Here is a 63031-nt window from a genome sequence, read left to right as displayed (position 1 = left end):
GTGGAGTCATTTGTGATCAGCTTGTTTGTGGTGATTTGAGCAATAATATTGGGGAATCTTCTAGTAGCTCAGGTGGAGCTTGTTGTGATCTTATTGATCATGTTGCTCATGGTGATTTGAATAGATTTGACAACTCAGATGGAGTTGGAAGTACTCTTAGTGATTGTCAATTGTTCACAAATTATACTAGAGAGAGATGAATAAAATTGAATTATCGATTGTCAATTGTTCACAAATTATACTAGAGAACATAGGTTGAGAATTGGAATAAAGGAATAATAGGTGGAGATGGAATCTCAAACACTCTTCTCATACATCACGTGCAATTAGATAAGTATTAGGATACATATTAGTTGTTGACATAAACAACAATCAAAACTTCCTTTTGTTTTGGTTACATTCAAATTTGACATCGCATTAATTAGTACAATTCAATTTCAAACTTATTCCTCAGGGAGTGATATTTTTACTCGGAAGCTATTACTTGTCAACGATATCGTACGCTTGCAGGATTTTACATAAATTCTACCTCGACAAAAAAAAAAAAAAAAAAAAAAATTATTTGTCGCTGAACTTTTAGCCAATTTTCAGTTTAGTATAAGTTCCAGTTTCGTTTCCATAACGTGATTCTGTCCAACTTGTTCGCACAGGTTAGGGACCTTTGGCACACTTTTCACCTTTTAATATCTCCCTTTCTTTTACGAAGAGCTTCCTATGTTTTGTTGGGTCGCCAAGTTTGATTTCAATTATAAGATTGCAAATATTCGACAACTTCTAGTGTAGACAGGACACATGATAATCATTTCCAAATTTTATAAATATATACATGTCGCAGTCTCAGTCTTCTTATTTCATTATTCACAAGTTGCTAATAAACAACAATAAATATATACATGTTGAAAATCTCGGTTTTCAAATCACCATCAGCCAGCCTGTTTTCTTTATTGATTATTCACAAGTTGCTAAAACATTTCAATAAATTTATACATGCAAACAAGCTAAATCCTCTGTGGGCCCTTCACCCTCTTTAATTTATCTTCTAACTTGGAACTTTCTTGTATGTTTTTTTGTCGTAGTGCTTGGTATATACCCCCTCACAATGAGGAGATCCACAATTATAAAATTCATGTGAGCCCTCTCACGTTGTGAGAGGATCGTATACTATGGTTGATACGACCCGTCCCGAATCACCCTAGTGGACTCGAAACGTGACGTGCGCCGATGATAGATACTGACTAGATGTCAAATCTATCACCAATATTGACTATGAGTTATTTCAAAATGCAACAAAATAAAATGATTATATAAAACATAATACGACGGGTCCAAATTATTTACTTTGTGCTTCATCAATATGAATTATAATACTTAACATGCCGTGTGGCTCTCATTTCAAAATCATTATGCTTTTCTAGTTAAAATGAATCAATTGCTACTTGTAGGAAAAATTACGGGAAAATATATGAGTTGATAGCTCAGTGAGTAGAGAAGTTCGAAAATAAATATATTTTTTCAATTTTACATTTTTATCGAAAATCAAATTCATATCATTTGATAATTCACAAGATAAAATTATGTAATTATAACCAAAGGTGAAATATTCACACAAGGTCGTTAAATATCATCTCAAAATCATGATATAAACATCAGCTAATAACCATGCTATAATCTCATCACATCAAACGCGCTGAAAAATTCACCAAAAATGTACCCTCTGACTGAAATATGTAATTCACCTCTCGAGCTAAGAACTTTCGCCACGGGTCTTTTGCTCCTCCGTGAACGAAAGTCAGTCTCAAAGACTTTTGGTAATCAATTCTAGAATATGGTCAAGACCCCTCAGTGAACTATATGTACGCGGTCGAGACCCCTTCATCCCCAGTTCAAGACCCCTCAATGTAGTATAGAACACGACCAAAGCCTTTCAGTGAACTAGAAGAAATATATAATCACAGGTACTTTTCTGGTCGATCTCAAAATCATATCTCATTTTCCAATTCACATGTACCGTATACAATCTTTAAAATCACACATGTATCATAATAAAAGATATTTCCATAATAACCATATAATTCGAGCACATAATTGTATATAATTGCACATACTTTAATAATATACTTAATTTATAAATACTTTAAAAATAATTACATTTTTTCACTCATAGAACTATATTCGCAAAATTAACTCTGTTGATAAACTGTACGGATATCAATATCGTTGCCTGAAATATGATATAATTTTTAAATCAACAATTAATTATTTTAAGAAATTTCAATAATTAAATAGGCCATGTCAAAATTTAATCATTTCACGTTTAAGCGATTTACACGGTCTCTTTAATCGCTAAAACTAGTTTTTTTTTCACCTTACTCAATTTCATAGTTTATTATAGTTAACCCATTTAATAAAATTTAATTTAATCTAACAATCTAACAAGTATAGAATTAGACATAACTTGACAATAAGTAACATTTTACTTACCTTTCAAAATTGAGGAATTCAAACTTAATACTAGAAATCACTTATTTTTAAACAACCTTGTCGAAATTTCCTTTTCTTCTTCTTTTTCTTTTTTTCCCCTCTTTCTTTCCTCTTTTCTCTTTCATTTCTTTCTCCTTTTTCTTCCTCTTTCTCCTTTTTTTTTTTTTTTTTGCTTCTCCCCTTTCCAGCTCTCTCTCTCTCTCTCTCTCTCTTATATCATATGATGCGAAATGGATATTAATTCACCTGCTACCCATCCAACTCTCCCTCACTTGTGTGTGTGTGTCATAAGTAAAAAAAAAGGTGATATTAGTTAATCACTTACCACTTGTACTCCCCAAACCCATTTTTATAATGGAAGTCCCTCTTCTTCAATTAAATATAATATTTAGTTAGTCAACTTCCATTAATAGAAAAGTAAATCCTCAAAATTAAATTTCATCCATCTTAAACCTTTAAATATTGTCAATTTGTAAAATAAACTCTCAAAATAATTTGGTCAATTCAAGTCCCACTAAAATGATTTACTTCATTTAAGTCCACATTTGACTTTGATTTTGACTAGTCAAATATTTGAGTTTGAATAAATAGTATTGACCTTTGACTAATACGAAATGAGATGTAATAATAGTGTACAAGAAGCTTTATTGATTTTTTTACCACCACGTCAAGAAAAAAGATTGGATTTTTGGGGTTATTTTCACCCACACTTTAATGAGAAGTTAATTGAGCAGCAAAAAATACAACTTAGACTATTTTCTTGCAATTTTAAAAAATGGCTTACACTGCTCTTCTTTCTCTTACGCACAGTCTAGAGCACTATCTGAATTGTGATTCTCAATATCTGATTCTTGATGAGATACAACAAATTGCATCCCTCCTCGAAAAGGCTAGTTTCTTACTAGATTTTCTAGACCATTATTCACAAGGTTACAACGAAACAATAGAGTGTTTAGAGGATCGAATCAGAGATGCGGCATACGAAGAAGCAAATATAATCAATTCCCACATTACTCATCGAGTTCTTGAAGCATATGCAGGTTACAGAGTTAAGAGTTTCCTTAGCTTCCTCCCTACATTAGAAAAAGTGATAGAAGAAATTGATTCTATGAAGAAAAGAGTGGAGAAGATAGGGGACGAGAGTGACGTAAAAGATCTGCAGTCAGGGATTTCATCGCTTGCTGTTTCATCAAATCCTGCTTTCAGTGGCATTGGCAAGAGCAATATGGTGGGTCTTGATGATGACATGATGAAGATCAAGGAACGACTAACTAGAGGATCATTAAACCTTGAAATTGTTGCCCTTGTGGGGATGGGCGGAATAGGTAAATCTACTCTTGCTACAAAAATTTATGATGATGAATTTATTGTATACCATTTTTATATTCGTGCTTGGGTGACAATATCTCAAGGCTATAATGTGCGAGAAATCCTTATAAACATTCTAGGTTCTGTAGGGAGTTTATACCCAAAATCGAGAGCAACATTACCAACAAAAACGTAAAGTGCAAGAAAAATAAAAGAACACACAAAAATGTTCACCTAGTTCGGCTCGAATGGCTTAATCTGGAGGGTTCAAAGTCAACCCAATCCGCTAGTACAATTCTACCTCCCAGAGAGAGTATAGTATACAGAACCAAATAGAATAACCAGATCAATCATCGATCCAAAATGGATCTCAAATTTGGACACAACATTGGTTCCTCACAAACCGGCCACAACTACACAAGTACAACAGATTGCTCGTACAAAACTGCCTCCTAGTTACTGTAGCACACAAGATTTACAAGAATCTAACAAGAGAATAACAATCTCCAGATTCTAAGGGTCAAGAAGAAGGAAAGAAAAAATTCTCCCAAAACAGAGAGAGAGAGAGAGAGAGACGAGAAATATTCAAAGGCAAGTATGAAAACTCTCACTCCCAGCCGTGTACTCTAGAAGACCAAGGGCCAGCTAAATTATTATCTCCACCATTCATCTAATAGAATGGTCCACACACGGCCAAAAGACACACAGATCCAAGTTATATGGTATGAACGAATTAGGAGCTGCCACGTAACATCCACCAACTTAAGGTGCGATAAATGTCCAGATTACCCTCTCTTAAGTAGCAATTTTTGGAGAAACACGTTTTCTCCTTCAATCTTCACCTTGGTTCTCAAAAATTGCACTTACTCTCTCAGTTGCTGAATTGCACATTTGTGGAAAGGCTGACCAACATCATTGCCCAAGGTACCTACAAAGAAAATTACCCAGTATCAATATTAAGAAGTGACAGACAAGTTCTGAATTTACTTACAGACAGAATTTTAGTGCCCATATCAGATGGATTAATGTCAGTATGAATTTTCCCAATAACCATTTCACTTGAAGAGAGTTTTTCTCTTATAAAATGACACTTCACCTCAACGTGTTTAGACCTTTCATGGTAGACAGGATTCTTGCTTAATAATAAGGCACTTTGACTATCAGTAAATATAACTGGTGAAGTTAAAAAAAAATTCAGTTCACTTCAAATTCCTTTTAGCCATATACATTCTTTAACACATTTAGTAATAGCCATATATTCAGCTTCAATACTGGATAAAGTGACGATAGGCTGAAGTTGAGGCTTCTAGGTGATACAATTATCACCAAGTGTAAAGATATAAGCAGTGGTAGATTTTCTTTGATCTTTATCTCCTGCAAAATCAAAATCCACGTACCCCTTAAGGGTTAATGGTTCTGATCCCTTTTTGTATACTAAACCTACCTTTAGTGTCCCAGCTATATACTGTAATAGCCATTTTAAACCAGCCCAATGTGGTTTCCCTGGGTTAGCCATAAACCTGCTTAAAAATCTAATTGAATATGCTAGATCAGGTCTAGTTGTGATCATAGAAAACATTACTGATCCTATTGCATTAGAGTAAGGAATACTTTTCATGTCCTTAACTTCGGATTCAATTTTAGGACATTGGGCTGGGGAGATATTCATGTGAGCAGCAAGTGGAACATTAACAGACTTTGCCTCTTTCATGCCAAATTTTGATATGACTTTATGTAGGTAAGATTCTTAAGTGATTGTTAACCTGTCTTCATTTCTATCTCTAGTTATCACCATTCCTAGTATTTTCTTAGCATTCCCTAAGTCTTTCATTTCAAATTTTGATTTTCGAAGGTTCTTCATTCTTGTTATTTCTGCCTTTTTTAAACTGGCCAGCAGCATATCATCTACATACAAGAGTAGATATATCTCGCTGCTAGGTTTAGAGTTGTAATAATACAAGTAATGATCATACTCACTTCTCCTAAAACCAATTTTCACAACATATGTGTCAAATCGGACATACCACTGTCTTGGACTTTGTTTTAGTCCATACAGGGATTTCTCTAATTTACAAACATAGTCAGATTTCCCTTTCTCCTCGAAACCTTGAGGTTGACACATATAGATGTCCTCATCCAATTTCCCATGCAAAAAGACTGTTTTGACATCTAATTGTTCAAGTTCCTAATTAAACTGAACAACTAGAGCAAGCATTAGCCTTATAGTTTTATACTTGATCACAGGTGAAAAAATTTCATTATGATCAATTCCCTCCCTTTGGGTGAACCCCTTGACCATTAGCCTTACCTTATACCTCAAAGAGTCAGTTGGGGAAATGCCTTCTTTGAGTTTATAAATCCACTTGCATTGAACCACTCTCTGATTTTTTGGTTTCTTAACAAGTTTCCATGTTTTATTGTCAATCCGAGATTTCATTTCTTCTCTCATGGCCTCTCTCCAATTCTGAGACTTAGGACTAAAAATACCTTCTTTATAAGATAAGGGTTCAGCATGTTCTAAGTTTTCACCAGTGATTAGGGCAAAATCAGTCAGATTGTTAGCTTCATATCTGGAATTAGGCTTAATCTGTCTCCTTTCCCTATCTCTCACTAATTGGTAATCTTGGGTACTAGTTTCACTTACAGGATTATCTTGTGTCACAATTTCAGTTTCAGTTTCAGTTTGGGAGGTAGTAGCTTCACCTTCATCTATGTTATATGCCCCTTCATTTGGCTGTACATGTTCAGGTTCAGTTATATCAGTAGAATTGTGACCCATTCTTGCCAACTTCACCTCATTCTGTGAAGTACTATTTTCAATTGCATCCTGTTTATCCCTTTTATTCTTCAAGCATGGCATTTATTGTTACTGATCTTAATGCCTTTCTCACCTAGTATCCATAACCTGGACCCTTTAACTCCTTCAAGGTATCCCAACATGACACATTTAGTAGCTCTAGAGTCTAATTTTCCTTCAACCTGATGAGCATATGCAGCACATCCGAAGACCCTAATATTAGACAGATTAAGTGGCTTTCTAGTCCACACTTCCTGAGGGGTTTTAAACTTTACTGAATTGCAGGGTGACCTATTAACAAGATAGGCTGCAGTGCATAAAGCTTCTAGCCAAAAATCTTTTGCTAAACCAGAACTTATCAGCACACATCTAACTTTATTCATAAGAGTTCTGTTCATTCTTTCAGCCACCCCATTCTGTTGGGGTGTATGCTTAATAGTTCTATGTCTAATTATTCCCTTGTGTTTGCAAAAGTTATCAAATTCTGCATTACAGAATTTCAACCCATTATCTGTCCTTAAGGTTTTCAATTTTCTGTCCAATTGATTTTCAACCATCGTTAACCACATTATGAATTTTTGAAATGTCTCAGATTTCGCTTTTAATGGGTATGTCCAGACCTTTCTAGTATAATCATTAATTATAGAAAGAAAATATTTGTTCCCACCAAAGGTTGAGTGGCTTTCTGTACCCCACAAATCTGAGTGGACATAATCTAATGGTCTATTTGTAGTGTGTGATCCCGTCTCAAAGCTGACTCTATGAGACTTTCCAAGTACACACGTCTCACAGAATTTAAGTGGCTCTATCTCATCTTTTCCAAACAATTTTTGATTATTTAGTTATTTTAAGCCCTTATTACCAATATGTCCCATCCTATAATGCCACAATTCAGATTTACTTTCAGCAATGGTTAAGGATTTCGAATCCTGAGAATTAATAGTCTCTCCCATCAAGTAATACAAACCATTTCTTTTTGGTCCCTTCATAACTACAAGAGATCCTTTGAGAATTTTCAAAGTATTATTTTCAGATTTAAAAGTATGTCCTTCATCTTCGAGAATCCTAGTGAGATGAGATTTCTTTTTAGATTTTGGGACATGCCTTACATTTTTAATCTGCCTGACACTACCATCATACATTTTGATTGTAATATCACCGATTCCAAGAACATTTTGTGAATTATTATCACCCATATACACTTTCCTGGGTTCTATCTCCTTGTAGTCATGAAACCAAGTTTTATTTGGGCACATATGAAAAGTACATCCAGAGTCAAGTATCTAGTAAGTATCTGTTCCATCGTTAGACACAGTCATAACTAGAAGGCTGTCAAGTTTTGAACTTACAGCAGCATTATTTAACTCACTGTTATTAGGTTCGTTTAACTTCTTCTTTAATTCAAAATAGTCCCTTTTGAAGTGTCCAAGTTTTCCACAGTGATAACATTTTTTGTTACTTTTGTCTTTTGACTTGGACCTACCTCTAGATTTAGATTTGAACCTCTTATTCAATGAATAGTTTTCCCTTTTTTCAGTTCTCCCTCTCACAAACAGGTTCTCCTCTAAGCAATTAGTTCTTGATTCCTTCTTAATCTCCAATTCCCTAAATCTTAGGGCATTTGTCACAATCGTTTGTGTTAAGGCATCTCTCGAATATTTTATAGCATTTCAAATTTCTTTATAAGATTCAGGTAGTGAATTTAAAAGAATCACAGCCAGATCTTCATCCTCGAATTTCTTATCGTTATGTGAAAGACTCTTAACCAGAATGCTAAAATCACTAAGATTGGATTCTAAGTCTTTTCCAGGATCCATTTTGAAGCTAAACAGTTTCTCCAACAGGTAGATCTTATTAGGTAGTGTTTTAGATAAGAACAAAGCATCTAGTGCTTCCCACAGGGCTCGAGCAGTTTCATGTTCTTCAACTTGTCTCATTATATTATCAGACAGATGCAGTATGATTGAACTATATGCTATTTCATTCATATCTTCAATTTCAGCAGGCTTAGGTTTCAATTCATCAAAAAAAATTTCAGGATCATTAAGGGCTTTTGCAACCCTCTGCTGGACCAAAATTGCCCTCATTTTCTGTTTTCATATAGAGTAGTCACCATTTCCATCGAATTGACTCAATTTGACCTTCGAACCCATTGCGGGTTCTGTAAAAGGGTTATTACTCGAGGACATAAGTGATTCAATTCAAGAAATCAATTAAGTTACGGAAAAAGTTTAAAAAAAAATTATGCAGATAATTGACAAGTAAGCAGACCCGAAATGGCAAACAGACAGTTATCTAACATGCACTGACAAAAACACAATAGCATGATAGGACCAATTTCAGATTTCCAAAACAGTTGGCACCAATCAATCAGATTACAAAAAAATGAAATATCCTAAAAACGTGCTTCTATCACAATTAAACACTTTATTCAATTTCTTTGAATAATCAAATCACAATAGCATACTTTAAGATCAGATATATCATGCAAACAACTACTATGGTTTAATTGTATAAGATCTTACCAAATACTGTGTGTTACAGTATTTTACAAAAAACAGGTACGACTTTTTGCAGGTGCGAAACCGAAACCATAGTTTCCAAGGATCGATTTATTTCACTTTCTTGTTACTGCACAAGTGAAGAAAACGCGTTAATATGACAAGAAATCAAACTGTATTTAAATATGCCTTACCTCACTGCTTTAATGGCTCTAATACTAGATTTGTAGGGAATTTACACCCAAAATCGAGAGCAACATTACCAACACAAACGTAAAGTGTAAGAAAAATAAAAGAAAAGTGTAAGAAAAATAAAAGAACACACAAAAATGTTCACCCAGTTCGACCCGAATGGCTTAATCTGGGGGGCTCAGAGTCAGCCCAATCTACTAGTGCAATTCTACCTCCCAGAGAGAGTATAGTACACAGAACAAAATTGAATAACCAGATCAATCATCGATCCAAAATGGATCTCAAATCTGGACAGAACACTGCTTCCTCACAAATCGGCCACAACTACACAAGTACAATAGATTGCTCGCACAAAACTACCTCCTAGTTACTGTAGCACACAAGATTTACAAGAATCTAACAAGAGAATAACAATCTCCAGATTCTAAGGACCAAGAAGAAGGAAAGAAAAAATTCTCCCAAAACAGAGTAAGAGAGACGAGAAATATTCAAAGGCAAGTATGAAAACTCTCACTCCCAGCGGTGTACTCTAGAAGACCAAGGGCCAGCTATATTATTATCTCCACCATTCATCCAATCGAACGGTCCACACACGACCAAAAGAAACACAGATCCAAGTTATATGGTATGAACGAATTAGAAGCTGCCACGTAACGTCCACCAACTTAAGGTGCGGTAGTCCAGATTACCCTCTTTTAAGTAGCAATTTTTGGAGAAACATGTTTTCTCCTTCAGGTTTCACGAAAATACTCACTAAAGAGATGCTTGAAGCAAGCAACGAACAATTATCAGAATCTATGTATAAGAATTTAAAGGGCAGGAGGTATGTCATTGTGTTGGATGATGTGCGGGATACAAAGGTTTTGGATGACTTGAAACGGTTGTTTCCAAACGACAAGGACGAAAGTCGAATCATGCTGACTACTAGGTTAGAAAAGGTAGCTAATCATGGAAACTCTTCTCGTCCTTATCATATGCGCTTTCTAAACTGGGATGAAAGTTGGAATTTATTTTGTAGGAAGGTATTCGGTAAAGATATTTGCCCTCTTGAATTAGAAAAAAAGATGGGATAAAAATTGTCCAAAGCTGTCAAGGACTTCCACTAGCAATTGTTGTGATTGGTGGTCTGCTGGCAAAGGCTATGCAAACACCAGATTACTAGGGAAATGTTGAAAAAGATCTCAGTTCAATAATGATTTCAAATGATGAACATTTCTCAAAGATACTATCTTTTGAGTTATAAGCATTTGCCTCATCATCTGAAAGGGTGTTTCCTCTATATGGCAATTTTCCCGGAAGATCATAATATTAGTATCTCCAAACTTTTCAAGTTATGATTTGCTGAGGGATTACTAAAACCAGTGAAATCTAGAAGTTTGGAAGATGTAGCCGAGGGGTACTTGTTGGATCTTGTTGACAGAAATCTTGTTTTGGTTCATCAGCAAAGTTCCAAGGGCAAAATTAAAACATGCAAGATCCATGATCTGTTGCGTGACCTTTGTATGAGGGAAGCTGAAAGGGAAAAGTTTTTTCATGTCATGAAAAAGGATCTCCTTGGTATTTCTGAAGGCATTGCTCTGCAAAGGTTAAGAATTCATTACCAAGGAGAGCATCATTATACTGCCAACTGCCTGCCGAATTTGCTCGTAAGGTCCCTCTTCAATTTTGGAAAATGGGAAAATTTCCGTGAGTTGGATCTTAACGTTAGGCTACTTAAAGTGTGGGAAATGGAAAGTAGTACTATGACGAAATCATCAATTGTAATAGTTGAAATGGTTAACTTGCGGTACCTTGCTAGCACCTGCAAAGACGTAACTTTTCTTAGTTCACTACACAAACTTCGAAATCTACATACCATAATTGTTAAAAATATAAGTTCTACATATGTGGGACTTAATGTAAGTATTATGCCCTAGGTCTAATCAACTTTGGACATAAATAAATACTTTTATATATAATTAATGTAATTAAATGGCAGATCTATTATTTAATTAATAGACAATTAAATAAATAATAGAGTCCGTAAATTCAAATATTTGTAATTTGGTAATCACAAGGAGTTGTGATTGTGAGATACATCTGATTGAATCTTAAATCATCCGTGGTCGTAAGTAATAACGAGATACGGATATCGTTATTACGGATAGACCATCACGTGTGGCATTTCTTACTTGTGAAGAAAGTAGCTGATCTCACAAATTAAAGTGTGGTGACATTTAAATGAATACGTAGATGTTTTGTTATAGAACAAAACATTGGAGACCTGTCGAGAGATTCCACATGGATAACTATCTGAGTGTCAGTGGTTAATCTCTAACGTTCGGTAGTGGAATTGGTCATTTGACTTGAGGTCGTCATGGTACCTTATATGAGGACAGTCATACTTTGACGGTGTTGGATGTTGCTCTGAAAAAGGCCGCTAATACAACATCGTTCGGGTACGTCAAGAATCGTATGAAGGTTGTGATTGATCAATAAAGGATTCGTCACTCTTAGATAGTAGGAGATTATGATCTGCGTTTCATTCAATTAAGTCGATGATGAAATTCTTGGTCAATGTGTACTCATAAGTCGAAAAGGAGTTTTCAACTTATATTGACTTAATAGTGGAGTGAAAGATATGATCGATGACCGAGATTGACACAATTCCATATCTCGTAATTGATTGGATCATATTGACGAAGGGATTATAGTTTCACGGTAAACAAACGAATTTGGTTTTGTCATACCACGTGATATTTCCCATCACATGTATTGCCCTGACACATTATTAGATGTCAATCAGGGACGGCGAGTGTGAATTGACGATAAATTAAAAGGGTATTTTAATTTATTAATTTTGATTAGATCAAAATAATATTTTACGTCATTAGGTATCGTGGTCGGGAACCTAATGGGTTGCACACAAAAGAGAATTGGAAGATTGCAAATTGTCAATTGGTTAATTTAACAATCGTTCGATAAATTAATTAATTGGATTTTTTATTTATATTTTCGAATTAATTAATTAGATTGATTAATTCACGGATCGGGTTTAATTAATTGGATTAATTAAATATTGGACCAGACCGGACCGAACCCGTTTGGGTTTATATAAATACATATATAGAGTTTGAGGTCCATATGATTTTTATTATTCTTGTTGGCACAAGAGAAAACCCTAGAAGCTGCAATCTTATTCTCTGTGTGGATCACCGTTAGAGGCTGAACAATTGGACAGTTGTGGTGGCGAATCAAGGTTGATGGAACTAAAAGAAAAGCAAAAGGATTGCAGAATTCTTCAAAGGTACAATCCTTGTCACAATTTCTATCTAAACATAAAGGCAATTCTTGGTGAGAATCGAAAATTATTTTAAATTCCGCTGTGCATGTATAAGTAGATTCCCAACACTTAATATATGGAAGATGCCACAGTTGAGGCATGTCCAGTTGAATCATGTGGTTCTGCCTGATCCTCCTACTATAGAAGCTAAGGAGGAAAATTGTTTTATTGTTTTGGAGCACCTGCAAACACTCTCCATGGTATACGATTTCAAATTGACACTGGAGATCCTTAAAAGAATTCCCAATCTTAAGAAATTGAGAATCCATTATGAACAAAGGCGATGGAATTGGGGAGATTATTGTCAAAGTAATCTCGTCAGTCTACATAATCTTGAATCATTAAAATGCACCTTTTCTGGGATGTCACGGTCTTCCCTGAAGAATGTTACTTTCCCTACATCGCTTCAAAAGTTGACTGTAACTGGAGGCAAGTTTCCTTGGAAAGATATGAAGATTATTGGTTCGCTGCCAAATCTTCTAGTGCTCAAACTGAAAAGTAATGCCTTTCATGGCCGAGACTGGGAACCAAATGAAGGGGAATTTCTTCAGCTAAAATTTCTGCTACTAGGAAGACATTTATCTGGTGCATTGGAGAGCTGAAAATATCCATTTCCCAAGGCTTCAACACCTAGTAATTTTGTCATGCAAATTTTTGAATGAGATCCCCAGTAGTTTTGGAGAAATTCCAACTCTTCTATCAATCAAGGTTAATTTTTGTTCCGACTCAGTTATAACTTCAGCAAATCAAATACAGGAGGAACAACAAAGCTTGGGAAATGATGGCTTTCAAGTTCAATTTCAATTTTCAATTCAATCTTCAATTTCAATTCAACTCAAATGATATATATCCGATGCGATATTCACATGAAGGTCAACTAATCCCATACTCAATATTATTTTGGTTAGACTTTGGCTATGTCAATCAGTACTCAATATCTGAACCAACCATCTATATTTACATCTTCCATCCTTTCTTCTAGCTATGCTTCTCTCTCATTTTCTTCTTGATATATTAGGTGGACTCCCTCAACTTTCTTACCATGACAAAGATAGTCTTCACCATAGAATGCTGCACGGTTCAGTTGGTAGTCTGCAAAAGGAAATCTGATAGCATATGTTGGTAGCGAACAAATTCTATGTGATTTTTCAGGTTAGCATTATCTGCTTTTACTTCTCTATACCAAAATGAATTATCTTATTTGTAAGTCGAAAATGTATAGCTTTTTTGAAATTCATTAATGTTTAAACATCTATCCTGTTGATTGCGTTAAGTGTTGTTAAAATCAATGGCAAAAATGTTGGCCACCTCACACACAATCAACTAAGGCCCTATTTGTGGCCCTTTAATTTCAAAAATTGGAGTATGGAATAGTGATTGATGTTGAAATGTGTAGTTAAAAAAGAAAGAAAAGTTTTTTATTTATGTTTAATATTATTTTAATGAAAAATATGTGATTGAAAATGAGTACTGTAGAAAAATAATGTGGTAAAATGTAGAAAAATGGTTGACAAACAAGGCTAAACTATACCTGTTATTGGGAATTTCGTTGATCGTGCACAACGTAATTTAAACAATATTGCAATTTCCACCGAGGATTTTATTTGTGTTTAGAAAGAAGCTGTTATCGAAATTATACATTTTTTAATTCTACAAACTCCTTTGCTCATCTTGAACACTAACAATCATCATCTCCAATGCACAGCTGCCAAATTATCCAGTCTCGAATGGAGATACACAATGGAAATAAGAATGAGAGAATTATGATTTCTCTTTTCTTGTCTCTGTGAGATAATGAATTGTATTGTTCTATTTTCTCAAACCCTAACAGCTTATTAATAGAAGTCCAAGTGAGCTTGGCCCGTAAGTTAAACTCACCCCGGTCCAATGTTTAATTAATCTAATTATTTGAACCTGATCCATAAATTAGTTATTCCAATTAATTAACTAAGGCCATTAATAAGCAAACCAATTAATTACTTGTCCAACACTTATTGATTAATTAATTAGTATATTTCATTCTTCTACTTCTTCTTCTGTATGTGATCCATTAGGTTTTCGATTATGATACCAACGTTGTGAATCATCATATAATCGAAATAAGATAAATTAAAACACTCTTTCAATTTATCATTAATTTATCTAAATTAATTAAATCACATTTGACGTCTCAGATTGACAGCTAGCAATGTGTTAGGACAACACATGTGACAATAAATGTCACGTGACATGGCAAAATCAAACTTGTTCTTTTATCGTGAAACTATAATCTCTTCGATACGATCCGATTAGTTACGAAATATGAAGTGTGTCAATTTCGATTATTGATCATATCTTTCATCTCATTGTTAAGTCAATCTAAGTCAAAAATTCCTTTTTGGTGTACTTCCAACTGTTATCTTCTTCGAAGGTTGAATGATCATTTGATCTCCGGGTCAAATTGAGCGAGATAATCAATTCTCGAACTTTTGCATAGAAGTTACTGAAAAGAAAAGCAAGAAACACTATAAAGTTTTTCTAATATAATAAGCTAAATTGAAGAAGGAATATGCTACTTGTACATAATACAATGTCCAAAACGGTGTCCACCTCTCTTACATAGAGAGGGATTCACTTTGGATAAATTATATTTTATTCGAAGTGAGTTCTCTTTCATGTGAGAGATTGGATACCGCTATGGATAATCCGATGTACGTGTATCATAGCCCATTAAAGAAAATGATAAGATTCAAATTAAAGCTCAAATTAACTAAAAATTGTCAAAAACAACAGTCCTAGCAACGGCATCAAAAACTTGATCGCTTGATTTCTTGTAAGTGAACGGGATCGTGAACAATTAATAAAGTAGTAATAGAATGTCGAACCCATGAGGACTATATCTTTGATCGAGTTAAAATTAATTGCAACTTTAATCTAATAGCAAACAATTTTAATGATTTTCCTATACTAATCCTTAAATTATCAATTATACTAGTAAGATATATAAGATGCACTGCTACGATGTAGAATTCTCCTGTTATTCCATTTTTAGTGTTACAATTAAAGCGACAATTTAAAATCATTCATGTAGTCAATGTTCCTAATTACTTGATAGCCTCTCTTGATAACGATAACATATATTCTTCTCCTGTGACCCTTTTATCTCTTGATGAAAGTGCAAACATGATAAATGCATTAAAAAGTACTAGAACACCTATTGAAAATCATATGGTGCATGTTGTCGTAGACACTCCAAATTAAAATCTATGCTCTTTAAAATTAATGCAGTAGTGGAAGTAAGGGTCGATCCCATGAGGAGTGTTTAGTCTACTTTCTATGTTATTTCATCTCTTTGACTTCTTTTCTCATCCGATTGAACCCTAACACTTCTGAATCTTCATTCCATCACCCATCTCATCAATGAATTATTTGCAACTTGATCCCTGAACTTTCACTTGCTTCCATTTTGGTTCTTTTTCGCTCTTTTCTCTTAACTTTCACGGTTTCTATCCAATTGCGACCTAAATCAAAATATAAGGGTATTACATACATTTAGGTATCAATTAATTACAAAAATGCAAGTATTAATGAATGAAAAACATGACATTTCATGTCTTATCATCATATAAAGCATTGATGTATATATCTATCATTTATCGGATCTTACAATGTTTATTATATTGTGCTTAAATTCTATTGTCTCTTTAGATAATAATAAAATTCACTAACAATTCAATTGGTGATCAAGTAATTGAAAAGAATGATAAAAACTATAATAAACATCCACAAATAAAATCAAACTAAAGTCAAAATAATTAATTAAAATCTAAAAATATCATTAAAAAGTGTTCATCTCATCATAGCAATGTATAAAACTAGCCTGACATATAAGAAATCATATTTAAGTGAAAAGACATAACCCAAGTTTTTGACAAATGGAGAAGATGAAGATGAATCTTGAGATTTTGAATCTCTTTAATGGTTTCTTGATGAATTTCCACTTGCCAAAAATCTAAGTTTGATTATTCACTTGATTGTATTTTTGCAAGTCCCCTTCAATCCTCTCACAAAAATTATGAATTTTCCTCATTTGATGATAATAATTAATGAGTATTGGAGTATAATATGTATAAGAGAGGTTTTAGAGAGGTCCTTTATATATATTCTGCTGTTAAGTATTTGTTGGAGTTCGAAATTGGTTGAAAATCACATCCAAATTGGTACCCCAAGAGTTCCAATGAATAAGGAAAGTTGCTTTCGTGCATGAATTTTTTGTCCCTATATATCAGTCAGTATTGTGCTCACAACTTTCTCTGTCGATATCAAATTGAGTGATTTAAAGTGCATTGGAAAGTTAACTCAAAGGGTTTCCAATTTTACTAGAAATAAATTTCTCCAATTTGGACGCCTGCTATACCAAAAATGGGTATCAATCTTCGATTTAACATGTGCTAGATATCTTGTGTGATTGAAAATCGATTTATGGTAATATTCTTATCATACTTCATTCCTTTTTTACTTCTAATTTCATCGAATTGACACCTAGAAATTATCAAAGTACATCTTGTGGTTCGAATCAACCATTGGTTTTTGGCAATTTGATCCTCAAATTTTGTACTTTGCTATTTTTTGTAATTTTTCGCTTCTTTCTTTCAATTCCGTTTTCAGTAATCGAGTTTCACCTGATAAATGAAATATGCAGTAAATTAGGCTATAGTTGCTTAAAAGAACTACTAAATGTCTATACTTTTGAGTCCAAATAAGTGTATAAATTACACACTTATTATATATGCTTGGTACCATTAAAATTGAAGCTCAAAATTAACCCAATTCACTAATTAAAACCATTTCCAATAGAATTTTGATTTTCAATATATTTTGAGCTCTAAAATTCTTTATTCCTTCCTCTTCACCCAATAACTAGTTAAGATTGTAAGAAACTGGGCAGAAACACTTAGAGTGTGTTTGATTGACATGGAACATATCATCTAAAAAAGAAAATATTTTCCATCTTTTGTGGAAAATAAAAACCACCTCTACCTAAGGAAAATATTTTCCTTAAAAACAAGGAAAATTAAGCATATTTTCAAAAGTTGGAAAATATTTTCCATCTTTTGTGGAAAATAAAAACCACCTCTACCTAAGGAAAATATTTTCCTTAAAAACAAGGAAAATTAAGCATATTTTCAAAAGTTGGAAAATATTTTCCATAGAAAAAAATAGCAATCAAACACTCTAAGTAAGAATTTGGGTGAAAAATTGATATTTTCCGTTGAAAATGAATGTAACCAAACACACCCTTAGTATGGAAATAGTTATCACAAATTATTAATGTATTAAATTGAACATTAATTTATTTGACTCCTAAAGCCGAGCCTCTCAAACTTATACAAAAAGTTTATAAGTTCCTTGGATAGTTTTTTCTCCTTATCAAACTGATAGAGCATTTCTAACATTAATTTTCCATTTGTAGTTAGAGAAAACAAATTCAACTATTTCAGAGAAGTGATAGAACGTAGAATATTGTTTGACAAAGGTACTCAAATGATTGCATCACTTTGCTTGGGACATCTCAGCCTTTCTTTTTTCCAGGAAGAAGAACCCGAACAAAGACATGACAGAAAACACAGAGAAGCAAATCGAGGAAATGTCATGCGACACCTAGCATACACTGATTGCCTGGACGTCCAATGAGTTGATGGTTTTAGGAATATATTTTTGGCAGCGATTTGAATTAAATTCCTCCACCAACTACACATTATTCTCAATATAAAGGTTCGTCTTTGTATTTCGTATTTGATTACAAGGAAAAGATTGTGAATTCTATTATCTTTTTCTGTGCACACGTATGTTGATTTTTGACATCGTCACACCGAGTCAGAGTCTGGAATTAAATTGAATTAGTTGAATGTGCACTGCCGCACTGGAGTTATAATTTAGAATTCAATTACTTTGATTGGATAATTTCAAAGTTGGGAATTACACTGGAGTCAGAATTTGGAATTCAGTTAAATTGGTTCGAGAATTTTAAGGTTGAAAATTGATGTATATGCACAAGTATTTTGAATTTTGGACACTGATTGAGATTTGGCTTCCATTAATTCTCGTTCTGTCAAACCAAAAAATGATAAAGTCATCAATTATGTGGAGTAGGTAGATAATTGGAAATATGATAATTCGAAGATTGTTAATTGGATTAATAATTCTACCGTGGAGTCAATAAGCACGCTATTGGCAAAGTATGATACTACCAAGAAAGTTTGGGAGCACCTGTCTAGACTAGGGCTGTCAATGGATTGAATATGGATCAGATTTGCCCATATCTGATCCGATCCAATAAGAATAATTATTCAATTCGATCCGTTAATCCAATGGATATTAGATTGTTAAATCCATATCCGATTTGTTGGATTATAGGATATCTGATCCGAAATATTTTTCACATTTTTTTATTGCAATATAAGAAAATAACAATATTAACCTATTGGCAATTTCAATAACAATCCACAAGATAATACCAAATTAAAAGGAACCAAAATATGAAATATTGCAATGACTAGATATCCAACAAATGTTATAGATAGAGTGAGCAACAAAAATGAAGAAAAAAAATTCTTAAACGCAGCTTTTGAAGTTTGAGCTCTCTCTCCATATCATATCACCCGTCAGTCCACCACGCTTACAAAAACAGACGTTTAAGAATAAAGGCCGTACAAAACAAATATCATTTCAAGAAAATGAAAACATAAATTTATAAGTAAAACTTACATAAACTTTAGTCATTAAGAAATATTATTTTAATTTTGTAGGCCTTGTTTGTAACATTCATGTCAAGTTGTGCAAAAAGAACATGACAAATTAAGTACTCGTGTCTATATATATATATATGTGTATGTATGTATACATATATATATATATATGTATATTATTACAAGATTACTAATTTAAGAATTTATTATTTACTATTTAATTGATTATTTATATATTTATTCATCTTTGTGCGGTCACCAAAGCTTCTACAGTTTTCGGAAGCAATGAAGCACAAAAATCATCAACTACTCTTCCTCCCACACCAAATGCAACCTCAGATGCAACAGTAGTTGCTGGAACAGCTAATATGTTACGAGCAATGTTTCCAAGAGTAGGGAATTTAGCATTATTAACCTTCCACCAATTTAGAACTTTAAAATTTTTAGTTCTTGGAAATAATTGCTTCTCCAAGTACTTCTCTAATTCTGACTTTTTAGAAGAACATGACAATTAGAAGATCGAAATTGCATTGACAAAGAATCAAACCCACTCAACTGGTCCTCTAGAAAAGCCCCCATTCCATGATCACTACTAGAACCAACTTCTTGACTTACTTCCACTTCAGATTCAGATGAACTATCATCATACTCATCGAAAAGGTTAAATGTTGCCTTACGAACTCTTTCAACATGTGTATGAGCATCAACTCCATAGAGTTTATCATAATATATATCATAATAATATTCAACCAAATCCATTTTAAATCTTGGATAAAAAACAATAGCAATTGCTAATACTAAACAACACTCCTCCCAATATTTAACAAACTTCAATTTCATTGGGCCAGCCATCATACTCAAAAAGCTGTACGCACTTCTTTACCATTTAGATAAATGTAGTTGAATATTACTCAAATGAGGAAAAAATAAAAAATAAAAACACATTTGATGTGGGAAAATGAGAACCAGAAAAATGATTTGTTGCATCATAAAATATTTTCAAGCAATCACATAAAACTTTAGCAATTCTCCATTCGTCTTCACTTTGATAGAGTTTATAATTACGATCTGTTTGTGCTAAGCGCCAAAGCACCTTTTTCATCTCTATTGCACATTCAATCATCTCAAAAGTAGAATTCCACCTAGTAGAACAATCCATCTTCACTTTTTTCTTATCTTTCAATCTAAGTTGATTTTTTACATGAGTAAATTTTTGTGTTGCATATGGAGACCTTTACAAATACTTCACAGTTTCTCTAACCTTATGAATAAACACTCCAATTACTTTTAACCCATCTTGCACAATCGAATTAAGAATATGAGCACTACAATGCACGTGAAATAACCCACATTCCAAAGGTATTGCAAACTTGTCACAAAGCCAGCTTTTCAAACTTCTTATCGTCGCATCATTGATGGTAGCATTATCAACCACCATGGTGAACAATTTTTTCTCCATATTCCAATCCAAAATCATATCAGTGATGTATGTAAAAAGTGTTTTTGCGTCATGAGGATATTTGATCCATCTGTAACCAATTACTTTTTTGTTCAATTCCCAATCATGATCAATGAAATGAAATGTCAAGCACATATAATCAATGTCTTGATAATCAGATGTCCAAATATCAGTAGTTAGAGTGATTCTACCTGGAAGTTTCTCCAAGTGGTTGTGTAACTTCTCTTTCTCACGTTTGTTAACTTCAAAGACATCATCCCTCACTGTATTTCTTGGCACGAGCTTAAACATTGGTTGCAAACCATTACATAATAACTAAAAATATTCATGTTCAGCCATATTAAAATGATAATTATACATGATAACCATCTTAGCAAAATCCATCCTACTTTTCAATTGGTCAAACTTATGATTTTGAACTATGGAAGCAGCCTCTGGGAAACTTTTGGATATGGATAAAAATTTTCGACCAATGTCTCTACTACCTTTCTCATTACACCCATCCAAATGATACTTTAAGTGGCTAGTTCCTCTACTACTTTCTCCTACAAATTCTTTACGACAATGCTTGCACTTTGCAATTTCATTTCCTTTTGGCCCCTTAGATTTTACAAAATCATTACATACCTTTGATGTCAATTTTCGTCTCTTAGGAGAAGGTGGAGGCGAATCTTCAACTTGTATAATATTCCTCGCATCATCTTTTTTCTCCGCTTCAGTGTTGGGCTTGTCGGCCATTATATGTATCCAAAAAGTCCTAAAATCAAGGTCAATATTTGAAAACAATTTGAGGAAAACAACGAAATAACAAAATGAAAACAAGAAAACGAAGGTCAAAGAAGAATCTTAATATTGGAGATGACATACAAAAAAATAATCGAAGAAGAAGAAACCTCAATTTGGAATGGGCCAGATCTGTCCCTGCTGCGTAGAGATGAAGAGTCGGACAGATGTAAATATGAATTACAAATGGAGAATACCATAGGATTTCCATTTTTTTAATATGATTCAGCTACGGGAATAGAAAAGGTTTCTTTGTTCTTTGAATTAATTTCTAGAAAGAAGAATGTTTAGGAAACAAAAGGTAAAACGTGGCAGGAGCCTGGAAGAGAAGAAAGTGTCAAGTCCATTATGAACTTATCATTTGTCAGATTGGCATTATGACACATGGGGTTGGGATGAAAGAAAGTTTGTGAAGCCCATTATCATGTTTCAACATTTTTTCTTCCATACAAAATTTATTATAATATATATTAATGTTATTGAAATTTAATAATTTTGACATCCTTCATTAAAAGTCATAAAGTATAAGATCAATTTCAGAAAAATAAAAAATAAAAAATAAAAAAAATGTAATACATTATATGATAATATACAAAATATTTTATATAATTATAATAAATCAGATAGGATTTACCTCATCCATATTTGTTCCATTTAGTTAACGGATTATCGAATTCGAATTTTAATCGGGTTATCGGATTGAGACTCTAAATCCATCTCCCATTAATTTCATCGGATTCGAATAAAAATTCAATCTATTGACAGTCCTAAGCACAACCCTTGTGGAGCCGTGTCATTTCCAAACAGGCCCTAACAGACATCAAGCCGTCTGACCCACCTTTAAGCCTCTACTTATATCCCAAGTCTTGTAAAACAACTATAATTACGTGTGTATATATATATGTGTGTGTGTGTGTGGTGAATTTTTATTTATTTATTTATTTTTAAATATACTAGATAAAAATTTTATCCTACAATCCTAGAGTTATTGATTGTAAGCATAAAATTTGCATGGAAAAAAAATAAATTGTAGGTAATTCGATTGCCTAGAATTTATTTGTATGGAAATTGTCGATTAAATGTGTTTGATTGATTTAATTTTCAATCTAAAAAATATTATACCTGTCCATTTTTTATTGGTGGGTTAATGAGAGAGAGTGGATAAATAAGAGAGAGAAAGAGAGAGTGAATTCCGTGGAAAATAAAATCCTACTCTTCCTAAATAAAATATTTTCCTTAATTTTGAGGAAAATATAGTCACGTGGCCAAAAGTAGGAAAATATTTTCCATAAAAAAATGACAATCAAACAATACAAAAGTAAGAATTTGGATGAAAAACAAATTTTTCATGAAAAATATAGGCAATCAAACGCACTCTTACATTTTAAGATATGTAGCCCACCAAACGTAATAGGAAAAAAAATTTTAAATTTGAAAGTGCTATGTGAAATACAAATGTGCTATAGGGAACAAAAGATACTTAAAAGATTTAAATATATTTATTTCTTTTTTAATAGCCATGCTGAAGAGTTTCAGTTTTATCACAACTCTTTTCAGCTTGATAATGAATAATTTCTTTATCACCCAATTACTGAAAACTGTAAATTATTTTGATTCCAACTTTAGTAGAAGTAGAACTCCCTTCCTGTTGAAACTTTTCACCTGACCAAATTCCTTTTCCTAATCGAGTTCTTCTTATGCAATATATATTTAACTATCTTTCCTTCAGTGTTTTGCACTATTACAATGGAGAAATTATTGATATTCGTCTTTGTGTTTACTCTCTCTTTGTTCAGCGTAATAAGTCATTCTCACACCGCATTTAATGTGCTTGACTATGGCGCAGTTGGTAATGGTCGAACTGATGATACCCATGTAAGATATCGTGTTATTATATTTAGTTTCAATTGCATGTTCGATCTACTGTAAGGTTTATATTAATAACATGAGAATTGATTTTTTTTTTTATTTTTTTTTCCTTTTTTTTTCTTGGTTTTTTCCGCTTTGTTGTAGGCTTTTTCGAGAGCGTGGGAAGCAACATGCATGTCATCATCGTCTTCTTCGACCATGGATGTTCCTTCGGGGAAGACATTCTTGATCAATTATTTACACTTCCATGGCCCTTGCAATAAAAAATCGATTAATATTAAGGTGTTGATTCAATGATTTATTAGATATTCAAACTACATGTGTCGAACTGGACGAACTATACCTAATCTGTTAGCCTGCTAAAAATTGACCGGAATGAACCGGTCTGGTTCGTGAGGCTCAAGCTTGTGGCTAACCGCCAACGTTGTCAAAAATAATTTTATTTCAGAATTAATGTATGTCTTGATTTAATCAAGAATTTTTTTAGTTATATCACCGTAAAATTAATCTGTCTTGAGTTAATTATGGCAGTATTAATTCTACATTGATTTAATGAAGGCCAAGAATTTGGAAAACTTTTATTTAAAAGAAAATTTTAAAATGAAATAAACCGGTATGATCTGTACGGTCACACTTTTGGACAGGCCTAAGGTCCGGTTCGGGCTTTCGTAAATATGACCTCTGCGGTTCAGTTTACAGTCCAAATAAAATTAATTAAACTATTTATAGTTTAAACCTAAGTCTGGCAGAGATTAAGCCTCTGTTTGATATTGATTTAGATCAGATTTTAATAGGAGTCAAAGGTAAACCGTCAATATTAACCACATATTTCATGGGTCCCACAACTTTTCAACTACACATTTCAAAAACTTTTTATCAAAATCTACTAAAATATAATTTTAATCCCCACCAAACAGACCCTAAAATCAGCACGTTATTAGACATTGATAAATATTGATGAAATATGTGAAAAAAATTGTTTATCCTATAAAATATATAGTTAAAATTAATTTTTAAATTTAATTTGAATTAAAGTTTAGATTTTAATCCTTGTCAAACAGCCGTTAAATGTGACGACTGGCTGCCGAATACCTTGTGTACCTGGAGAAAACATGACTAATTAAACTATTTACAGTTCAATGTGTATTTTCCTTCTTTTTTTTTCATTTTTTATTAATTTTTATTGTTTATTAATTATGCAGATAAATGGAAATATAATTGCACCAAGTGAACCATCGGTGTGGAGATGCGAAAATAATAACTGCCATAACTGGATGGATTTTAGACACGTTGATAATCTGTCCATACGTGGAAATGGTGTAATAACTGGCGATGGAGATAAATGGTGGCACACTAGTGAGGTAAACTATTTAATAATTTATTATTTTAAATGCACTCTTGGTATTGATAGTCGGTCCGATCCCAATTCCCAAACTTATCAATTGTACGTCCACGTAGATCTCTCGGTGCCTTTGGAGCTTGAACAATTTAAATCTAAGTTCATAAAAAGTAGTATACTTAAAGAATTGTCCCGAAATCATAAAACCTTATCATCGTAATTTGTAATTAATATAATTAAAAGATGTTTGACGCTCTTACATTAAAAAAATATAACTAAACTTTTTGTTTATCGTACTGTCATGTATGATCTAGTATATTAACTAGCAAACATGCACGATGTTTTTTACTGCATAAAGCGGCCAATTAATTCAATAAACAAGTATTCATCCACGTTTAAATGTTCATCTTTCGAAAATGTTATAGAAACTTCAATTTTGAAATTCTAACATGGATTATATTTCCATCTTCTACAGCTTCACTCGAGGCCAAATGTAAGTTTTTCTAATCTCATAATAACTCTTTTGATGTTCACAATTTCTCTTGAATAAACTTTACCTTCAATGAAATTCTTCAATGTCAGGCTTTAAAGATATCATCCGCTAACAATGTTACTCTAAGTGGTCTTACCTTTAAGGATATTCCTCATATGCATGTCATCCTGGATTCCTTAACATCAGTTCATGTCTCGAATATAACAATCGATAGTCCAGGAGATAGTCCAAACACCGATGGCATCCACATTACAGGGTCGACTAATGTTGTCGTCGATCATTGCCGTATTGGAACAGGTATTTTATTGTTGTATACTTGGAAAATGTTCGTCTAAAGTCACTCGTGTTTGAATTGAAATTGAGATATTGATGCATGTTCTTCCCTTCATGGATTCATATCAGAAAGAGGTTGACAGTATGTCACTTTGTACAAAAATGTAGGCGATGATTGCATTTCCATAGTATCTGGAACATCAAATGTGAAGATTAGCAACATCGTATGTGGACCTGGGCATGGCATAAGGTCAAACTCGTGATCTCCATTGTATTTTAATAGTTTAATCTTTACCCTAGCCTGATCTTATCATGCTTGCACATTAGAACCTTAGTAGAATTTGAGATGTTAATGTCTCCTTTGCCTTGACACAGCGTTGGAAGTTTAGGCAAGAATGGAAACCATGACATAGTCGAAAATGTGGAAGTTAGCAATGTTGTATTCATACGAACCATGAATGGTGCCAGAATAAAGACATGGCAGGTATTTAATGTCTTGCATTCTTTGATTATGATGTGACCGTCTTGCTCTAATGTCTAACCTTATGTTCTGCTAATCTTTATAAACTGTTTATAAACCCTCGATCCAATTTTTATCCACACATTTAGAAGAACTCATAAGTAATATCAACTTACTCGAACCTTATCTCTATCTATTTATAATATTAATCTTTTAAAAACACTTGCCAAACATGTTGTAATATTATTCATTATTGTGCATTAAACATGTCAGGGAGGCAGTGGATTTGCTAGAAACATGGTCTTCGAGAAAATCTTGAGTCACGAATCAAGCAGAATCATCGACATTGATCAATTCTACTGTGATCACATGCATTGCGTAACACAAGTTAGTTATTTCTATTCCTAGAACATTGATCTTCCCGAAAGTAATCGAGTCATCACATACTAATTCAATGTAAATGTTTTCTTACAGGAATCAGCACTAAAAGTTAGCAACATCACCTTTAGACAAATACTAGGAACCTCGTCAAAGCACACTGCAGTCAATTTAGAATGCAGTTCGTCCGTTCCATGTACAGATATAGTTCTCGACGACATTTACATTGTACAGAACGACAAACAAAGAGCTTCAGTTGCGTGTAACAATGCTTATGGAAGAGTACAAGGAATGAACGTTCCTGATATACGTTGCTTAAATCAAATGTAGATTTTTAGTATATAGTGTGACGGCTGAAATATTGATTAGTGTCTATTAGCTAAATTAATAGGCCTCAAAATACTTGATTTAAAAGCTTAAATTTTTAGAGAAGAGTTAAGCGTATTCATTATAATTTTATCTTCAACAAATTATATTTGCTGATTCGATTTCAATTGAATTAACTTTTGATGCGTATTAATATACTTGTTCTGTATTTTCCTTCAAGTTTTCTTGTGAAATTATTATTTTTATGAATAAACTTTTATGCTTTATGCAATCGTAATATGGCATTTTTATATCGTCATGTACTTTTACTTATTCGAATTCTAAATAGAAATATTTGATGATCGTATAAGGTCTAAGTTTACTCGAGAGGGATCGTTAGGATCATCAATTGTCATGAAGATCATGGATTGAAATTTATAATGAGAATCGAAAATTTAAAATAGATTGATGGGTGGACTAGTTTTTCTAGTATTCTATTCATAATTGAATTATCCTCTAAAGTCGCCATTCTATAATCATAGTCTATTTTCGTAAAATAGTTGATTTATAGTAGATAATGATCCAATCAATCCTAGAATTTTTTGCATTTGATGTACAGTTAGATTTAATTGAATTATAAAAACTTCTCAGTACTCGAGAGAACGATATTTGATTTATCACTTATTGTGCATTTGCACGATTTTATAGCAACATCGATCACATAGTTCGCAAACATATTATTATGACTTTCACGAAGGAGGAAGATTATATTCGTTTCTAGCTTTGTTGATAATTATCCTGTGAGTGTTTTTAAATCTTCCCTATACTTTCGGGCGGAGATTGATAAGTTGGTCACAGTTAACTTCTTTATACTACCTAGTGAGTTGCTTTGGAAGCCTTTGTGGATTGATGAGTCAACTGCAGACCGTAATCTGCCCAATTTGGCTCTGAGTTTGCATCGAAACTAATGTGGCTGAAGAGGCTCGAAAATTCATTTGTGCGGCATTTGAAGAAGGTGACGAAGAATTTGGATTTCAGAGTTTCGAAAAAATTCCACGAGATTGCCAAAATTGTAATCATATGGGACATGAATTGCTTTTGAGGATTACAAGCTACAAAATGTCTCTAATTCAATGCCTATTGGATTTGCAAATCAGATTAGCTTCCCAAAGGCCCCGGAGCTGAATTAAATAATCCATCAATTATAGGGAACAAGTTGTAGATTCGAAAAAATTTAAGGGACAAAATCACAACAATTTGAAAATTCAGGGAATGTTTTCCACACTTCGGATAATTCATGAACGTTTTGTGACAGGCAGACTGACTTGCACCGAACAAATTACATACATAGGGACCAATTTGAAATGTTCAGAAAGTTTAGGAACCGATATGTATGATTCTGAAATCTCAAGGACTAAACTGTGCAATTAGGAAACTTCAGGGCAAATATTCAATTCTCAGAAAACGTAGGGGAGTATCTGCAGCTTACTGAAAATTTAGGGGTTGTTCCTCCATTTGTGGATAAGGGTCCGTTTGGGAGATCAACCACTTCAAGAGCTACTGGGTCAAAGCGTGACCAAATTTTCGATTTTATTTGAGGGCTTGGTGACTAGTAATTTAGGTAGATACAAACAATCTATTGTCAAGGGAAAGATCAATGGTGAGTCGTTCAAGCACTAAGGTAGAAAGAGCATAGTTGTCAGCATATGAGTTTAACATCGACTATTAGTCTTTTTATTTGCGACCTAGTGACTATGAAGGTGATGCTTTTGGCTATGTATATGTAGAGATTGAAGAGACGAGAGATTTTTTTTTTTTTTTTTTTTTTTTTGAGTTGAATTTAATCAGTTTGAATACTATCCATTAATAAGTGAATTTAATTAAAATGAGATTTTTATAAATATATTCAGAGACACTATCCCAATTTTTTATAAATAAAAAATTTCAGTGTTGGTCAAATTTTTATACAGTAGATTAACAATAAATCGAGTTATTAATTTGTTGGCTTGGTCCTTCTCAAATTTTCAATTCCAGCACGCCATATTAGATTATAATAGGATTAGGTGGAATAAAATTAAATAATACCAATTATAGGGATATATTAATGTGGATTAGCTTCTAAAACGACATTTGGCCCTACACTATCTTTAAAAACATAAAAGTCTTGAAAAACAAAAAAATATTATAACAATCGTTTTGCCTAAAAAAAGAAGAAGTAAAGTTACTGTCAAGTAATTTTTTATTTATTTATTTTTTAATCTAAAAATATGCTTTGTATCACTTCATTTTCTTTTACTTTTATGTAAGAAAATGATTTTTTAAAGAAGTAATTCTCAGAAGTTACTGTCATGTAACATTTTTTTAATCTAAAAATATGTTTTGGATTACTTCATCTTCTCTTACTTAAATGATTATTTATTATAATATGTCTTACGTTTGGGTCAAGTAAGTAACTAGACTTAATTTTAACTGATTAAAAAGATATATTAATATTAAAATTGTGTAGTTATGAGTAGATTTACTTATTTATTTACAGGTAGATTTACATTTTGTCCACAACTTATTTTGATGACTTTTTTTTTTTTTTTCAAGTAAAAAGGTTATTTTTTTTAAAGTAAATATTATAAAAAAAAATAAGTATCTTGCTTAATTTTAAATTTAATTAATAAAAAATATTTATGTTAAAACTTATTTATTTACAAATATGTGAATCTTTCACTTAGACATAGTTATTTAAGCAAATTTTGGCATTTCAATATAACCAATATTATTTTCAATAATTATTGATATGGTGAACTAATATTCGAGTTCGTACCCATCTCCGTGAGTGATATTAACGTGTTCAAGTTATATAAAAGAGGATAAGTTCTATGGGATTAAATTAATCATATCCGGTTTGATGCGGCAGCGCAAACGTGTCCTTAGTTTCTTAAGATTAAATTAATCTTTATGAGGTCTAGATTGGTGTGCCAAATTTCTCTCTCTCTCACACACACACACATGTTGATTATTGTTGAATATATGTTTAATACGGTCCCTAACATTTTTGTTTTTTTACAGACTTTACACTAACCTTCACTTTGTACTAGCGAAGATTTCTAACATTTCACAAATATACACCTGAGGTGCCATCAACAACCAATAAAACCGTCCAAAATACCGTTCAAAAAAGTATCAACATCCAATAAAATCGTCGCGGTAATAGATAATTTAAGGAATTTTCCCGATCAACTAACGGTGTTTTGGATGATTTCCGTCCAAATGGATCTCATGTACATATTTATGAAAGGTTAGGAAGCTCCGTTGGCACAAAATGAAATTGAAGGTAAAGTCTGCAAAAAAATGAAAAGATTAGAGACCGCTATTATAATTTTCCCTTAATTCAATGATTGTGGGCAGGATCGTACCTGTGTTTCACGCATAGTACATGAGGTGAAATTTAGAATCTGGACTCTTAAATCATAGCAATCAATTTTTTTTTTATTTAATAGAGTTTTACGTAATTAAATTTGTTAACTTAAAATCAACAATAAAACAACAAATAACATGAATCATTCAAAATATTTATATTACAATCAAATATACCGACTTTTATTCATTCTTTTTTTCTTATCATTAAAGTACTTATTCATATCTCCATTCTAACTTTGAATTAATGCCTCTACTCTCTCTCTCTCTCTCTCTCTCTCACATTTTTTCCTTTAGCTCTAGACGTGTATTTCGGAGCCATCATATTTGACTCAACAACAAATACTAATTGAAATTTGAGTGTAAAAGGGGCTCAAATAATTTTAGAAAGAAAAATTACAAGATATGATCATTTGTCAAAGTATTGTACCAACACATAGCATAGACCATAGTTATATATTACAGATGAGATAGAGTGGTAGGTTCAAAAATCATAGGTCAATAAGACAATGAAATAATAAACTAACAATCAATTGCATATACAAGTTACAATAAATTTATACATACACATAAACAATTAGTCAAAGATAGAAAGATAGTGTACAAATTCATAAAATATTAGAATCATAAGCAGTCAAATAAAGGGGATTATTACCTGTTAACGTCACTTGTATAGCCAAAAACTGGGAGAAAAAAGAAAAAAAGAAAGAAAAAAGAAAAGGAACCACTTTGGTGAAGATAGATGAAAAATTGAGAATAAGGAGAACCAATGGTAGTCCAAGTTCGAAAACTCTCAATTTTGATTCAAAATACATAATTGGGAATTGAGAGAAGTTCAATTGGTTTAAAAAATTGTGGATACCCTGTGAGATTTTAATGTAAAGCTTTAATTTCATGCTTACGAGTAATTTAATTTGGGTTGTTGACTGGCTTTAAAGAAATTTTTTTTTTTTTTTTTTTTTTTGGCTCCCTAAAGAGCTGGGCCTAAGGCGGTAGCCTCTCGGGCCTCCCTCAAGTTCAGCTCTGATCGTAGAGACACATTCATGTACAACACGTTTTGGATGGATAATACATGAGGAAGAATAATAAAATGCAACAACTGTTATTCGTGCGAGCCGATGACCCATTTTTTATTACAAGAAACCAAGATGATCCTCATGGCTTATTTTGAAGATTAAAGAATTGTACGGCGTTCAGGGAAAAGAGACACAAATAAATAGTAGAAGATAAGAAAATTATCATGCAAGTTTCCATTGTTTAAGAATTCAGAAAAGAAAATGAGATCCTTTTCAAATTCGCTGTACCTCTTGTTTCCTTCATTCTCTTCATCGCTTTCCTTTACAAATGGTACTGTAATCTTGTTTCAAAATCCCAGATTAGGTTACAGCCATCTCCACCAAAGCTTCCCGTGATTGGTAATATTCACCAACTCAGCCTATTCCCTCACCGCTCACTATAGACACTATCCAAACAATATGGTCCACTTGGTGCTGCTTCATCTCGGCCGAGTGCCAGCAGTTATTGTCTCGTCTGTCGATTTTATATCCCATAAATGTACGAATCGTAACAAGTAATAAATTGGACCTACGAGTCCAAATATGATTCTCACGAGGACTACTATTTAACAATTTGTTCAATTATTCTTAACTTTAATTTGATCAAAAACAAATTAATTTTTTTTTAATATATATGATTGTTTAGGTATTAGGATTCATGAGTTCACCATAGCTATCCTCTAGATCTCAATCACTAAGGATGTGTTTGATTACATTTATTTTCCATGGAAAATATCAATTTTCCTTCCAAATTCCTACTTAGAGTGTTTAATTGCTATTTTTTTCCATAGAAAATATTTTCTAACTTTTGAAAATATGCTTAATTTTTCTTGCTTTTAAGGAAAATATTTTCCTTGGGTAGAGGTGATTTTTATTTTCCACAAAAGATGGAAAATATTTTCTTTTCTAGGTGATATTTTTTATGTCAATCAAACACACTCTAAGTTTTACATAATTAATTATGTTTATCCGATCAAATTCTTCTAATATATTCAATTTACCCTCTCGAGTTCTTATTGAACTAATTCAATTCCATATCTCCATTTGAATCAATCTTAGTTAAAAGCACTTATGTTCTAAGAATTCATGTAACAATCGCAATGACTAGCATAAATATTTTTGCATTTTATACTAATTATCGACTTTTACTATGTGGTTTAAACAAATAATCCGCATCTCTACGTAATTATTGTTCACATAATAATGAATTAGTGGCCAATTAATCCAAGCATTATAAATTGAAGCAAAAACAATTCACAAAATAATAAAACTTTTTAATTAAAATTAAGGTTCAAAACTAGGTTACAATCATTCATCCTAACTAAATATTTAATTACACATTATGGGAGAATAAAAATACAAGAAGGAATTAAATTACATCATCGAGTATTAAGGAAAAACGAGAAAAAGATAAAAATCTTGCACAAAGAATTTGTCTCTTCTGGTGAAATTCGTGAAACCCTAACTTCTTGAATGATTTCTTGATATTTTTTTTCCTCATTTTGACTTGAATAATATGTACACAATGAATCCCGAAACCTTGGCTTGAATGCATGTGTATAATGAAACTCCAAAAGCCCCCTTTAATTGTTGGACTAAGATATGTATTTATAGAAAGGATTTATGCAAAATCCTTGTCCAACTGAATTTCCTCCAAAGAGTTGAAATTGATTTCTACTAAAAAATTCCAATTAGTTTCCACCAAAGAGTTTAAGAAATAAAATGAAACTAATTCCCTTTCCAGTTGAACTCTTTTTCTCATGTAACTTTATTCCACCATCTTCTTTTATTTTGCAGTTAAGTCCTCTTCATTTCAAAATCACAATAGTTGATCTGAGACAAGTTTCAAAGTTTGCAAATCAATCATCAAACTTTTCAAATGTCAAACTTAACTCTTGAGACTTATGAATTTTTACCGTATGCTCCATTATTATATTTAATTGATCTCTTGCAATTGCTTCAAATCAACTCCAATTAAGCTTCAAATAGCCATTATTTCATACAAATTGTATCCAATTTATATATATATATATATATATATATATATTAATTGTATCAAGTTGGGATTGTCCTACAATTCATATAATTTACACAAATTAAATAGATAATTGTTCAATTTATATATAATTAAATAAAAATAGAAGTCCGAATAAGCACACAAAATGCATTTTTCAAATACTACCAAACTTAAACTCTTGTTCATCCCAAGCACAAGACTATCTAATAACACACAAGCAAATCAAAAAATATAAATCTATTAGATAACTTTACCGAACTCACATCAAGTATTGAAATCGTTTGATACTTCACAAAAAGTTTATAAGTAATACAACTTGAAGTATTTCTTTACTTGCTCTATGCTTGATCGGTGTGTGTGTGTGGGTGTGGGTGTGCATGGTCAATCAAATTATCATAAATTTTCAAATTGTTATATCCCCACCCCTTGATAGTCAAATACTCTCTCTCTCTCTCTCTCTCTCTCTCTCTCGTTGGATGCATACATGGGCGGATCTAGGAATCAACATTACGGGAGGCCAAAAAATTTTAAAATTTTAATTTATGAATAAAATTCAGATATTTAAAAAAAATCGTAATATAACATTATCTATTACAGTTGTATCTTTAGATTTATCACTCTTTGAAAAGAAAGATAACACGGCTCTTCTTTCTTGGTAGAAGGCCAATCTTCTTCCATGTTAAAATCCAAAACTAAAAGCATAAAAATCAAAACTCAATATGTGAATATCCCCTAAACATAAATTGATAAAATCATAATCATAAATTCGTTCATATTGTAAGTCCTAAATTATAAATTCACACCCCTCTATTGTAAGAAATTATAAATTCATCATATACCGAATCATAAATTCAAATAATAAATTCTTATCTCTCTATTTTCCTTCCCAACTTAAATTAATTCATATTGTAAGAATCTAAATTTGACATCAATAGCCTACTCATCACGCATATGTTGCAAATGAAATAAGTTCCTGAATTTCTTGCTTACATTTTTTTATTTCCAAAAAGAAGTGGTAACATAGAATTATTTCAACTATATTAGGCAACAACGAGTTTTCGTGACAATGTAAAAATTGAAAAATTTCACTTATCATTTTTACCAACCCAAATGCAGTATTATTTGAAATAAAAATATTGAATTAGTGATAACTGAATATTTTATTAAAAGGGATTATGTGGGGGTAATTTTCACTTAAAACAAATAATTGGTTTTAAGAATTAGATTGGATTTGCCAAGTGGTATTAATTGTTGGTGGGCTATACAATAAAATTAAAACCATTTTTCATAAATTTGTTTTATTTTCTTGGACCTAGACTTTGGGGACAGTGGGCTACAGCCTAGTAGAGCCCACTGCCAAATCCACCCTTGGATGCATACTCCCAAACTTGTTTTTCAATCACATTCACGAGGTGTTTATTACAAGGTTGATTATACAACACCCTTTTCCTTTCCCACTCTAATTTGGTTGGATTTCACCAATGAAATTCACCATCTCATTACGTGATGATTTTCCTTAAATGTGATTGTTTCAACCTCCACGCTTCAACTAGGATTATAACCCTCGCCTAAAGTCTAAATTTCAAAGTAAGTATTCAAAGCTTAGCTAGACAAAAGCAGTGCTTATAGTTGTTTTCCACTGCCTCAACACACTTTGATGTTTTTCTTTTATTGTGTGCCTTCTCTTTCTATTTTTTTTTTCTTTTGAGATGTTTTCTTTGATTTTAGAAGATAGTTTTCACTCTACATTGCAGGCAGACTTCTTCCTTGGTAGATCGTCTCCAAAATATTGGTGACGCAATTATTTTCACTAATTCAATATTTATTCATGTTAGATCGTAGTATATTGAGTACTATGGTCATGATAATTATATGGGACATGCCTCACTTGAGAGGATTGCAAGCTACAAAATGTCTCTAATTCAATGCCTATTGGATTTGCAAATCAGATTAGGAGCTTCCTAAAAGCCCAGGAGCTGAATTAAATAATCCATCAATTTTAGGGAACAAATTGTAGATTCTAAAAAATGTAAGGGACAAAATCACAATAATTTGAAAATTCAGGGAATGTTTTGCACACTCCAAATAATTCATGACCGTTTTGTCACAGAGTAACTGACTTGCACAAAACAAATTACATGTCTTGCGTTTTGTGTCAAGTAACTATACTTAATTTTAACTTTGACTAATAAAATATATTTCTATTAAAATTATTTTGTTATAAGTAGATTTACTGATTTATTTACAAGTAAATTTAATTTTTGTCCACAACCTTATTTTGATGACTTATTTTTCTTTTATTTTCAAGTGAAAAAAGTTTAAACTGAGTATGAAACTCAGCAATAGACTGTCCAGGTTCCTGACGTATTTGGGAAAGTTTAGTCTCCAACTGAAACTCTAGAGCATCATCACTATCACAGTTGTAGCATTTTGCTAGAAAATCCCAGGCGAGTTAGGCATCCCGGAACTTAGGGAGTAGACTTTAAATTGAAGGGGCTGATGTATTAATAAACCATGAAAGGATCATACAGTGAGTATTTTCCCATTCATCAAGGGCCTCATCAAACTTCTCTATGGATTGCTTGTCAGTTTTCGTGGGTTTTTTGTTTTGTTCTAGTGACAAAACGCCATAATCTCCGACCAATTAGAAAAACTGACATTTGTTGGGCCCAAGTATTATAGTTGGAGCCATTCAAAACAATCTCTATAGGACCAGCAACATCATTTAAAGAAGCCATAATAGAAAAATGATAATGCTAATCGAGTTAGAGCAAAAGGACAGCGCTGATGGAATGAGCACGAAAAACTAGTCGGAAAAGTGGCTGGAACGTTGTCGGAGATGACAACGAGTGGCGGCAGATGTGGCGATGTTGGATCTGAATAATTTTTGCACCAAACGAAAACTCTGAAGCAACATGATCAATTTATGGTATTGAAATACCAAAAGAATCGATGAACGAAAGCTAGAAGTGGTGACAGAGCAACGGAATGCGTAAAACCAAAAAATAAAATAAAATGAGAGGCCAAGAACAAAAGATGGCTCTGATACCATGTTGAAAATTGAAACTAAAAAAATAGAGGAAGAATAGTGAATAACTTCTGTATTTTCTATAAATAAAATTATACAAGAGCCCTCCTTTTATAGGTGAAGGAAATAAGCATATAAGGTAAGTAATTAATGCTAATTACACAAATCATACTCTAATTATACAATTACATAAATCATGGAGATTGATCAATCGATATAATTAAGGAGATATGCTAACATGTGTAATGTTATTGAGAAGCAAGAAGGCCGCTCTTAAGTCCATTGATTGGGTCACTTTAATTTATTTTTTTATTTTTTACTAAAGGGCTACTACAATTTGCCTTTGAATCACAACGCCAACTGGGAAACATATTGACATTTATTTTATTTATGTCATTCATAAGCATTTGTACATGCATGCACGACATATGTCTATAATTGAGAAATGAATCACACCAAGTCCATTACAAAATATAAGTTTTTAATCACACAAAAAGCAAAATATCATCATCATTTTTAAAGGAAGCATGAATTGTTCTACAAATTGGAAAAAAAAAATAATGATTTTCACCAACAATAGATACAAAAAATATAAGTAATGATTAAGCCCCTGTTTGGAGGACATTTTTTTGGAAGAAGAGAAGTAATTTTTTGACCCTTTTTTGGTCACCTAGGACTCACATAAGAGTGTGTTGGTCAAAAAAAGGACAGCTTTTGGGTGCTAACTGTCGGAAAATTATTTTTTTTTGCACAAAAAATGTCCTCCAAATAGGTTATAAATAAATTAAACGGGATAGTAACGAGACATAGGACTCGCCTCATCCAGACCTTGCCTCGTCCCTCCTTAATCGAGTATGGGAGAGGGACAAGAAAAGGAAAATATGTGATGTAGGTGAGCATTGGAATTGTTGTGCTGACTTGATTTGTCCTGTTTCCATCAACAAAAATATCACATTAATGGTCCATTTCTTGTCGAGGAGTTAGTTAGAATTCTATCCATCCACCTTGTTGATCACTTCAATTTTTCCATTGATAAAATATCACATTATAGGTCTATTTTTCATGGAGTAGCTAGTTTAAATTCTTTCTATATATGTACCTTGATTTTTTTAGAATTTCCATCAGTAAAAAAGTCACATTATTAGTTTATTTTTTATCGAGTTGTTTGTTACATCCACTGTAACTACCTTCTAGATCATTTCAAAATTTCCATGGATTAAAAAAGCCTCATTATTCATCAATTTTTATTGAGTAGTCTAGTAGAATAGTCTCCATCAACACCTTCTCAATCATTTCATTAAAAAAAAAAAAAAAATCACATTTTTGGTCTAAATTTTATCGAGTAGTTAATTAGAATCCTTGATAAGTGTAGTTTATACACTTATTTGAGATCATAAATGATTATATTTTATTATTCTTTGGATGGAGTAGTGCCTAATTTTTTATTTATTGCTTTTATTTGGAAAAATTCATGTTTCATTGAATAATTGAAAGAAAGAATGGAAAAAGACTAAAATGAAGTAAATTTAAATGATGTGAACCCGTGTAGGCAAACGCTACCAAACCCACGATCAAGATTAAAAATCGACCCAAGAAAGCCAAAGCAAGATTTTGGATTAAACTCAATAAATTTGGAACCAAGCTACCCGAATCATTGACGATGTGCGAACTTCTTGAGTACGCAAAAATATGTGAATCTCACCCGGCTGATTTGAATGCCAAATATTTAAATCCTGATAAGCTCATAGATTGTCCAATTGAAGAGCACGGGAAGAAAGCAATTAAGGTCTCTCAATAATAATAATGTCAAAAGTTCCAATACAATGAATAATAATGAGTATTTATACTAAAATCCTCAGATATGGTAAAAACGTGCATAATCTCCAAAATATGCTAAAATTATGGAAAGAAATAAATTCTATAAAAAAAAAGGAAAATTCGCGAAATTTGAAAAAATACCCCTCGAAATAGACCCATGCGGCCGCATGGACTGACCAAGTTCAACCGATTGATGCCCTGCCCCTATCTGTTCAACCGCAAGACGTGGAGAATTATGCGGTCGCATGGTTCTTCACTCCGGCTCCATTTTCGTCCACTTTTAACACATTGATCCAAGCTTCTTCGACCTTCGATCCCAACATGAAACTTGCTCCATTTTGAATGCCGAACATGGTTTCATCAACGGTTGCCTCGATGAGCAATCCCAATGCCTCTTTCACTCGCTTCGTCCTCGATCGCGTCATCGGTCCACTGTCGACTATCAATGGATCTTTCCCTGAGGTTGGGGTTGGACTTGACCTCAACGCTTGCGTGTCCTGTATCACATCATCCCCTCCCTCTTTAAAAAGATTCGTCTTCAAATCTAAACCTGCATCAAAGAGAGAAAGATCAGACACATAAAAAGTTGCTGAAACGTGATACTCCTCTGGAAGATCTAATTTGTATGCGTTGTCATTGATATTCTCAAGCACTTGAAATGTCCATCTCCATGTGGCTGTAACTTTGATTTTCTCTGTTGTGGGAATCGTTCTTTCCTAAAGTGCACTCAAACCCAATCTCCTGGTTCGAAGATAACAATGTTCCTGCCATTATTTGCTTGTTCGGCATAATGCTTGCTCTTTTTCTTAATTTGCTCCCATGCCTTTTCATGCAGTGACTTCACCAACTCTGCCTTCCTCTTCCCATCCAAGCTACCTTGTTCGTTCACAGGCAAATGTATTAAATCCATCAGTGTTATTAGATCAAAACCATAAACAATCTCAAATGGAGAAAAGGAGTGAGTGACCCTGTTATATGCAAACTCTATGAAAGGTAAACATTTTTCCCAATTTTTCAAGCTTTTATTAACCACAGTGCGCAATAGATGTGTCATGGTCCTATTCACTACTTCGGTTTAACCATCGGTTTGTGGGTGACAAGTTGTACAAAATAGTAATTTCGAGCTTAACTTATTCTACAAGACCCTCCAAAAGTGAGTAAGGAATTTGACATCCCTATTTGACACAATACTCTTAGGTGCTCCGTGGAAGCATACAATTTCTCTAAAGAACAAGCCTGTAATGTTAGTGGCATCATCGGTTTTGTGACATGGAATGAAATGTGCCATTTTACTAAACCTATCCACCACTACAAAAATCGAATCCCGTCCCTTTTTAATCCTAGGTAAACCTAACACAAAATCCGTGGAAATGTCTACCCAAGGTTCAATAGGCACTGACAAAGGTGTGTAAAGTCCATGAGGTAAGATCCTGGATTTAGCCTTTTTACAAGTTATGCATCGACTGCAAATCCGTTCCGCATCAACTTTCATTTTAGGCTAATAAAAGTGTTCAGTTAATATTTCTAAAGTCTTTGCTACCCCAAAGTTATCCATTAGTCCCCCACTATGTGTTTCTCTAATCAACAACTCACGCGTAGAGCAATTAGGAACACATAATTTGTTTTCCCAAAACAAGTGCCCCTTATGTAGGGATGTCAATTGGGCCGAGCCGGCTCGGCTCATGGAAAAGAGGCTCGTGGGCGGCTTGGGATCGTGAAATCATGAGCCCAAGCACGAGCCGAGTGGGCCTCATCGGGTCGGCTCGCCATTTAGACGAGTCGGGCTTGTGGCTCGTCGAGCCAGTGACCAAACGGTCACTGAACTTTTATTCAGTGAGTTCAGTGACCGTTTGGTCACTGAATTTTATTATTATTTTTTATTTCCCCCCCCCCCCTCTTTCTACTATAAATACCCCCTTCCCCTAAAGATTTTTTTTCATACCAATTGTTCTTCTAAAATTACAACCCTCTTAACTCTCTTTTATTATATCAATTATCGAGTTTTTACTCTCTTGCGTTGTAAAATATACAATATCAATTCAATTTTTACAGTTTATTAGTTAAAATTTCAATTCATCCAATTCTCACAATCTCACTACATTTATATTCATCTAGTCAAGATTTCATCATAAACAATCACAGAAATGGGTCAACGTTCATTTTTTGAGAGGTTGTTCGATACAGGATGTGAGCCACATCATGGAGAATCGCCTAGGACGCCGCAAAGTCAATTTCCAAATAAATTTGCCGGTCTAAATGACATACCGATACCTGAAGATATTCACATTCACGGTCGGGGAAGCCACAATCCAATTGATTTCGATGATATTAACATTCCCGAAGCGGAACATGAAGATGAAGATCAGCAATTAAATATCCCAGATGCGAGGGGAAAGCGAAAGGCCAAAAAACAAGCAAAATGTTGGGATCACTTTAAGTTGATTTCAACGGGAAAAGTCGTTGATGGCCTTGCAGAATCTAAAGCAGTATGTAAATACTGCCAACAAAGATTGGTATGACAAAAAGGAATTGGTACCACTCATCTCAACCGCCACTACAAATCATGTGCAGCCAGACATGGACTTCTTCCAGCTGGTCAAATACAATTGCAATTTAGCAGTCCAGGCGCCGGTTCTATAACTTCATCCCTATCCACGTGGGTGTATTCGGAGGACGATACTCGAACCGGAATGGTGAAATTTGTTGCCGCCACTGAGTTGCCTCTGGCTATTGTAGACAACCAACACTTCGTCTCGTTTGTGAAAGAATATCTACAACCGATGTACATTGGGGTAAATCGAAACACTCTTCGTGCCGATACAATAAATTATTTCAATAATTTAAAACAACAATTAATTATGGATTTGCAGCAATATGGGGGTGTTATATCCTTAACTTCTGATATATGGGAAGAAGTTAATAAAAGAGCATATATAGCTGCAACCGCACACTATATAGACCCATTTTGGTTCATGGATAAGAAAATTATTGTTTTTAAAATTATTGAATTTCCTCACAATGCTAATAATATATATAATGCTATTATCAGTATTGTTAGAAAATATCATTGTGAAACTAAAATTTGATCTTTTACTTTTGATAATACTAGTGTTAATAAGGTAGTCGTCGATAAATTGTGTAGGACACTTCAACTTGATTTTGGTGGGTATTTGTTTCATATTTGCTGTGTGTATCATATCTTGAATTTAACTGTGTAAGATGGTTTAAAACATATAAAGGATGAACTTCAAAGGATTAGGAATGCATTAGTATATATTACGATCTCTCCTAGTAGAAAACAAGTATTTGAAAATTTTTGTGCTGAACTAGGGGTGATGACTGCTAAAACATTTGTTAGCGATGTAGGTCATAGATGAAACTCTACATACTTGCTATTAAAATCATGTGAAGGTTTCGAAAATTTAATAACCAACTTCTATAACAATAGACATGTTAGAAGTGATGACGATGGTATGTTAAATGAATCCGATTGGATTTTAGTTTTGAAAGTTAAACGATTTTTGACATCTTTTTGTTAGACCACAAAAATTTTATCCGGCGTTTATTATCCCACAAGCTGTATGGTGCTTGAACGCCTTTATATATTTGCAAGAACATTCTATAAATATAAAAATGATCCTACTTTTAGTGAAATTTTAATTGCTATGGAATTAAAGTTTAGAAAATATTGGGAAGAACTGCCTATGTTATTTCCTTTAGCATGCGCAATGGACCACCAATATAATATTTCGAGAATTAAATACGTTATTGATCAAATCAATAAAGTTTTAATACTTGATATACCTATCACCTATAAGAATTTAGAGCAAACATTATGTGGAATGTATGATTTATATGCGGAAAGAATGGGTGCGAATGTTAGTCGGGTACCTTCTACTGCATCTACTCCTTCTGCTAAAACTGAAAAAGATGCTATGAAAATAATGAATTTATTTCAGGGCATTAATACATTTAGATATGATGCAACTGCAATGTATTCGTCTAGTACCATGTCGTCTACATCTGCATCTCATCAAACATCGGCCGAAACTTAAAATGCGATGCCTGCCGAATTAATTGATTATTTCAATCATAATATGCCAACAGACAGAACAATTAAAAAAACTTCAGAAGAAGTAATTGAATTATGGCGAAAGTATGAAATACATTGGCCAATTATTTCTGCAATTACGAAAAATCTATTGACACCTCCAGTTAGCACTGTTGCTTCGGAGTCTGCTTTTAGTGTAGGACTGAAAGAAGATGTTTTGGAAGCGTTAATGTGTGTGAAGGATTGGCAGGACGCTTATTTTCGACTACAAGATAAATACGCTGAAATTACACGTCGTCAAGTAAGTGATATTTGATTTAATTATATTAATCAATTTTTTATTTTTTAATCGTTAAATTTAATTTTCTTTAAAAATTTTTACACGTTACAACAAGTTGTTCGTGTATAATTTTTAACTCCGCCTACTTAAAATTGATGTAGCCAGTTCCAAACCCGGATAAAGGAGGAGAGTTTACATTTTATTAATTTTAAAAAGAAATAAAAAAATATATTTTTTGTAAATGTATTTCAAAAAATAATTTGTTTTCTTTATATAAATATTTTATAGTTTATAGAAAGTATTACAAATTACAATATGATATAAATAAATAAAAATAGAAACTTGTTTTTGTTAAATTATTTGTATTTTTTAACACTTTTTATTTATAAAACTCTATTCTTTATTAACTTTAAAAAGAAATCAAAAAAATATATTTTTTGAAAATGTATTTCAAAAAATAATTCGTTTTCATTATATAAATATTTTATACTTTATAAAAAGTATTACAAATTATAATATGATATAACTAAAAAAAATAAAAACTTGTTTTCGTTAAATTATTTGTATTTTTTAAAACTTTTTATTTTTTAACACTTTTTATTTTTAAAACTCTATTCTTTAATAAAAAAAAAATAGGCGAGCCCACGAGCCGAAGCTCGGCTCGATCCACGAGCTCATGGGCCGAGCCGAGCTCGCCCAATTTCAACAAGCCGAGCCCGAGCTCGACTCCTCATGAGCACGAGCCGAGCTTGTAGCATTAAGGGCCAAGCCAGCTCGGTTCGGCTCGGCCCATTGCCAACCCTACCCTTATGCTTAAAGAACTTATCTACAGCCTCCTTATGGCATGAATTGTAAATGTTGGAAAAATCAAAATCATTATCATACATGCCCTTAATGTACTCAAAGCCAAGTAATTTCTCACTTAAAGTAGTTAGAAGCACATATCTTCGCGACAATGCATCTGCCACCACATTTTCCTTACCTTGTTTGTAAAGGATGACATATGGAAAAGTTTCTATGAATTTCATCTAGCGTGTATGCCGTTTGTTCAACTTACCTTGACCCCGCAAATGCTTCAATGATTCATGGTCATTGTGAATTACGAACTCCATTGGCTATATGTAATGCTGCCATGTCTCCAAGGCTCAAACAAGTTAATAGAGCTCCTTATCATATGTAGGATAGTTGAGAGCTGCACAACTTAGCTTTTCACTAAAGTAGACTATCGGTCTCTTATCTAGCATTACGACTGCTCCAATACTTATTCATGATGCATCACACTCAATCTCAAAAGTTTTGTCAACGTTAGGAAGTGCTAAAACCGGTGCTTTACACAAACAATCTTTCATGGTGTTGAATGCATGTTCTTGTTCTACCCCCATTGAAACCCCACATTTTCTTGACAATATCAGTTAGTGGCGTGGTAATCGTGCTAAAGTCCCTAACAAAACGCCTATAAAAACTAGCCAATTCATGAAAACTTCTAACTTCAATTATATTTTGAGGTGTTGGCCAATTCTTAATAGCCTTTATTTTCTCTTCATCTGCCTCTACACCATTAGCACTAACTACAAAGCCTAGAAATACAACTCTATCCATGCAAAATGTGCCCTTTTTAAAATTGACATAAAGTTGTTATTTCCTCAAAACCACAAGCACACACCTCAAATGTTCAACATACTCATCAAGATTCTTGCTATAAATTAAAATGTCATCAAAATAAACTACAACAAATTTTCCAATGAAAGCACGCAAAACATGGTTCATTTGTCTCATAAAAGTGCTTAGTGCATTTGTGAGCCCAAACAACATGACTAACCATTCATACAACCCGTATTTAGTTTTAAAAGCCGTTTTCCATTCATCACCCTCCCTCATTCGAATTTGATGATACCCACCTTTAAGATCAATTTTGCTAAATATGCATACATCATGTAGTTCATCTAACATGTCATCTAGCCTAAGAATTGGGTAACGATATTTTACCGTGATGTTGTTGATGGCTTGCAATCCACGCACATTCTCCAAGTTCCATCTTTCTTTGGCACCAGCAGTATAGGTATGGTACATGAACTCATGCTTTCCTTCATATAACTCTTGCTCATCAATTCCTCCACTTGTCTCTGAAGTTCCTTTGTCTTCTCTGGATTACTCTGATATTCTGGTCGATTAGGAATGATAGCCCCAGATATGAAATCAATTTGGTATTCAATTCTCCTAATGGATAGTAATCCACTAGGCACGTCCTCCAAAAATACATCTTCAAATTTCTGTAACAAAGATATAGCCAAACTAGGGAGGGATGTGTTAGGTTCCTCAAAGTTGAGGAGTGACTCCTTGTAAACCAATAGTATCATTTGTTGTCTCTCCATTATTGCCTTTTTTAATTCACTCCCTCTTGCAATGAAATTTTGTTTCGGCTTTTCTCTCCTCACGGAAGACTCTCTTTCTTTTTTCTCATGTGGCCCTACTCTCTTTTCCTCTCTATTGACCACCTCACCATTTTCTCTCTTTTTCTCTAACTCCCTTACTCTTGATTCTTCTTATTTTTTTAGTTGAATTTGGTTATCATATACTTGTGCCAGTGTTAATGGTGCAAGAGTGACAGACCTCCCGTCTTTCACAAAACTATACTTATTCTTTTACCCATCATGTATTGCCTTCCTATTGTATTGCCATTGTCTTCCTAACAAGATATGTCCCGCATGCATAGGTAAAACGTCACACATCACCTCATCTCGATATTTACCAATGGAAAAATTAATTAACATCTTTTTTGTCACCTTGATTTCCCCACATTCATTTAACCAATGTAATCTATAGGGCTGATGATACTTTAATAATGTTAAACCCAATTTTTCCACCATATTAGTGCTAGCCAAGTTAATACAACTTCCACCATCAATTATTACACACATACCTTGCCATTGACGTGACACCACGTGTGGAATATGTTTTCTCGCTGCTGCTCCAAGTCATCCACCTTGAGTTGAGCACCGAGAGCTCACCTCGTGACCAACAGCTTACCACCAACCGCATACTCTGTGGTGTATTCTTCATCAGCATCCTCCAATTCTGGCATGTCTGCATAATCACCTTTACTTTTAGTTTCCACTTCCCCGTTGTCCCGCAGAATCATCGTTTTCTTGTTTGGACATTGAGAAGCAATGTGCCCTGTTCCTAAGCAACAAAAACATTTGATATCCCTGTTTCTTGATAGCCATGACTCCCCCTTTGGTATGGCCTTGCTAGCACCCTCTTCCTTGCCTCTTAGTACCTCAACTCTCCCTCTTGCAACAATTCCATCTCCTTTGTTGCTTTCCCACTTTAGTTTCCAAGAAGGATTAGAACCTGAAGATCCAAATTGGTACCTTGCTATCCCTTTTCGCTTCAACTGCCTCTCTACCTTCATGGCCACATGTAGCTTATCTTCAATTTCCCCATAGTGCTCTAATTCCACTACATTTGCGATGTCCCTGTTCAACCCACTCAAAAACTGAGCCATAGTGGCTTCCCTAGCCTCCTCCACATTTGCCCTAATCATTAGCATCTCTATCTCCTTATGGTAATTTTTCACACTCCTGTAGAGCTTTGATATAAATTTTGCAATTTTTGATGGAACTCTCGATAGTAGTGATTAGGTACGAGTTGCTTCCGCATTATAGTTTTCAATTCCTCACACGTGTTGATAGGGCGTTCCCTACTTCTCCCCCTCGTAATCACCACTTGATCCCACCAAGTAATGGCATAATCGGTGAACTCAAGGACTGCAATTTTCACCTTTTTCTCCTGCGAGTAATTGTAACAATCGAAGATCAATTCAATTTTCTTCTCCCACTCGAAATATGCCTCCGGATCACTCATCCTCTTGAACGAAGGAATGGTCATTTTAATGTTCCCCAAATTTCCGTCCACCTCGTCTCCATTAAAATTCCTACCTTTCATTTCTTGCCTAACTCCTATATTTCCCCTTCCAATCTCCGCATCCACAATCGCATCTTCATCTATCCCACTATCAACTTCAAGATCACTATGTTCCTCCATCCTAAGTTTCTGTCTACCTTTTCTCCATGCATTAGGACCTCTCCTTCATACATTAGTAGGAATTGAATTTAACCTTTCCAACCGTGCATCCTGCATATCCAATCGATCCCTCACGTCTCCAAATATCCTCTCAATCGTCCGTACCAAGGCCTCTAGCATAGTAATTCGGTCATCAATCCTTCCTGGATTTGATCCTCCCCTGTCCGACATCCTAAATCTAATTTATTTTTTTCTGCCGCACAAATTTCAATCGAAATTCACTCAATTTGGCTTTTTCCCTCGATTGTTCCCACCACTCAAACTTTTACCACTCGTTGCTTTCACCAAGTACCCAAAAGAACAATTTGAAACTTAACCAAAAATTTAATCAGTGGAATCCAAACCGATGTGAGCGGGATTATAAGCCCAAGGAATTTAGAATAACTTGGTTGACAATTCAAACTAGACAAAACAAAGAAATTGACTCAAGAACACAAAATAGAAGAAAAAATTCGCTGGAGAATTAAACTAGACACAAATAATAATAAAGGGGCTAATGAAGCCAATAAATTCCCAATATTAATAACAATAATAACAATTTTTTTAAATTTGGATTTTTTATACTGTACGGATGAAATATACCGTACGATAAACAGTAATTTTTTTTACTCTTGGAATAGAAAAATCAACAACAACGCTAAAGCAACAAATGAGAGCTTATTTGGATGCAAATTGAATCCAAAAACAACTCTTGAAATTTTTTTTTTTGGAATTTTTTTTGATCGACAATTCAAAACTAATGACTAACTCGAAAAATACCAAGAACAAAAACAAAACAAAAGATAAGATAAGATACTAACTGATGTGAATCAGTGTAGGCAAACACTACCAAACCTACGATCAAGATTAAAAATCGACCCAAGAAAGCCAGAGCATGATTTTGGATTAAACTCAATAAATTTGGAACTAAGCAACCTGAATCGCTGACAATGGGTGGACCTTTGATTACGCAAAAATATGTGAATCTCACCCGATTAATTTGAATGCCCAAAGATTTAAATTTTGATAAGTTCATAGATTGTCCAATTGAAGAACACAGGAAGAAAGCAATAAAAGCCTCTCAATAATAATAATGCCAAAGGTTTCAATATAAATGAATAATAATGAGTATTTATACTAAAATTCTAAGATATGGTAAAAAAGTGCATAATCTCCAAAATATGCTAAAATTATGGAAAGAAATAAATTCTATTAAAAAAAGGAAAATTCACGAAATTTGAAAAAATCCTCCTCGAAATAGACCCGTGCGGCTGCATGGAACAACCAAGCTCAGCCGATTGACTCCCTGTCCCTATCTGTGCGACGGCAAGAGGTGGAGAACTATGAGGTGCATGGTTCTTCACTTCAACTCCGTTTTCGTCCACTTTTAACCCATTGATTCAAGCTTCTTCGACCTTCGATCCCAACATGAAACTTGCTCTATTTTGAATCCCAAAAATGGTTTCATCAATAGTTGCCTTGATGAGCAATCCCAACACCTCTTTCACTCGCTTTGCCCTCGATCGTATCATCGGTCCATTGTCAACTATCAATTGAACTTTCCCTGGGCTTGACGTTGGACTTGACTTCAACGCTTGCGTACCCTGGATCACATCACCAAACTTTTGGAATTAAGCTCAAAAGTTGTTTCGGACCTTACGATGAAGATTTGAGAGTGCTCAGGGTCAATTGAATATGGAAAGAAGTCAAAGGGATGAATTATAGTCAAAATATTATTATACAACAACTTTTAATCGAAAAGTTATGCTTTGAAACCCAATTTTGGCATAGCAAACATTCGAATTGGAAAAATAATATACGCAGTAGAATTGTAACCCTCTGAGTAAGCTTTTCCACGCATTTTGAACCCTATTGTTTATTTATTTTAATTCAAGACAATTAGTTTAGTATTTTTTTGATTTTTCTTGATCAGTTTTGCATTCCCATTTGATAGCTTGATCATCAATTAGATAATAAGTTACTTGTTGTCATGTAGAAATACTCACAATAAGTTTAGAACGCAATAATATCAACACATAGATAATAAACATTATTCGTAATATCTATGGCTTGTGTAATCATGTATGATAAATTCTATTAATCAAGACATACTTTTCTTATGAAGTTGGACTAGGAATAGGATTGGGTAGTATTAAACATATGTTTAATATATCTTAGAAAAAAATATTAAATAAAAGTGGATTATCGTTTGTCTTGAATACATGAATTTACTAAATTATGAATTAAGAGTTTAATTAAATGGAAATATGGGGATTCACAATTCCAGTACCTATATTCACATATTAGATAATATTTTATTTGTTTTATTAGTTTAGGATTAGTATAGATTACATACAAACCAGCTCTTTTGATTTTATATTATTTCGAATTTAATAAAAGTTGTTGAACTAGATATTAGACATTGTTCCCTATGGGACAATAATTATCTCATCATGATTATTATTTGAACAACGAAGTACGCTTGTGGTTTTGACCGAATAAGTTTTTGGCACCGTTGTCGAGGAATAACGGATTTAATTTTAGTTTAGTAGTATATGTTGTATTCGATTTTTATTTGTTATTCGTTATTTGTTATTTTTTATTTTGGCTAGCCACCCTGATCTCTCTTATTTGGTACTTCTTTTTCAGGTACTATTCAGAATGCATCAAGGATTCTGACGCTAGCATGGTAAAAAGATTTTTGCAATAAATTATCTCAACATGAACTATAAGGAAGAAGATATCTATCATTGAATAGCCATGATAAGCTTGAAGAGAAGGAAGTAGTCTGCATAGTTGAATTTGAATCAAATGAGATGGGCAAGTCATATCACATTAGAGGGGACAAGGTTAAAATTTGCAGAAGCAACGAAGATGGAGCAAAGTCAAAAGAGGCAAACTGAGCAGGGTATCAAAGGTGTTCTTCAGAATTTCATGATGCCGAAACGATAAATCAAGTTAAGGACTTTAAACAAAGTGCTTATTGGGAGTCAACCTAATCTTTCTTCCCTTTTATTTATTATACTTTCTAGTCATATGATAATTTAGATTAGTTATTAATTTTAATTAGGGATTCATCATCCAATTGTTGTTTCCCCTTAAATTCTCAAGATTTAGTTGGTTTATTAGATGTTGGAGTTTAGTAATACTTGTTCCAGATATTTGATCTTAAATGTGTATATTTAATAGTATTGTGTAGGAACATGATGTTATAGATTGCTTAAACCAACAATGACCAAAGAGAAAATGGGAGCACTAGGAAAATCTAGCCAATTAATTTCACACCATATTAGGGGAGTATTTTCTTCATTTTCTTCCCCACTCCATTATATGCAGATTTAGAATTTAAGACATTGAGGACAATATCTAATTTAAGTTTGGAGGTGGAAAATATGAGTTTTCTTTTCTTTTTCTTTTTCTTTATTTCTTTAGATATTACAAAAGAAAAAATCAAAAATATTTCTTTTTATGTGCTTGTGTGAGTTAGTTAGTATGGCCGTCAATAGGGAATATATTGAATTATGAATTGCTTTAGTTAATTTTTTACTTTTCTATGTGAAGTTTGATATATGTTGAGCATGTGAATTAAGTTAAGTATTGTGTGAGAATGAGTTGATTTCATAATTGGATAGGTTGAGATAATGAACCATAGATGCTAAACCTAAGACTATTATATTTTACATCCTTATACTAAATTTAGAGTAATTTGGAGGATTTCACAATTGTAGGAAGATGTTGAGATAAATGGGGATTCTATGTGTGAAAATTAAAAATCTTGTGTGGATTGTCTAAGGTCAATAGGATGAAAATGGGCGAAAGTCTCAAGTTAAAAATTGGTTTACTTGAATAGGTGTTCAATGAGGGGCGTTGCACTAATCAAGGTATAAAAAATATTTATATTTTATTTGAAAATTTCTCTTCATAGCCTTTATGATTCAAGTAACTAAGCTTTTATAGGTGTTAAAACATGTTGCCCTAAAGTCAACTGACTTGGAAGTCATCGACCAAAAGCTCGCTAAAGGGGTCATTTAGAAAGTTGAAGAGAGAAAATGCTGTAAATAAAGAAAAAAAGTGTTGAAATAAAAATTGAAAAAAAAAATAAAAGGAAAAAACATGTGCATAAAATAGAAGATGCACTAAGTGCCTTAGTTAAGTCTCAAGCATTTGTTTAAGAAAATTGACTTTTGATAAGAGATTATCAGCCTAGTTGAGTTCTGGAGATTGAAGCAATCAAACTATGGAGAATCCATATTTATTGATATATCGACTTGCAATTAGTGAGATTTATCTAAAATAGAGAGGTAAAGATAGTATAAAAGTTCAATCTTAGGTCATACACTTGAAAAGAGTGAAAATAATAAGTTTGGGGGTGTGTGAATCTTACGAGTGATGAAATGACATATTTGACCTTTGAGGATTGAGAATTGAAACTACTTGTAAATTCATGATACTATGCTTAATTCTTCACACACACGTCAATTTTAAATTGGAAAAACAGATTTTAATTTTTGTATTGTGATTTTGAAACAGCACATAGATTTGATGATTTCAATCTTGAAATAAAATATCGGGTTAGCTAACTAAATCATTTAGCATTTCTTGATTGACTGGCCACCAATTAAGTAATTAGCATTGCATGTTTGCGTGTTTGTTGGATTTTAGTTTTGTTTAAAGACAAACAAAGATTCAGGTTTGAGGATTTGATAAGTGTAGCTTCTGTACTTATTTGAGATCTTAAATGATGATATTTTGTTATTCTTTGGATAGATTAGTTTCTAATTTCTGATTTGTTATTTATTGATTTTATTAGGAAAAATTCATATTTCGACGAAGTATTAGAAGAAAGAACGGAAAAGGTCTAAAATGAAGTGAATTCAAAGTTTGGGGCCTAAAATGAAAATAAACAAAATTTGTTTTGGACCTCGTGATGAAGATTTGAGAGTGCTTAGGGTCAGTTGAATGATAGTGATGGCAAAAAAACTGTCCAGCCCTGAGTGAGAAAAAAACCCAGCCCTGAGCCAACCCCGTGAAGAGAAAATATGATAAAAATAATTCGCCCTTTAAAAACTCATTTTGAATTTGTACTTTATTCTCTAATAATAGCGTAACTCGAAATTTTGAAAAGGTAAAAATAAAAATAAAAATGAAAAATAAACAGGGCAACAAATGGGGCAAAAAGCTGCTATCCCTATTGGATGAGGAAAGAAGTCATTAGGATGAATTATAGTCAAAATATTATCATATATCAACTTTCAACTGAAAAAGTTATGTTTCAAAATTTCAGTCTCATATTGATACCACATTTTTGTATAACAAAATTCAAATTGGAAAAATAATACCTGTAGAATAATTGTAGCCTCTGAGTAAGCTTTTCAATGCACTTTAAATCACCTAAATCGAACTTTGGGAGATAATGTTATGATAAAAATACTAAAAGTTGTTTGGCGTGTGCCATAACCTTTAGGAAAATTGCGCGCCCGAAACAAAGATGAGCAATTAAGGCACCCCAAAGCTCCCAAACGCACACCTTAGATTACAATAGGCATGCTCCTCAATGGTAAAACGACGAAAAATCAAGGTTTCCTCATTTTCTTCTGGTTAGCAACCTCATTTGCATCATATCAATAGGAGAACAGGTCCAGACCTAGGGGATATCATATTGTAAACGGACTTTTGAGAGAAATACAGAGAAAATACATTGAAGAACGAAGAATATATCGCTTGGATAAGTATTTGAAGGCATTAAATGAATATTTTCAAATTTCTTCATAGTTTAATAATTTGGGTGATGACTTTTTTTCCTTGTATTTCTTACATTAATATGCTAGACTAAAATACTTTGTATTGGATGAATGATGAACCATATTGTTTGTTTATTTTAATTAAAGACAATCTTTCATTCCCATTTGATTGCTTGATCACCAATTACATAGTAAGTTGCTTGTTGTAGTATAGGAATACTCACAATAAGTTTAAAATGCGATAAATTAAAAATATGGACAATAGGTATTAAGAATAATATCTATGACATGGTATCTATGGTATGTGTAATAATGCGTGATAAATTCTATGAATCAATGCATGTTTTTCATATGAATTCGAACTAAAAATATGATTAATATTTTTTGGAAAAGAATATTGAATAACGGTAGATTATCGATTATCATGAATACATGGATTTACTAAATTATGAATTAAGAGTTGAATTAAATGGCAAAAGGGGGATTCACGATTCCATTACAAACATTCACATATTAGATAAATATTTTATTTGTTTTATTAGTTTAGGATTAGTATAGAATATATACAAATCAACTCTTTTGATTTTATATTATTTCAAATTTAATAAAAGCTATTAAACTAGATATTAGACCTTATTCACTGTGGAGCGATAACTTTCTCATCATGATTATTATTTATACAACGAACTCATATGCTTACGAGAATTTTTGATGAACAATCCTCTCCGTTGACCTTCTCTTTCTAACCATTTCAAAATTTCCATGGATAGAGAAGATCAAGTTATTGGTCTTTTTTAATTGAGTAGTAAGTTTAAATTTTCTACATCTACCTTCTTGATCATCTCAAATTCGATCGAGCACATAATTAGAATTCTTTTCGAGGGTACTTTTTATTTTGGCCAAGTCAAACTAACTATTTTCCACATTGACCAATTCTTTTTTTGCCATTCACCACAATGACCCTTTGAAATGTAAATGACAGTTTTGCCCTTTTTATGTTATGTAATTACAAAAACATATGATTGTTAAAAAGACATTAATACCCCTTTCTAAATAACAAACAAATACAAACACTCCCCACGTAAATTTCAAAACCAAATCAACTTCGTTATCAGTTTCTGCAACACAGATAAAAAGAAAGTTCAATTTTCATCTGCTTCAATATCGAGATCTCACAAAATTATCAAAAGCTCAACAAGACAATATTATTCACAACCATCACTCGAAATTGCTAAGTATATTTTATGTATTTTTAATTTTATTATAGCTAAATCAGTATATTGTTTGAATCTTTAAATCTTATTTCGACTTAGACAGATAAATTTTTACAATCTTAAATGGATCTATAATAGCAAGAACGATGAAAAAATTCATCTACAAAATTGAAAAATCAAACAGACGTGACTGTTATGAAAATAGCCGGCTGTTTTCATAATAGGCGACTGTTTCCAATTTTTTACTTCTTTTTTTCATGTATTTACAATTTTTTTAATAAATCATCGTTTCCTAATACAGATATGGCATCGGCTGTAGTCTCGATTTTTTACTTTGGTGAATTTGAAATGAAGAAAAATGATTGATGGATGTGGAAATGGACGAGTGAAAGACGTGGTTCTACTCAATTCTAATAACATCAAGTACATCATATGCAGAAATGTACAATGAGTTACAGAACTCGCTCAAAGTTGATCTCTCACAATACGAATGGAATTGGGATTTCTATTTGACAAGAAAATTCCACCTGTAACGGTTACTTTTGAAGCTGAAATATAGATTTTAATTGAATTGAACTAAAAACGTTCGATTATTATTTATGTATCTTTGGTGAAAAATAATGTCCCTGAGGGTGGGCACAAAGATTTTGATAGAGGGGATCGTAATGTGAATGATTTTTGAGATACATTGGAGATAGCTAATGAGGACAATGTGGTTAGTCCCGATAAAGTTATTCCCGATGTAGTGAATGATCTCACTGTTACATATAGAATTTTCTCGACAGTTGAAGACAACAAAAATGAAAATGCATTCAAAAATGAGGATTTGAATACTCTATCCCTCTCGAGATGTGAGCGGGTGAGAGCTCATTGGTTGGATCGAGTACACGGTCCATTAATTATTCGCGTTTAGTTCTTGATGACAAAGATTTATATGTGGAGCAAAATTATCAAAACAAAGGAAGACTTGTAGGAAGCTGTGCACCAGATTGCTTTGAAACACATCTACAAGTTTAAAGTGAAGAAATAAAACAAGTCGATGTACACAATTATCCGCACTGACGACAATTGTCATTAGCGTTTGTGAACGATGAAGATGGACACAAACAAGTTCTTTGTAATTCGTAAGTATGCGCGGGACCATACTTGCGAAGTGGCTATTCGTTGAAATGATCACAGGCAAGCCCAAGCATGGTTCATTGGTAGAGAAATAATGCACAAGTTTTAGGATCCATGAACGATCTACAAACTTTTGGACATGATCATGAGCTATCAAAAGGCTTGAAAGGCTAAACAATGCACATTGGAGAACTTAATGGGTTCGACCGAGAAGAGTTATACTAAATTGGCCAGGTATTTTATTGTTTGGTTACTTATTTAATATTTATTTTAATTGTTTTTTTTTTGTTTATTTAGTATTTAATTACTTCTTCTTATTATTATTTATTTAAATTTGTTAGGTATTGCTATAACATAGGGAAAACTAATAATGGATCGGCTTTTCTTATTAAGAGGAATGACGATAATTACTTCAAGTATTTCTTCATGACCTTTGGACAATACGTCCGCGGATTTCGAAATGCGATGCGACTCCTAATTCTGGTCGAAGGTACAACCCTTAAGGCAACATGTCAAGATGTCAACATCTAAATTTACCCTCTTGCATTCGGCATAGTCGATGGAGAAAACAATTAAGCGATGCATTGGTTCTTCGCGAAGTTGAAGGAAGTAATTGAAGACATCGAGAACTTTACATTCGTAACTGACAGAGGGCAGTCAATAATAAATGGTATCGCCGAATTCTTCCTCGAGGTACATCATGATTATTATATGTACCATATAAGAGGAAACCTGAAGATCAGGTATCGAGGCAAGGGCATCGTTGTATTGTTTAAGAGAGCTGCATAGACTTACAGTTTTGAAGAGTTTGAGAAGTTTATGGTCGAAATAGACAGTAAATCGCATGTTGCATGGGAGTATCTAATAGAGATGGGAATCGAACTTTGGGCACGATCACATTTTTCTGGACATCGATGCAACATGATGACGTCGAACAATGCGAAGTCACTCAATGCTTTATTCAAAAAGGATCGGTAGTTATCAATTCTTCCACTAATTGAGAACATTCGTGACAAGCATCAACAGTGATTTCATGATTGGCGTGAGGAATCACAGAGTTGCACAAGTGTGCTAACCTCGGCTCTTGAAAATAAACTCTTCAAGACTATAGATGTGGCGGGAAAGGTATGCGTAGAACCATTGGATTAGTTTCGCTTCTCCGTGAGATATGCAGGTAATTTCGGATACATTGTGGTTTTAAATAGTAGCACGTACACGTGTAGACAGTTTCAGTTGGAGAGTTTTTCATGTGTACATGCAGTGACAGTGACTATGCATAGAGGCTTCCCACTACACACTTTGTGCAGTGATTATTATACGGCTGATTATTGGAGAGCATTGTATGACAAAACAATATTCCCTGTATGGAATGAAGTCGAGTAAGAAATTCCCGACCATATTCTATCGCTGATTAATTTGTTGCCACTCGAAGTCGGACCATTTATGCCTGGATGTAGACGTAGGGGTGTCAATGGGTCGAACCGGCATGAAAGCACGAGCTTGGCTCGTGCTCGTGTTGGTTTTGAAACGAGACGAGCCGAGCTCGGCTTGTCCAAAAATGGGCGAGCTCGACTCGGCCCACGAGCTCGTGGGTCGAGCGGAGCCCGGCTCGTGAGCACATGTCATTTTTTTTTTGAAACAAATAGGTAAATTGGAAAATAAAAAAGTAATTTTAATTTTTAAATCGTGAATTTTTTATATAAAAAATTTTTATATATAAAAAACTAGGTAAAAAATTTAAACCCTCATCCTTTATCCGGGTTTGGAACTGGCTACTTAAATTTAGTTGTATTGTTTGTTTATTTGTTCGTGTACAATTTTTTAAAGAAAATTTAAAACAGTATTAAAAATTACTTTTTCAAGCAACGCTGCGGGTCTCCTTGCATATAATTTTCGAAGTAAATCCCTTTTAAAAATTGAAAGGGTAATCGAATGCCTTTCAATTGTCAGAAGTTTTCACTTCGAAGATTATATATAATCTTTGAAGTGAAGACTTCTGACAATTGAAAGGGAAATCATTCGATTACCCTTTCAATTTTCAGAAGAATTTACTTCGAAAATTATATGCAAAGGCACGCACAGCGTTGTTCGAGAAAAGAATTTAAAATGTAGACATATAATAATAATAGTACTAAGTACTAACAAAAATTTAACTAAATTGGTGGAAAGAATTTTTTTTTTAACTTAAAGAGATAGAAAAAAATAAAAATGAACTCTTTATTTTTTTTATTTTTCTTTTTAAAATAGATAAAATATAAACCCCCTTCTTTTATCCGAACTTGGGACCAGCTACTTAAATTTTCAGTAGGAGGAGTTAAAAATTGTACACGAACAATTTATTGTAGCGTATACAATTTTTTAAAGAAAATTAAAAGTAATGATAAGAAAAGAAAAGTTTCATCAATATGATTAAATCAAATATTACTTACTTAACGATATGCAATTTCGGCATATTTATCTTGTAGTCGAAAGTGAGTGTCCTGTTAATCCTTAACGCACATTAATGCTTCTAAAATATCTTCTTTCAGTCAGCTCCTGATCTCACTCAAAACTCTTTTACCTGCACTAAAAGCAGACTCCGAAGCAAAAGTGCTTACCGGAGGTGTCAACAGATTTTTTGCAATCGTAGATATAACTGGCCAACGTCGTTCATACTTTCACCAAAATTCAATTATTTCGTCTGAACTTTTTTTGATTGTTTTATCTGTTGGCATATTCTGGTTGAAATAATCAATTAATTCAACAGGTAATGCATTATGGCTTGAGCCCGTAGATGTTTGATGAGAATGAGATACAGATGTAGACGACATGGCAGTGGCAATAGATGAAAACATTGCAGATGAATCATATCTATACGAATTAATGCCTTGAAATAAATTAAATATTTTTGTATCTTCTTCTTCAATTTCAGCGGAAGGAGTAGGTGCAGATGGTACCCGACTAATATTGATACATATTCGATTCGCATATAATTCATACATTTCACATAATGTTTGCTCTAAATTTCTATATGTAATAGGTGTATCAAATGTTAAGGCGTTTGAAATTTAATCAATTATATATTTAGTTTCTGATAAATTATATCGGGGGGTCCATCATGCATGCTAAATGAAATAATATAGGCAAGTCTTCCCAATATTTTCTAAATTTTAATTTCATAGCAATTATAATTTCACTAAAATTAGGGTCATTTTTGTATTTATGAAATGTTCTTGCAATTATATAAAGACGTTCAAGCACCGTACCGCTGGTGGGATAGTAAACGCCCGATAAAATCTTAGTGATTTCATAAAAAGATGTCAAAAAATCTTTTTTAACTTTCAAAGCTATTTGCTAATCACGTTCAGTCAACATACCCTCGTCATCACTTCTAACATGTCTATTGTTATAAAAGTCAGTTATTAAATGTTCAAAATCTTCACATGATTTTAATAACAAGTAAGTAGAGTTCCACCTATGACCTACGTCCCTAACAAATGTTTTAGCATTTTGCACTCTTATTTCGGCACAATAATCCTCAAATGCTTGTTTTCTACCTGGGGAGATTGCGATATATATTAGTGCATTCCTTATATTTTGAAGTTCATCTTTTATATGTTTTAAACCATCTTGGATAATTAAATTCAAAATATGACATACACAATGAATATGAAACAAATACCCATCAAAATCAGGTTGCAGTACCCTATGCAATTTATCGGCAACTACTTTATTAACACTAGCATTATCAAAAGTAAATGAACGAATTTTACTTTTGCAATGATATTCTCTAAAAATACTAATAATAGCATTAAATATATTATTAGCGTTGTGAGGAAACTCAATAATTCTAAAAGCAATAATTTTTTTTTGCATGCACTAAAGTAGGTCTATATAATGTGCAGTTGCAGCTATATATGCTCTCCCATATATCCGAAGTTAAAGATATGACACCCCCATATTTTTGCAAATCCATAATTAATTATTGTTTTGTTTCAGTAAAATATTGTATTGTATCGGAACAAAGAGTGTTTCGACTTACCCCAACATACCTTGACTGCATATTTTCTTTCACATACGAGACGTAATGTTGGTTGTCAATTAATATCAAAGGCAACTCAGCACCAGCAACAAGCTTCACCATTCCGGTTCGAGCTTTCTCCTCCGAAAACGCCCATGTGGATAGGGGTGCAGCAGAACCACCAGCGTCTGAACTGCTAAATTATAATTGTGTTTGATAGCCTGGAATAAGTTCGTATTTGGCCGCACATACTTTGTAATGGCGGTTGAGATGTGTGGCACCAATTCCTCTTTGCCATACCAATCTTTATTAGCAATATTTACATACTATTTTGAATTCTGGGACTCCATTGACGATTTTCCCGTTGAATCAACTTAAAGTGATCCCAACATTTTGCTTATTTTTTCCCCTTTCTCTTTTCCCTCGCATCAGGAATGTTTAATTCATCCTCTTCTTCCTAATCGTGTTCAGCTTCGAGAACGTCAATATCATCCAAATTAATTGGATAACTTGGATTGCCGCTTACATGATGATGAAGATCCAAATCTGGAATATCTTCAGGTTGGGGTACGTCATTTAGACCTTCAAATTGATTCCGAAATTGACTTTGCGGTGTCATATGCGATTCGTTTCCTCCCACACCGAACAAGTTTTCGATAAATGTACGTGAATCCATTTGTTTAATTGTAATAAGTAATAACTAGTAAAAGAATAAATATATAAATGTAGTGAGAAATGAAAATTGAATGAAATTTCAATAAATATAGTGAGAACTGATGAATGAGAATTGCATATTGTATGAATTGTATATAAAAATTGCACAACTATCAACACAACACAAGATAGTTGAGAGAAAGATAATTGAGAGTTGAGAGTAAATTGCAGAAAATTTTGTGGCTAAATGCCAATATTTATAGAAGAAGAAGAAGAGGGGAAAAAATAAAAAAATAAATAATAAATAAAAAATTAAAGGATCGAAACGGTCATAATTTAAAAAAAATAATAAATAAATAAATTTTCAGGGACCGAAACGTTCACTGAAAAAGTGATCGAAATGGTCACTTTTTAAAAAAAGTGACTATTTCGATCACTTTATAAATGAGCCCACGAGCTGGGCTCGTGGCTCGTTAAAAACGAGCCGCCCGGGGGATTGGCTCGCCCACCGAATCGGCCAACTCGACTTGTGTTTTTACGAGTCCGAGCCACACACAAGCTTCGTTTTCACGAGCCAAGCGGGCGAGAGACAAGCCGCTCGGCCCATTTGTCACCCCTACGTAGACGTACATCTAGCATACCATTCTCCTAAGAATTTTTCCGACATCGTAAGTGTGATAGGTGCGGTGTAATAGAGCATACACGATAATTTTGTACAAGTTAGATTTCCCTGCATAACGATGCAACAAATGTGTGATATAATTTATTTATTTAATATTTATTTTTAGTTGGTTATGAATATTAATTGTGTATTTAATATTCATTTTTTATGTAACTAATTATTTTTAATTTAGTTAATAAATTATTATTTACTTAAATAAATAATATACATAAATAATTAACGTCGTAGATAAAGTATTTAAATAAAGAAAATAATACAAAATAAATTCATTCACAATGTATAAATTAATATTTACAGTGTTTACAAATATTTCATAATTACAAAAAATAAATATTTACAGTGTTTACAATTATTTCCTAACTACAAAAAATCAATATTTACAGTATATAGGAATCACAATTAAAGTCGTATAAATCGTACGCTAACTTATTTCTCCAAATTTGTATCCATGATTGGTTGATTCCATCAATTTTATGTTCTATACTAAAAAATTCAATATACTTTATTACGAACATGTCGCAATAGCCCCTACAATTGAACAATAATGAGTTAGATCAGTACCGTATTTTAAAAAATTTAGAACCACTTACGATATTGTCTGCCTCGCCGTCGTTTTGTCCTGCACAATGACTAGTCTGTCCTGTACAGTTAATCCCACTTGGCTAGTTATCATAGGGACGAAAATAGTGATAGACTCCAGATTTTGCTCGAACTGACCCTGTGTCAAATATGAATGATTGGGGCCGTGCACATATATAGTAGACTCAGCTAACATAATTTCCAAACTATGCAGTGATGATTCACGATCACTGGAATGTACATATGTGTACAGCCCTTCCATGGCTTCCCTCGACACGCGGCCACATCCCTGTAGCCTACTCGAGCATATAGTCAAGCACCGCGTACTCCTTACCGGCATGTTGGAGCAACTGGTCCTTAATGTCAATGGTTTGTCCGAACTCCAAGTTCAGTATGACTTGGTCAGGACTGTCAAATGGCCTTAGATATCTTTGAACCCAATCACGCAACAAGTCCATGGCCAGATCGATGTGCTACATTAAGAAATACCAATAAAAAATGGAGTTATTTCATTACATAAACAAAAAATTATATATACATAAAAAATAACAATATGACTACTTCACTTACATCGTCAGCGAGCCAAGCCCCTGAAGTGATGATGTCGTGGAGCCCCTGAAGTGATGATGTCGTGGAACCATTTATGAGCATCGGAGATCTTTTTTTGACCGATCGTGTGGCTGGCCCTAAGAAAATAGACAAAAAATGTTAAAAAAGCACGTGCAATTAACATAGCGTACTTTACTAATATCATGAATACTAACCCGGGCAAAATTCTTTTCCACTTCGTCTCGAACACTTTCCATTTGACATGGTTCACCTCTTGAAATAGGTTTGGAAGTGTCCTATCGACGAACCTCCTCCTCTTCGTCTCGACCATAAAGGGAGAAACGACATACTGCAATGGGAATCTCTACCTCTTGTCGATTGCCTACATCATCCTGTCAGCAATATACTTCTTACCCTCTTCCATCCTCTACCCTGGGGATCGTCACCTCATCGGGGTTTGTCACCCCGTCCATCACCCTCTCCTTCCCAACCGCCTCTTCCATTTTCATCAAGCACACCGCTTTTGTCACCCTCTCTTTCCTTGCCCCCATCGGGCCCACCGTCTCCATCATCCTCTCCTTCCTTGCGGCCTTTCCCGTCCCCATAGAGCCCACCGCCTTTGTCATTTCCTCTACAGTCACCTCTTCCGTTCCTAACGGGGCCACCCGCCCTCTCTCAACAGATAACAAAAATGATTCTAACTGTGGATGACCCCCCTCTCTGTCAATTCATCGCCTACTCGTAATATTACTTCGGAGCGCTACTACCTTATCCTAGAGGGATACGACGTGGCCACATAGTAGTCTAACATCGTAGGATAAGTCATCGACCCTCTCCATCAACTGTCGCTCCACATCCGCTATGAATCCAGACAGGCGGGCATACGGATCATCGATCCCATGACCCTAACTGTGTACAGGAGATCCACGGAGGATGAGTCTCAACGGGGGAGGAGGTGATGCCCTCGACGGAGGTGATCGTCGATCAATTGGATCGTGCTTCTACCCAAATAACACTACAAATTATTAAATTAATTAATAATTGCTAACTCATAAAAATGTTAATCAATAAATTATACGAAATTCATGCACCTCATGTACCAACCCTCGACCATCATCCTCCACCGATGGCGTCAACTCAGTTATGACCTCAACCTGACATATTGACATTTCAACTAGTTAACGATTACGTAATGAGATTTTAAACTACGTACAATATAAATTACAAAGTACATAATACTCACATGAGGATCGTCGAGGAGAGCCGATAATTGTTTTCCAGATGGACACTCGTCAGCTCAAGATGCTTGCCAATGTTGCATTCGAAGGCATCGTGTCTCCAGTCGCTTCACACAGCGAGCACTTAGTACGAGGACAATTTCATATGCCCAAATCTGTAACACATAGAATTATTATATATAAATTCAGTAGTATAAATATTTTGATGTTGATTATGTAAACATTTGTCTGCACCGCCAGGGACAATCCGTAGGCATCATACTTGCGCATGGGCCTTTTAGGCTTTGAGTGCGATCTGATAAAGATGTGTACGGTGTCCTCGAAACATCTCCGACCCCATAAAGAGTTGTTGAAGCCATCGATGTCGTCGACGATCTCCAAGTAAAAAAGGACGATCAGAGTCTTCTTGTGGTGACACCGTACCACGGTCTTAAGGATATAGACCAAACTTAGCTTTAGTCTGTCTAACATTTGGTTACACCCCTCATCACTCCAATCAGCTGCGGTAGAAGTACTACCCGCTATCCCTGGGAATAAGTGCCATGCAACATGTTGCCTCTCTGAGCACTATCACGAGCTGCCTCATTGCCCGTAATCTTCAGTCCAGTGATCAGGGCAAACTCGAATATAGGGAAACTAGTGATCTTGCCCCCGAGGTTGAAGTGGAAGGCATCGTCACCGACTGGACTCAACAACTGACATAGCAGTGCGTCGATGATCTGACCCGAGTACTGCACCTTCCTCAACTGATACAGGGGCTGGAGGAAGGACTGGCATAAGATATCCGCGTGCTGATCATCCAGCAGCTCCAGTACTGTAGTAAAACTGTCAAAGCTACTATTCCATG

General features: G+C 33.6%; 2 protein-coding genes across 2 annotated transcripts; both read left to right on the top strand.

Moving 5' to 3' along the window:
- Positions 1-9553: 9553 nt before the first annotated feature.
- LOC111391039 (putative late blight resistance protein homolog R1B-8) lies at positions 9554-13203 on the top strand. Its single transcript, XM_023016179.1, has 4 exons — positions 9554-9611; positions 10015-10301; positions 10626-11090; positions 12685-13203. Exons 1-4 carry the CDS (start codon positions 9554-9556, stop codon positions 13201-13203), a joined length of 1329 nt encoding a protein of 442 aa, XP_022871947.1.
- Positions 13204-23317: 10114 nt separating this feature from the next.
- On the top strand, positions 23318-26815 carry LOC111391048 (probable polygalacturonase At3g15720). Its single transcript, XM_023016189.1, has 9 exons — positions 23318-23446; positions 23585-23722; positions 24643-24801; positions 25255-25272; positions 25362-25569; positions 25714-25795; positions 25921-26029; positions 26279-26392; positions 26480-26815. Exons 1-9 carry the CDS (start codon positions 23318-23320, stop codon positions 26711-26713), a joined length of 1191 nt encoding a protein of 396 aa, XP_022871957.1. The 3' UTR covers positions 26714-26815.
- Positions 26816-63031: the final 36216 nt, after the last annotated feature.

Source organism: Olea europaea, unplaced genomic scaffold, assembly GCF_002742605.1.
Source record: "Olea europaea var. sylvestris unplaced genomic scaffold, O_europaea_v1 scaffold744, whole genome shotgun sequence".
Taxonomy (NCBI): Eukaryota; Viridiplantae; Streptophyta; class Magnoliopsida; order Lamiales; family Oleaceae; genus Olea; species Olea europaea.
This window is presented reverse-complemented; position numbering and strand designations above follow the sequence as displayed.

Bases quoted from the DNA above. Each gene is read 5' to 3' on its own strand.
- LOC111391039 (XM_023016179.1), top strand. From the start codon at position 9,554: ATGGATCTCAAATCTGGACAGAACACTGCTTCCTCACAAATCGGCCAC. The intron at 9,612-10,014 runs GTACAATAGATT...TTTCTCCTTCAG, and splicing joins AATCGGCCACAACTACACAA to GTTTCACGAAAATACTCACT. The intron at 11,091-12,684 runs GTAACTTTTCTT...AATATATGGAAG, and splicing joins TTGCTAGCACCTGCAAAGAC to ATGCCACAGTTGAGGCATGT.
- LOC111391048 (XM_023016189.1), top strand. From the start codon at position 23,318: ATGGAGAAATTATTGATATTCGTCTTTGTGTTTACTCTCTCTTTGTTC. The intron at 23,447-23,584 runs GTAAGATATCGT...GCTTTGTTGTAG, and splicing joins GTCGAACTGATGATACCCAT to GCTTTTTCGAGAGCGTGGGA. The intron at 25,796-25,920 runs GTCAAACTCGTG...GCCTTGACACAG, and splicing joins GGACCTGGGCATGGCATAAG to CGTTGGAAGTTTAGGCAAGA.